Genomic DNA, 72,089 nt, shown 5'->3' with positions numbered 1-72,089 from the left:
CTGTGTTCTGGTGGATGAGGCAGGATCTTGTCTTTCTGGTGGGCGGTTCCATGTCTTGTGGTGTGGATTGGGGTGTCTGTGGGCGTATTATGATTTTAGGCAGGCCCTCTGCTAAAGGGTGGGGTTGTGTTCCTGTCTTGCTAGTTGTTTGGCATAGGATGTCCAGCACTCTATCTTGCTGGTCGCTGAGTGAAGCTGGGTTTGGTGTTGAGATGGAGATCTCTGGGAGATATTTGCCATTTTATATTACGTGGAGCTGAGAGGTGTCTTGTGGACCAGTGTTCTGAAGCTGGCTCTCCCACCTCAGAGACACATCACTGACTCCTGGCTGTAGCACCAAGAGCCTTTCATCCACACAGCTCAGAATAAAAGGGAGAAAAAGTAGAAAGAGAGAAAGAAAGGAAGGAAGGAAGGAAGGAAGGAAGAAAGGAAGGAAGGAAGGAAGAGGATAAAATAAAATTGTATAATATAAAATAAAATAAAGTTATTAAAATAAAAATTATTAAGAAAAAAGTTTTTAAGTTAAAAAAATGAAAATAAATGGATGGACAGAACCCTATGACAAATGGTGAAAGCAAAGCTATACAGACAAAATCTCACACAGAAGCATACACATACACTGTCACAAAAAGAGGAAAAGGGGAACAAATAATAAATCTGTTCTCAAAGTCCACCTCCTCAATTTGGGATGATTTGCTGTCTATTCAGTTATTCCACTGATGCAGCGTACATCAAGTTGATTGTGGAGATTTAACCTGCTGCTCCTGAGGCTGCTGGGGGAAATTTACCTTTCTATTATTTGTTTGCACAGCTCTCCAGGTTCAGCTTTGGATTTGGCCCTGTCCCTGCGTGTAGGTCACCTGAGTGTGTCTGTTCTTTGCTCAGACAGGATGGGGTTAAAGGAGCAGCTGATTCGGGGGCTCTGGCTCACTCAGGCCAGGGGTAAGGAGGGGTACAGATGGAGAGTGAGCCTTCAGTGGCAGAGGCCAGTATGATGGTGCATCAGCCTGAGGTGTGCCGTGCATTCTCTCAGAGAAGTTGTCCTTGGATCACGGGACCCTGGCAGTGGTGGGCTGCACAGGCTCCTGGGAGGGGAGGTGTGGACAGTGACCTGGGCTTGCACACAGGGGTCTTGGTGGCAGCAGCAGCAGCAGCAGCTTTAGCATCTCATGCCTCTCTCTGGGGTCCGTGCTTTTAGGCGCGGCTCACACCCATCTCTGGAGCTCCTTTAAGCAGTGCCCTGAATCCCCTCTCCTCGCGCACCAGGAAACAAAGAGGGAAGACAAAGTCTCTTGCCTCTTTGGCAGGTCCAGACTTTTTCCCGGACTCCCTCCCAGCTAGCTGTGGTGCACTAACCCCTTCAGGCTGTGTTCACGCTGCCATTCCTCTCCCTGCGCTCCGACTGACGCCCGAGCCTCAGTTCCCAGCCCTGCCCGCCCTGGCGGTGAGCAGACAAGCCTCTCGGGCTGGTGAGTGCTGGTTGGCACCAATCCTCTGTGCGGGAATCTCTCCGCTTTGCCCTCTGCACCCCTGTGGCTGCTCTCTCCTCCGTGGCTCTGGAGCTTCCCTCCTCGGCCACCCACAGTCTCCGCCCACGAGGGGGCTTCCTAGTGTGTGGAAACCTTTCCTCCTTCACGGCTCCCTCCCACTGGAGCAGGTCCTGTCCCTATTCCTTTGTCTCTGTTTTTTCTTTTTTCTTTTGCCCTACCCAGGTACGTGGGGACTTTCTTGCCTTTTGGGAGGTCTGAGGTCTTCTGCCAGCATTCAGTATGTGTTCTGTAGGAGCTGTTCCACATGTAGATGTATTTCTGGTGTATCTGTGGGGAGGAAGGTGATCTCCACGTCTTACTCTTCTGCCATCTTTTCAACGTCTTCTCTGAGTTCACTCAGTTTTGACAACTTTTTTCTTAACTCTAACTACAAGTGGAATTCTCTTTCTTTAGTAATTTCTTTGCAGTGTAGTTTGTTCTAATTAGCCATGGCAGTGTGACAGCTGCCATGTGAAACACTTTACTCTCATTACATTAAAAATCTTTTAATTACATTACCCTGTCAAATATGAACTACTAGATTAGAAAGATCAATAGGTTAGAAATTACCCCTTCCCAGAATAATATTATAACCTGAAAGACATTTAGGAATCACTCTTTTATTCTGTTCTTTGTATTAAAAATATGTCCTGAATACTGGAGATTTCATTAATTACCAAGATAAACATATCTTGAAGTTGGAAACAAAAAAAGCACATCCAATTGATTAAGAATATAATGTTGATCTAAAGTAGTCATATTTTAAAGATTGTTGAGGAAACTCCATTGTTCTCTTCCACAGAAATTGCATCATTTTATAAGCCCAGGAACAGTGCACAATGGCTCCAATTTCTCCACAGCCTCAACAACACTTATTTACTGTTTTGTTTTGTTTTATAAGAGCCATCCTAGTGGTTGTTAGGTATTATTTCACTGCAGTTTTCACTTGCACTTATCTGATTATCAGGTGTTGAGCATCTTTCCTTAAGCTTGCTGGACATTGTATATCATCTTTGAATGGATATCTTTACAAGTTTTTTGCCCATCCTTTAATTGGGTAATTTGATTTTTTGTTGTTTACTTCTGAGTGTCTTTTGATTGGGAAGTTTAATCCATTTCCATTTCAAGTAATTTCTGAAAGAGAAGGACTACAATTGCCATTTTGTTGTTTCCTAGTTGTTTTATAGCTTTTTTATCCCCCTTTTCCTCTTATTGCCTTCCTTTGTGTTCCATTGATTTTTTATAGTGAGATGATTTGATTAGTTTATTCACTTTTGTGTGTATTCTGTAAATATTTTCTTTGTGTTAATCACAAATACAAAAAAATCTTAAAGTTACACTGATAACAATTTTAAATGGATAACATTTATTTTAAACTGATAGCAATTTCAATCACAAAAACTCTAATCCTTTTCATTTCTACCACTAACCTCTTTTTGTTATTGATGTCATATATTACATCTTTATATAACTATCAACATATTTATCATTTTCAAAATATTTCTATCATTTTATCATTCTATGCAGCAAAATTACAATATTTGTCCACGTGTTCACATTTACTGAAGAACCTTATATTGATATTTATACTGAGTTGCTATATACTATCTTTTTGTTTCATCTTGAAGGACTCTCTTTGACATATTTTGTAGAGGAGCTCTAATGTAATGACACCATCAGATTTTGTTTATGTGGTGAAAGTCTTCATTTTTTAAGGGCAGTTTTGCCCTAAATAGTATTCTCTGTTTACAGATTTTTCTTTCAGTATGTTGAATAGACTATCCTACCCCCTCAGCATGGCAAAGTTTCTGCTAAGAAATTCACTGATAATTTTATGGAATCTCCTTTGTGATAGATCAATTATTTTCTTGCTGCTTTTAAGATTATCTCTTTAACTTCCAACACTTTGATTACACTGTGTTTTGTGGGAATCTCTTTGGATATATCCTACTTATGGTGCATTAAGCCTCCTAAATTTGTGTCTCCATTTCTTTCTTCAGATTTGGAATATTTTCAGCTATCATTTCTCCAAATAAGTTCTAATTTCCTTTCTCTCTTTCCTTTCTGGGATTCCAATAGTGCATATATTTGCCCACTTGATAATGTCCCATCAGCCCTTTTTAATTTTCCTCATTCTTTTTTGTTTTGCAGATCTGATTTAATTACTTTAAGTGATCTGTCTCAAGATCAGTGATTCATTTACCTGATCAAATCTGCTGTTGCTCCCTCTAGTGAATTTTTTAGTCCATTTATATTTTTTAGCTCCAGAATTTGTTTGGTTCTTTTTTAATCACTTTGTTGATATTCTCATTTCATTTGAGCACCATTTTCCTGATTTCATTTTGTTGTCTACTTGTGTACTCTACTAGCTCACTGACTATTTTAAGACAGCTGTTTTAAATTTTTTTGTGAGGTATTTTCGGGTCTGAGTTTCTTTAGGTTTGGTTTCCAGAGTTTCATTTTGTTACAGTGACTGGGCCATATTACCCTGTTTCTTTGTGTTCAGTGTAATCTTTGCTGACTTTGAGCATTTGAAAACTCAACCCCTTCTCCTGACTTTGTGCAAATGAAAACTTTCACCAATGTCTTTTCTGATTTCTTGATCTTCTTCTGATGTCTGCCTGTGGAACTGTGGCTTTAAAAGGGGGTGGTGTTTGTCTCTATTTCATTTGTCTTCACAACTATGATTCCCACGTGGTCAATTGGCCTCCCAATGCTCCAAGTCAGGTGAGACAGGAATCAATCCCTGGTGAACACCCAGTCAGAATGTTGGATGCAAGGTCTACTTTGTTGTTTCCATTCTGATGGAAAAGCCTTAGTATGAGTAGTTTTCTCCCAGTTGCACCATGCTGTGCACCACCTAGGTGGATTAGTCCACACAAAACAGGACTAATTTTCTACCTCTTCAGCTGGAATTTCTTCTTGATTTTACACTGGTTTGGGTACCATAGCTTCTCAAGTCATCTCTAGAGCATTCATAAGTTATTCTTTTTCATACATTGTTGTTAACTCACTGTCTCAGTGGGGGAACATGAACCCATATATTCCTACCTTACCAGCTTGCTGATGTCACCTTTCAGCACATAATATTGAGAGAAGATTATTTCATTAAATCGCTTACTATGCCTATTTAGAACCCACACTTTAATTAGATAATATCCAGGAAATAACTAAATGATGAGGAAATGTCATTCAAAGGTACAGATTAGAAAATGAACTGCATACTAGAAATAGAATAGTTACTTCATACTTGGATCATAGTTATACCCCCTAAAATAAAATGGAAAGAAATAATTCATAAAATAGTTGTAACTAAAACAAACCAATAAAATATGTGAAAGGAGTGAATTTAATAAAATTAAAATATTACATAAAGTTTTAGAGTTCAAGGCTAATAACTGCTATGAAAATATTTTAAGAGTAAGGGATTGGTTAGCATGTATGTATCTACTGTATCATTGGCTTAATCTGGAGTGGTGGGAGGAACCCTGTTAAGCAACCTTACTTCTTTCCTTTCTAGAAAGCTACCTTTTGAAAATGCAACTAAATTTGAGAAAAATATCAATAAAAGAATATTTAAAACAACTCCAACTTATCTAAACACTACAGTAATAGATAAAATTTTATTGATATTGACTAATTTTGTAAGTAACAGAAAATAGTAGCAAATAAACTAAATGTATTTGCTTACCAGGTATATTGACAGTTATCTGGTACAATGGATCAAGAATTTTTTTCAAGTGTTGATTTTGAATACTAAGCAAGATTTAGTAAATAAGGAAAAACACAACAGATATTTTTACCCTATTTTTCTCTGTTCATAGATGTTAATGCACGAGACAACAGTATTATACATTTCACTGACACATTCTCCCTCAGAATTTAGAATTTCAAAAGTTCTTATAACAAGAATAATCATCAAGATAATTAGGTTCTAGTTCAGTTCAGTAGGGAGCAGTTATGTAGAAAACCTAGCGTTACAATTTCCTATAAAAAGGTATATAAAAATTGTAAATTTTTAGACTCCAAGGATAACTATTTTGTGTAAGCTTCAATCAAAGTGTGCTATAGCTGTCACATGTGATTATATAGTTTAATAAGGACATGAAAATTCAATTTTATAAAACAGTGACTCTGGCTATTTATTTTCATTAGAAAAATTACTGAATAACTGTCATCATAAGAAATTTACAAGCTAAAACATTAAAAATTTTAACAAATATCTGGTATTTTGAGTCTACCTACAAATTAGTTTATAAAATGGTTATTACATATGGTACAAATATATGGTGAATCTTCACAAAAAAATACCCTGAAAATGGTAATTGCAAGGATAAATTTGTGAGATATTTTTCCTTTTGTATAAATCTCACAGAATTGACTATTGAAGAAAATATACTAGCAATGTATTGTGTATACATAAAGTAGAAAAAGTAAAATGCATGTCAATAATACAAACTGAGGGGAAAACTAAATATACAATTTTTTTTAACATCTTTATTGGAGTATAATTGCTTTACAATGGTGTGTTACTTTCTGCTTTATAACAAAGTGAATCAGTTATACATATACATATGTTCCCATAACTCTTCCCTCTCGCGTCTCCCTCCCTCCCACCTTCCCTATCTCCCTCCTCCAGGTGGTCACAAAGCACCGAGCTGATATCCCTGTGCTATGCGGCTGATTCTCACTAGCTACCTTACGTTTGTTAGTGTATATATGTCTATGCCACTCTCTCACTTTGTCACAGCTCACCCTTCCCCTTCCCCATATCCTCAAGTCCGTTCTCCAGTAGGTCTGTGTGTTTATTCCTGCCTTACCCCTAGGTTCTTCATGACATTTTTTTCCTAAATTCCATATATACGTGCTAGCATACAGTATTTGTCTTTGTCTTTCTGACTTACTTCACTCTGTATGACAGAATCTAGGTCTATCCACCTCATTACAAATAGCTCAATTTCGTTTCTTTTTATGGCTGAGTAATATTCCATTGTATATATGTGCCACATCTTCTTTATGCATTCATCCGATGATGGGCTCTTAGGTTGTTTCCATCTTGAGGCTATTGTAAATAGAGCTGAAATGAACATTTTGGTACATGACTCTTTTTGAATTTTGGTTTTCTCAGGGCATATGCCCAGTAGTGGGATGGCTGGGTCATATGGTAGTTCTATTTGTAGTTTTTTAAGGAACTTCCATAGTGTTCTCCATAGTGGCTGAACCAATTCACATTCCCACCAGCAATGCAGAAGTGTTCCCTTTTCTCCACACCCGCTCCAGCATTTATTGTTTCTAGATGTTTTGATGATGGCCATTCTGACTGGTGTGAGATGATATCTCATTGTAGTTTTGATTTGCATTTCTCTAATGATTAATGATGTTGCGCATTCTTGCATGTGTTTGTTGGCAGTCTGTATATCTTCTTTGCAGAAATGTCTATTTAGGTCTTCTGCCCATTTTTGGATTGGGTTGTTTTTTTGTTATTGAGCTGCATGAGCTGCTTGTAAATTTTGGAAATTAATCCTTTGTCAGTTGCTTCACTTGCAAAGATTTTCTCCCATTCTGAGGGTTGTCTTTTGGTCTTCTTTATGGTTTCCTTTGCTGTGTAAAAGCTTTGAAGTTTCTTTACATCCCATTTGATTTTGTTTTTATTTCCATTTCTCTAGGAGGTGGGTCAAAAAGTATCTTGCTGTGATTTGTCATAGAGTGTTCTCCCTATGTTTTCCTCTAAGAGTTTGATAGCTTCAGGCCTTACATTAGGTCTTTAATCCATTTTGAGTTTATTTTTGTGTGTGGTGTTAGGGAGTGATCTAATTTCATACTTTTACATGTACCTGTGCAGTTTTCCCAGCACCACTTATTGAAGTGGCCGTCCTTTCTCCACTGTACATTCCTGTCTCCTTTATCAAAGATAAGGTGACCATATGTGCGTGGGTTTATCTCTGGGCTTTCTATCCTGTTCCATTGATCTATCTTTCTGATTTTTTTGCCAGTACCATACTGTCTTGATTACTGTAGCTTTGTTGTATAGTCTGAAGTCAGGGAGCCTGATTCCTCCAGCTCCGTTATTCGTTCTCAAGATTGTTTTGGGTATTCGGGGTCTTTGGTTTTCCATACAAATTGTGAAATTTTTTGTTCTAGTTATGTGAAAAATGCCAGTGGTAGTTTGATAGGGATTGCCTTGAATCTGTAGATTTCTTTGGGTCGTAGAGTCATTTTCACAATGTTGATTCTTCCAATCCAAGAACATGGTATATCTCTCCATCTATTTGTATCATCTTTAATTTCTTTCATCAGTGTCTTATAATTTTCTGTATACAGGTCTTTTGTCACCTTAGGTAGGTTTATTCCGAGATATTTTATTCGTTTTGTTGCAATGGTAAATGGGAGTGTTTTCTTGATTTCACTTTCAGATTTTTCATCATTAGTGTATAGGAATGCCAGAGATTTCTGTGCATTAATTTTGTATTCTGCTACTTTACCAAATTCATTGAGTAGCTCTAATAGTTTTCTGGTAGCATCTTTAGGATTCTCTATGTATAGTGTCATGTCATCTGCAAACAGTGACAGCTTTACTTCTTATTTTCTGATTGGGATTCCTTTTATTTCCTTTTCTTCTCTGATTGCTGTGGCTAAAACTTCCAAAACTATGTTGAATAAGAGTGGTGAGAGTGGGCAACCTTGTCTTGTTCCTGATCTTAGTGGAAAGGCTTTCGGTTTTCACCATTGAGGATGATGTTGGCTGTGGGCTTGTCATATATGGTCTTTATTATGTTGAGGAAAGTTCCCTCTATGTCTACTTTCTGCAGGGTTTTTATCAGAAATCCGTGTTGAATTTTGTCAAAAGCTTTCTCTGCATCTATTGAGATGATCATATGGTTTTTCTCCTTCAATTTTTTAATATGGTTTATCACATTAATAGATTTGCGTATATTGAGGAATCCTTGCATTCCTGGAATAAACACCACTTGATCATGGTGTATGATCCTTTTAATGTGCTGTTGCATTCTGTTTGCCAGTATTTGATTGAGGATTTTTGCATCTATGTTCATCAGTGATATTGGCCTGTAGTCTTCTTTCTTTGTGACATCATTGTCTGGTTTTGGCATCAAGGTGATGGTGGCCTCATAGAATGAATTTGGGAGTGTTCCTCCCTCTGCTATATTTTGGAAGAGTTTGAGAAGGATAGATGTTAGCTCTTCTCTAAATCTTTGATAGAATTCGCCTGTTAAGCCATCTGGTCTTGGGCTTTTGTTTGTTGGAAGATTTTTAATCACAGTTTCAATTTCAGTGCTTGTGATTCATCTGTTCATATTTTCTATTTCTTCCTGACTCAGTCTTGGCACTTTGTGCATTTCTAAGAATTTGTCCATTTCTTCCAGGTTGTCCATTTTACTGGCATAGAGTTGCTTGTAGTAATCTCTCACGATCTTTTTATTTCTGCAGTGTCAGTTGTCATTTTCCTTTTACATTTCTATTTATTTCGGTCTTCTCCCTTATTTTCTTGATGAGTCTGGCTAATGGTTTATCTATTTTGTTTATCTTCTGAAAGAACCAGCTTTTAGTTTTATTGATCTTTGCTATTGTTGCCTTCATTTCTTTTTCATTTATTTCTCATCTGATTTTTATGATTTCCTTCCTACTGCTAACTTTGGGGTTTTTTTGTTCTTCTTTCTCTAATTGCTTTAGGTGCAAGGTTAGGTTGTTTATTCAAGATGTTTCCTGCTTCTTAAGATGGGCTTGTATTGCTATAAACTTCCCTCTTAGAACTGCTTTTGCTGCATCCCATAGGTTTTGGGTCGTTGTGTCTCCATTGTCATTTGTGTCTAGGTATTTTTTGATTTCCTCTTTGATTTCTTTAGAGATCACTTTGTTATTAAGTAGTGTATTGTTTAACCTCCATGTGTTTGTATTTTTTACAGATATTTTCCTGTAATTGATATCTAGTCCCATTGAGTTGTGTTCAGAAAAGATACTTGATACAATTTCAATTATCTTAAATTGATCAAAGCTTGATTTGTGACCCAAGATATGATCTATCATAGAGAATGCTCCATGAGCACTTGACAAAAATGTGTATTCTGTTGTTTTTGGATGGAGTGTCCAATAAATATCAATTAAGTCCCTCTTGTTTAATGTATCATTTAAACCTTGTGTTTCCTTATTTATTTTCATTTTGGATGATCTGTCCATTGGTGAAAGTGGGGTGTTAAAGACCCCTACTATGAATGTGTTACTGGCGATTTCCCCTTTTATGGCTCTTAGTACTTGCCTTATGTATTGAGGTGCTCCTATGTTGGGTGCATAAATATTTACAATTGTTATATCTTCTTCTTGGATCGATCCCTTGATCATTATGCAGTGTTCTTCTTTGTCTCTTCTAATAGTCTTTATTTTAAAGTCTATTTTGTCTGATATGAGAATCGCTACTCCAGCTTTCTTTTGGTTTCCATTTGCATGGAATATCTTTTCCATCCCCTTACTTTCAGTCTGTATGTGTCTCTAGGTCTGAAGTGGGTCTCTTGTAGACAGCATATATATGGGTCTTGTTTTTGTATCCATTCAGCCAATCTGTGTCTTTTGGTGGGACCATTTAGTCCATTTACATTTAAGGTTTTATCGATACGTATGTTCCTGTTCCCATTTTCTTAATTGTTTTGGGTGTGTTATTATAAGTCTTTTCCTTCTCTTGGGTTTCTTGCCTAGAGAAGTGCCTTTAGCATTTGTTGTAAAGCTGGTTTGGTGGTGCTGAACTCTCTCAGCTTTTGCTTGTCTGTAAAGGTTTTAATTTCTCCATCAAATCTGAATGAGATCCTTGCTGGGTAGAGTAATCTTGGTTTGCAGGTTTTTCTCCTTCATCACTTTCAGTATGTCCTGCCACTCCCTTCTGGCTTGCAGAGTTTCTGCTGAGAGATCAGCTGTTAACCTTGTGGGGATTCCCTTGTGTGTTATTTGTTGTTTTTCCCTTGTTGCTTTTAATATGCTTTCTTTGTATTTAATTTTTGACAGTTTGATTAATATGTGTCTTGGCGTATTTCTCCTTGGATTTATCCTGTATGGGACTCTGTGTGCTTCCTGGACTTCATTAACTATTTCCTTTCCCACATTAGGGAAGTTTTCAACTATAATCTCTTCAAATATTTTCTCAGTCCCTTTCTTTTCTAAATATACAATTTTAAGCTTTTTATATAGTATATGAAAATATAAAATACCTCCTGAAGGGAGATTGTGATACGTTAAAGATGTATACTACAAACCTCAAAGCAAGAGCTAGCATAATTAAACACAGAGTTACAGCTAATAAAAGAGAAAAAGAGAATAAATGGAATGAAACATACTTGCTTCATTTTAAAAGAAGAGAGATTATGAGGAAAATGGGAAAAACAACAAAAGGAGAAAACAGAAAATTATATGAATAAGCACATTAAGTGTAAATGGTCTAAATGCCCTGATAAAAAGGCAGAACTTTTTGGATTGGATTTTTTTAAATCAAAATATATACTGCCTGCAAGAAGCATACAATGCATATAAAAACATGGATAATTAGTAAGGATTAAGTAAGAAAAGAAACACGGGTTAATAATAAAGGCATAGAAGGCAAAGCATGTCCTCCTAGTCCTAGTCATTAAAGAGCTGGGTGGTTATATTAATAGCTAAGTAGATTTCAGAGCAAAAAAAACCCCTGAGAATAAAGGATGTCAATTACTAATAAAAGAGATCAACTGATGCTCCCAAATCAGCTCTGGTAAAAAGTGCAATCTTCTGGATTAGAATGGCTTTGTCACTTCTTTGGGTTACTTAACCTCACGAAGCTATGGTCTCCACACCTATAAAATTACTATGATATGAGAACCTACCTGAAAAAACCTGAGAAAGTGGTGTAAATAAACAATACACCAACGGCATGTAGAAGTTTTGGGGACGTAGTGACATCACCATCACCATCATCACCATCTCTTCATCTCTTTGTCAAACAGAATGGATGGGACTGACTGATTAATAGTATCTGGCAGTGGGATGAGGGAGAAGGAATTGCCTTAACTGACACTGGGTATCTCATTGGTGAAGGTTGAAAGAATGTTTTTCGAAGCAGCATGTGGGGAGAAAAATAAAACATAAGTGTAAACGTGTTAGGTGTTTTTTTTTTAAGAGATAACATTTTATTTTATCTTAATTTTTTAACATCTTTATTGGAGTATAATTGCTTTACAATGGTGTGTTGGTTTCTGCTTTATAACAAAGTGCATCAGTTATACATATACATATGTTCCAATATCTCTTCCCTCTTGCATCTCCCTCCCTCCCACTACTGGGCATAGACCCTGAGAAAAGCATAATTCAAAAAGAGTCATGTACCAAAATGTTCATTGCATCTCTATTTACAATAGCCAGGACATGGGAGCAACCTAAGTGTCCATCAGCAGATGAATGGATAAAGAAGATGTGGCACATATATACAATGGAACATTACTCAGCCATAAAAAGAAACGGAATTGAATTATTTGTAGTGAGGTGGATGGACCCAGAGTCTGTCATACAGAGTGAAGTAAGTCAGAAAGAGAAAGACAAATACCATATGCTAACACATATATATGGAATCTAAAAAAAAAAAAAAAAAAGAAACATCTTAGTTTTGAGATGTCTGCTGACAAAGAAAAAACAGAAGGGTGCACCTTGTTCCTTTAAAATTTATTGATTGATGTTTGCATTACAACAGAGTTATAAACTTTTACTCTGAAACACTTAGAAAATACAGATCGCAAAAAGAAGGAAGCTAAACATTGCCTAGTCCCCTCCATCAATAAAAACAATAGTAATAAGAAGTCTCTCAACAATTTATAAAAATAAACAGGGTGATCAAAAAGTAAATGAAAGAAAGTTCTTTTCTAAAACATAAAAATTCCAACTAATAGATGAGTATCAGAATTAACATATTAGCTTTTAGCAATTTTGATGAAATATAGATCCGGAGCAGCATCATCAAAGTCTGCTAAAACTAGTGGCTGAGAAATTCTGAGGAGAAACAATAATTGTGAACAACAATATTTGCCTCTTGGACTGATTAGATAGACATGCCCAGATAAACAAAAGGATGGAGATAATTGCTTGCTAGCCAGCCTGATCTACAAGAAATACAAATGGAATGTATCTTTGCAACAAATAGATCAGAAAGGTAACATCTGAACTAATCAACTATACTATCACAAAAGAGAGAAAATAATGTATCTCCTAAAGGGATGAGACTGAAAGTACACTGTAGCTACAAGTAGAGAAGAGAGAAGACAAATGAAACATCCACATCTACCTACAAAGTAGTATAAATATGGAAACAGTAGTCATTTGCAGATGATGTAGCTACTCACCCAAAAATATCACAAAAACATTCTTTCCAAGTAATGCAAGCTAAGGATACATGTTAGCAAAAGGAGAATCTTGTTTAAAATAACTTTTAAAATGTCTATTAAATACCTAGTGACTAAGTGAATACGAAAAACAGAAAAGGAAAAAAAAAAAATCCAGTACGGAAAGAGAGAAGAGAACAGAGAAGATTGGATTGAGAGAGGGAGAGATAGACACTATTAAAGTAGATGAAGAACACAATGTAAGCCACAAATCATTATACAAAAGTCTTTCTGAGCTTCAGAGAAGAGAGAAATCAGTATGATAAGAAATGAAGGGACTTCCCTGGTGGCGCAGTGGTTAAGAATCTGCCTGCCAATGCAGGGGACCTGGTCCAGGAAGATCCCACATGCCACGGAGCAACTAAGCCCATGTGCTACAACCACTGAGCCTGTGTGCCACAACCACTGAAGCCCAGGTGCCTAGAGCCCGTGCTCTGCAACAAGAGAAGGCAGCACAATGAGAAGACCACACACCACAACGAAGAGTAGCCCCTGCTAATCACAACTAGAAACAAGAAAAAAGCCCGCGTGCAGCAACAAAGACCTAACACAGCCATAAATAAATAAACTTATGGGAAAAAAAAGAAATGAAACACTTTTTCTCCCAAGCCATCCATAAATCAAAGTAATGTTAATGTAGATTATACCTTTCTGTCTAGTCCACCCACTCCATTATCCTCAGAACACATAGGCTAGCCTCTAAAGTTTATTTTTGGAAAACATTCATGAAAACATCTACATACGGAAGAGCCTTGGAGGTTAGAAGTGGGTTATCATTAGTCAAAAATTTACGGTGGAATACTAAAGAGAAGTCAAGTCACAGAGCAATGGACTTCAGATATACATGGTAATAGTACTTGTTTACACCGATATAGCCCATGCCTTAGTACATCTGAATAATTCAGAATATGGTTCACTTGCTGCTTTGATTGAGACTTAGCTTGATATTTAACTCTGAAATTTGTAATAAATTAACACTTCACCTTTCTCCAACTCCACTGCTCACTAGCCTTCTTACTTCTCTTGGTATCAGAATTGAGGTCTCAAGCTTCCAAAAAGCAATCCCTTAGGTCACCAGATTTATGCCAGACTCAAGTACAGTGAAATATCTGGGTTTAGGTAGAGAGAGAATGGGAGAGGTAGAAGTAGCTGACCCAAGAAAAGTAAAGGAGCTGCTCTTGCATGTTTACAGGAAGATACACCTTGTTTATTTGCTGCTCCATGTTTTTGGAACATGGTAAATGTGATTTTACTCTCAACCGGAAACTTCCTAGGACTTTTATTGAAATGGGGGACTTCACTCATCTCCCTTAAGCACCACCATTCTGGTCTCCTATTTTCAGCTTGCTAACTTACCATCTCCCCTGTGGTTTCCCCTTCTCATCCACATTCTGTCCGAAGGTTAAAATTTACACATATTGGAGAAACATGATAAAAACAACATCTCCATCCAATCTAGAAAACCTTCTCATAAAGAGAGAAAGGAAAGAAAACAGTTTTATTATGGAATAATAAAACTGATTGATTAGACGGAATGTGATATGCGTCACACACTGTCTGCTAGAGATTGCAAAGACAGGAAGAAATTTTACTCTTTATATAGTTAAGTAGATACAACATATTACAGTCATGTTTTCAAGATAAAACTGTTCATTTTCTCCTATCATTATGACTCAAGGTAAAGTTTGTAATTTGGAGCCAGGAGACACTGAATTAGGCCATCTTCCCCTGAAGTCCATAAAGCCACCTTCTTTCCTACATGATCCACCCATTCTAGCTTCCCAAAATTCTCAGCCACAATTTTGATGAGACATTTTTACATTTAAGTAATTTCTTTCTGTTCCTCCCATTAACTCGCTGTTTTCTACACATGTACCTGCCATTGTTTGCAGTCCTAAGTAATCACTAGTCCTCCACAAAAGCTGTATGTAGAAAATTAAGAAAATGGCCTGAAAATTAAGGAAATTCCCTGAACAGTGAATAAAAAATCTTTACAATTCTGCAAAAAAAGTTTGAATGAAGTAATTGTCAAAATTCATGAACCTGTATTTCATTGGAGTATCTGTTTTATCTTCACAAAATGTTTAATGATGTGAAATTTTATTACTCTAAATACACAAAATTCTGAATTTAAAACTATATTACACAAAGACATATTCCTAATAATGGCACTCTTTCTAGGTTTGAAAAACTACTCTTAAAATATAATAAATATAAAAGTCATTACTAACTTTTTGTGCACATATTAAACACTTACCAAGCCAAGTAGTCAAATAGTCACAATGTTATTATAATAATTCTTTCAGCCATGAATAAAAAGAAATTCTTACTGATAATGGAGTGTTTTTATTTTTCAAAAAAGAAGAAACTTTTTACTCAAAACTAAGATTGTTTCACAGAAATCCTGCTTTATAATGATACCCCTATGTTGTTGGACAAAATATTATTCCACATAATTTTTTTTTTGTTTTTTGTTTTTTGTTTTTTTTTTGTTTTTTGGTACATGGGCCTCTCACTGTTGTGGCCTCTCCCGTTGTGGAGCACAGGGTCCGGACGCACAGGCTCAAGGCCATGGTTCACGGACCCAGCCCCTGCGCCACATGTGGGATTTTCAAGACCGGGGCACGAACCGTGTCCCCTGCATCGGCAGGCTGACTCTCAACCACTGCGCCACCCGGGAATCCCCTCCACATAATCTTTTTTTTTTTTTTTGACATGACTAATTTGTTTATTAATAGGTAAAGACATTAAAATGGGAAACTTGTATTTCTTAAGCATTTAAAAAGCTCAATTTATAAATCTTGTTAGTCTATTTATAAATCTTTGCATAAAAATATGGACAATCACTTTCACTTATTCTTTATGATTTAATTAATTCATAAGCATAACAGACTATATCCTTCTTGAATATTTAACATCACTTGCATACTCCATTAATTAAATTTTCTTAGATATCTTAAACTACAGTTACAAATGTAATATATCTAACATCTTGGCAGTGAAATTTTATAAGTACTTACATAACTCTTGTAAATCTAATAGCGATAAATCAATCTTATACCAGTGGTCACAAAATTCTCTTAAATGTTTCATAGTTTTTTCTCCCAGTTTTACTGAGACATAATTGACAAACTGCACTGTATAAGTTTAAAGTGTACAACATTATTATTATTTTTTATTTACTTTTTGTTTTTACATTTTATTGGAGTATTATTGCTTTACAATGGTGTGTTAGTTTCTGCTTTATAACAAAGTGAATCAGTTATACATATACATATGTTACAATATCTCTTCCCTCTTGCATCTCCCTCCCTCTCACCCACACTATCCCACCCTTCTAGGTGGTCACAAAGCACCAAGATGGTCTCGCTGTGCTATGCAGCTGCTTCCCACTAGTTATCTATTTTACGTTTGGTACTGTATATATGTCCATGCCACTCTCTTACTTTGTCACAGCTTACACTTCACCCTCCCCATATCCTCAAGTACATTCTCCAGTAGGTCTGTGTCTTTATTCCTGTCTTACCACTAGGTTCTTCATGACATTTTTTTTTCTTCATTTCCAATATATGTGATAGCATACGGTATTTGCCTTTCTCTTTCTGACTTCACTCTGTAAGACAGACTCTAGGTCTTCTATGCACTCATTACAAATAGCTCAATTTCGTTTCTTTTTATGGCTGAGTAATATTCCATTGTATATATCTGCCACATCTTCTTTATCTAGTCATCAGATGATGGACACTTTGGTTGTTTCCATCTGCAGGCTATAGTAAATAGAGCTGCAATGAACATTTTGGTACATGACTCTTTTTGAATTATGGTTTTCTCAGGGTATATGCCCAGTAGTGGGATGGCTGGGTCATATGGTAGCTCTATTTGTAGTTTTTAAGGAACCTCCATAGTGTTCTCCATAGTGGCTGTACCAATTCACATTCCAACCAGCAGTGCAAGAGTGTTCCCTTTCAGCATTTATTGTTTCTAGATTTTTTGATGATAGCCATTCTGACCGGTGTGAGATGATATCTCATTGTAGTTTTGATTTGCATTTCTCTAATGATTAATGATGTTGAGCCTTTTTTCATGTGTTTGTTGGCAGTCTGTATAACTTCCTTGGAGAAATGTCTATTTAGGTCTTCTGCCCATTTTTGGGTTGGGTTGTTTGTTTTGTTCTTCTTGAGCTGCATGAACTGCTTGTAAATTTTGGAGATTAATCCTTTGTCAGTTGCTTCATTTGAAAATATTTCTTCCATTCTGAGTGTTGTCTTTTGGTCTTCTTTCTGGTTTCCTTTGCTGTGCAAAAGACTTTGAAGTTTCATTAGGTACCATTTGTTTATTTTTATTTCCATTTCTTTAGGAGGTGGGTCAAAACGGAACTTGTTGTGATTTGTCATAGAGTGTTCTGCCTACGTTTTCCTCTAAGATTTTGATAGTTTCTGGCCTTATATTTAGGTTTTTAATCCACTTTGAGCTTATTTTTGTGTATGGCATTAGGGAGTGATCTAATCTCATACTTTTACCTGTACCTGTGCAGTTTTCCCAGCACCACTTATTGAACAGGCTGTCCTTTCTCCACTGTACATTCCTGCCTCCTTTATCAAAGATAAGGTGACCGTATGTGCGTGGATTTATGTCTGGGCTTTCTATCCGGTCCATTGATTTATCTTTCTGTTTTTGTGCCAGTACTACACTGTCTTGATTACTGTAGCTTTGTAGTATAGTCTGAAGTCAGGGAGCCTGATTCCTCCAGCTCCGTTTTTCTTTCTCAAGATTGCTTTGGGTATTCGGGGGTCTTTGGTGTTTCCATACAAATTGTGAAATTTTTGCTCTAGTTCTGTGAAAAATGCCACTGGTAGTTTGATAGGGATTGTATTGAATCTGCAGATTGTTTGGGTAATAGTCATTTTCACAATGTTGGTTCTTCCAATCCAAGAACATGGTATATCTCTCCATCTATTTGTATCATTTTTAATTTCTTTCATCAGTGTTCTATAGTTTTCTGCATACAGGTCTATTGTCCCCTTAGGTAGGTTTATCCTATATATTTTATTCTTTTTGTTGCAATGGTAAATGGGAGTTTTTTCTTGATTTCACTTTCAGATTTTTCACCATTAGTGTATAGGAATGCTAGAGATTTCTGTGCATTAATTTTGTATCCTGCTACTTTACCAAATTCATTGAGTAGCTCTAGTAGTTATCTGATAGCATCTTTAGGATTCTCTATGTATTGTATCATGTCATCTGCAAACAGTGAGAGCTTAATTTCTTCTTTTCCAATTTGGATTCCTTTTATTTCTTTTTCTTCTCTGATTGCTGTGGTAAAAACTTCCAAAACTATATTGAATAAGAGTGGTGAGAGTGGGCAACCTTGTCTTTTTCCTGATCTTAGTGGAAATCCTTTCATTTTTTCACCACTGATGTTGGCTGTGAGTTTGTCATATATGGCCTGTAATATGTTGAGGAAAGTTCCCTCTATGCCTACTTTCTGGAGGATTTTTATCATAAATCGGTGTTGAATTTTGTCAAAAGCTTTCTCTGCGTCTATTAAGATGATGGTTTTTCTTTTCATATGGTTTTTCTACTTCAATTTGTTAATATGCTGTATCACATTGATTGAGTTGCGTATATTAAAGAATGCTTGCATTCCTGGAATAAATCCCACTTGATCATGGTGTATGATCCTTTTAATGTGCTGTTGCGTTCTGTTTGCTAGTACTTTCTTGAACATTTTTGCATCTATGTTTATCAGTGATATCTTTCTTGGTGACATCCTTTTCTGGTTTTGGCATCAAGGTGATGGTGACCTCATAGAATGAGAATGGGAGTGTTCCTCCCTCTGCTATATTTTGGGAAAGTCTGAGAAGGATAGGTCTTAGCTCTTCTCTAAATATTTGAAAGAATTAGTCTGTGAAGCCATCCGGTCCTGGACTTTTGTTTGTTGGAAGATTTTTAATCACAGTTTCACTTTCAGTGCTTGTGATTGGTCTGTTCATATTTTCTATTTCTTCCTGATTCAGTCTTGGCACGTTGTGCATTTCTAAGTATTTGTCCATTTCTTCCAGGTTGTCCATTGTATTGGCATAGAGTTGCTTGTAGTAATCTCTCATGATCTTTTGTATTTCTGCAGTGTCAGTTGTTACTTCCCCTTTTTCATTTCTAATTGTATTGATTTGAGTCTTCTCCTTTTTCTTCTTGATGACTCTGGCTACCGGTTTATCAATTTTGTTTATCTTCTCAAAGAACCAGCTTTTAGTTTTATTGAACTTTGCTATTGTTTCCTTCATTTCTTTTTCATTTATTTTTGATCTGATTGTTATGATTTCTTTCCTTCTGCTAACTTTGGGGGTTTTCTTATCCTTCTTTCTATAATTGCTTTAGGTGCAAGGTTAGGTTGTTTATTTGAGATATTTCCTGCTTCTTAAGGTGGGCTTATATTGCTATAAACTTCCCTCTTAGAACTGCTTTTGCTGCATCCCATGGGTTATGGGTCATTGTGTCTCCATTGTCATTTGTTTCTAGGTATTTTTTGATTTCCTCTTTGATTTCTTCAGTGATCACTTCGTTATTGAGTAGTGTATTCTTTAGCCTCCATGGGTTTGTATTTTTTTACAGATCTTTTCCTGTAATTGATATCTAGTCTCATAGCGTTGTGGTCGGAAAAGATACTTGATACAATTTCAATTCTCTTAAATTTACTGAAGCTTGATTTGTGACCCAAGATATGATCTATCCTGGAGAATGTTCCATGAGCACTTGAGAAAAGTGTGTATTCTGTTGTTTTTGGATGGACTGTCCTATAAATATCAATTAAGTCCCTCTTGTTGAATGTATCATTTAAAGCTTGTGTTTCCTTATTCATTTTCATTTTGGATGATCTGTCCATTGGTGAAAGTGGGGTGTTAAAGTCCCCTACTATGAATGTGTTACTGGCAATTTCCCCTTTTATGGCTGTTAGTAATCACCTTATGTATTGAGGTGCTCTTATTTTGGGTGCATAAATATTTACAATTGTTATATTTTCTTCTTGGACCAATTCCTTGATCATTATGTAGTGTCCTTCTTTGTCTCTTCTAATAGTCTTTATTTTAAAGCTTATTTTGTCTGATATGACAATTGCTACTCCAGCTTTCTTTTGGTTTCCATTTGCATGGAATATCTTTTTCCATCCCCTCACTTTCAGTCTGTATGTGTCTTGATGTCTGAAGTGTGTCTCCTATAAACAGCTTATATATGGGTCTTGTTTTTATATCCATTCAGCCAGTCTGTGTCTTTTGGTGGGAGCATTTAATCCATTTACATTTAAGGTTATTATCAATATGTATGTTCCTATTCCCATTCTCTTACTTGTTTTGGGTTTGTTATTGTAGGTCTTTTCCTTCTCTTGTGTTTCTTGACTTGAGAAGATCCTTTAACATTTGTTGTGAAGCTGGTTTGGTGGCGCTGAACTCTCTCAGCTTTTGCTTGTCTGTAAAGTTTTTGATTTCTCCATCAAATATGAATGAGATTCTTGCTGGTAGAGTAACCTTGGTTGTAGTTTTTTCTCCTTCATCACTTTAAATATGTCCTGCCTGTCCCTTCTGGCTTGCAGAGATTCTGCTGGAAGATCACCTGTTAACTTTATGGGGATTCCCTTGTGTGTTATTTGTTGTTATTCCCTTGCTGCTTTTAATATGTTTTCTTTGTATTTAATTTTTGACAGTTTGATTAATATGTGTCTTGGCATATTTCTCCTTGGATTTATCCTATATGGGACTCTCTGTGCTTCCTGGACTTGAATAATTATTTCCTTTTCCATAGTAGGGAAGTTTTCAACTATAATCTCTTCAAATATTTCCTCAGACCCTTTCTGTTTCTCTTCTTCTTCTGGAACCCCTGTAATTAGAATGTTGGTGCATTTAGTGTTTTCCCAGAAGTTTCTGAGACCGTCCCAGTTCTTTTCATTTTTTTCTTTATTCTGCTCCACAGTAGTGAATTCCACTATTTTATCTTTCAGGTCACTTATCCAGTCTTCTGCCTCAGTTATTCTGCTATTGATCCCATCTAGAGTATTTTTAATTTCATTTATTGTGTTGTTCATCACTGCTTGTTTCATCTCTAGTTCCTCTAGGTTCTTGTGAAATGTTTCTTGCATTTTCTCTATTCTATTTCCAAGATTTTGGATCATCTTTATTATCATTATTCTGAATTCTTTTTCAGGTAGACTGCCTATTTCCTCTTCATTTGTTAGGTCTGGTGGGTTCTTATCTTGCTCCTTCATCTGCTGTGTGTTTATCTGTCTTATTTTGCTTATCTTACTGTGTTTGGGGTCTCCGTTTTGCAGGCTGCAGGTTTGTAGTTCCTGTTGTTTTTTGTGTCTGTCCCCAGTGGCTACAGTTGGTTCCGTGGGTTGTGAAGGCTTCCTGGTGGAGGGGACTAGTGCCTGTGTTCTGGTGGATGAGGATGAATCTTGTCTTTCTGGTGGGCAGGTCCACGTCTGGTGGTGCGGTTTGGGGTGTCTGGGACTATTATGATTTTAGGCAGCCTCTCTGCTAATGGGTGGGGTTGTGTTCCTGTCTTGCTAGTTGTTTGGCATAGGGTGTCCAGCAGTGTAGCTTGCTGGTCGTTGAGTGGAGCTGGGTGCTGATGTTGAGATGGAGATCTCTGGGAGATCTTTGCCATTTGATATTATGTGGACCTGTGAGGTCTCTTTTGGACCAGTGTCCTAAAGTTGGTGCTCCCACCTCAGATGCACAGCACTCCTGGCTGCAGCACCAAGAGCCTTTCATCCACACAGCTCAGAATAAAAGGGAGAAGAAAGGAAGGAAAGAAAGAAAGAAAAAGAAAGAAAGAAAGAAAGAAAGAAAGAAAGGAAGGAAGGAAGAAAGAAAGAAAGAAAGAAAGAAAGGAAGAAAGAAAGAAAAATAGAAAAAGAAAGAAAGGAAGGAAGGAAGGAAGGAAGAAAATAAGAAAGAAAATAAGAAAGAGAGAGAGAAGGAAGGAAGAAAAAAGAGAGTAAGAAAGAAAGGAAGGAAGGATAAAATTGAAAAGATAAAATATAATAAAGGTATTAAAATAAAAAATAATTATTAAGAAAAAAAATTTTTTAAAGAAAAAAATGGACGGATAGAGCCTTAGGACAAATGGTGAAAGCAAAGGTATACAGACAAAATCTCACACAGAAGCATACACATACACACTCACAAAAACAGGGAAAGGGGGAAAAATCATCAATCTTGCTCTCAAAGTCCACCTCCTTTGGGATGATTCATTGTCTATTCAGGTATTGCTCAGATGCAGGGTATATCAAGTTCATTGTGGAGCTTTAATCCGCTGCTCCTGAGGCTGCTGGGAGAGATTTCCCTTTCTCTTCTTTGTTCGCACAGCTCCCAGGGGCTCAGCTTTGGATTTGACCCCGCCTCTGCATGTAGGTCGCTGGAGGGCGTCTGTTTTTTGCTCAGACAGGACGGGGTTAAAGTAGCAGCTGCTTTGGGGGCTCTGGCTCACTCAGGCCTGGGGGAGGGAGGGTCGCGGAGTGTGGGGCGAGCCTGCGGCGGTAGAGGCCGGTGGAACGGTGGAACGTTGCACCAGCCTGAGGTGCGCCGTGTGTTCTCCCGGGGAAGTTGTCCCTGGATCCCGGCACGCTGTCAGTGGCGGGCTGCACAGGCTCCCGGGAGGGGAGGTGTGGCGAGTGACCTGTGCTCACACACAGGCTTCTTGGTGGCAGCAGCAGCAGTCTTAGCATCTCATGCCCATCTCTGTGGTCCGTGCTTTTAGCCGAGGCTCGCGCCCGTCTCTGGAGCTCCTTTAAGGGGCATTGTTAATCCCCTCTCCTCGCACACCAGGAAACAAAGAGGGAAGAAAAAGTCTCTTGCCTCTTCCACAGGTCCAGACGTTTTCCCAGATTCCCTCCCGGCTAGTCGTGGAGCACTAGCCCCTTCAGGGTGTGTTCACCCGCCAACCCCAGTCCTCTCCCTGCGCTCCGACTGAAGCCTGAGCCTCAGCTCGCAGCCCCCGCCCACCCCTGCGGGTGAGCAGACAAGCCTCTCGGGCTGGTGAGTGCTGGTCGGCACTGATCCTCTGTGCGGGAATCTCTCCGCTTTGCCCTCTGCACCCCTGTTGCTGTACTCTCCTCCGCAGCTCCAAAGCTTCCCCGCTCCGCCACCCGCCATCTCCGCCCGTGAGGGGGCTTCCTAGTGTGGGAAACATTCCTCCTTCACAGCTCCCTCCCACTGGTGCAGGTCCCATCCCTATTCTTTTGTCTCTGTTTTTCTTTTTTGTTTTGCCCTACCCAGTTACACAGGGAGTTTCTTGCCTTTTGGGAGGCCTGAGGTCTTCTGCCAGCGTTCAGTAGGTGTTCTGTAGGAGTTGTTGCACGTGTAGATGTATTTCTGATGTATCTGTGGGGAGGAAGGTGATCTCCGCGTCTTACTCTTCTACCATCTTCCCGATTCCCCCCACATAATCTTTTAATAAAAATCCTTTGGCTCTTGCAGCAAAAGTAATTTTCCTCTTAGACACATATACAAATTTACTCTACTTATAACACTCTTTTTATTTGTTATCTCCCACTGTTTAGGATCTCCTTCATGGTAAACCTACTACTTTCTCTTAAAATCTTATACTTCATGAGTATGTATCAGACATTTACAGACATGCTAAATAAAATCATGTTTATTACACTAATATGAAAATGTTTTTAATATTGTTTAATGTATAGACTACTTATATAGAATATACAGATTAATAACTTTATATTGTGAAATCAGTGATAACAGATCCAACTCAACTTTAAAAACTGAATTAAAAAACACAATATAAAAATAACTATTTTGAAGTATACAATTCAATGACATATAGTATCTTCCGAATGTTGTGCACCCATCACCTCTCTAGTTCTCAAACATTTTCATCACCCTATAAATAGTATATGCCCTTTAAATAGTACTCCCAATCGCTCCTCTTCCAGGTCCTGGCAGCAATTAACCTGATTTCTGTCTTCATGGCTATGCTTCTTTTGTATACAAGTTCTGCACATATTTCAGTTCCAAACTGACAGAGCTATTTAACATTTGTTTTGCTTTACTCATTTTTTGCATCGTCCATTTACCAGGCCATATGCTACTCTAACCAAGCGGAACCCTATGGGGTCTTCCTGGAACAGACAACCCTCCCCCCGCCCCTCAGTGTCCCCTGCCTGCCTCTTGCCTCTAGAAAACTTTCACCTCCTAGACCTTCCCCAAGTTCCAAAGAGCAAATTTAATCAGAGAAGTGAGAATAATATGGAAACAAAGGAAAACAGTAAAGCAAGACAGAAATAATAGCAGCTTAGCCATTATACAAAGTGAATGACATTTAGTTCCTCCTCCAGGGCTATAGATAATGTTCTGACCCATGTCCTGTGAGCTGTTTTGCAGGTACTGAAACCTCCACCAGGTGGGAGAAGTTAACTTCATGCTGCCCACAAGCACGTAGACCCCAGACCAGTTAGAACCAGAAGGTTGATGATGCCGACTCCCAATTACCTCACCACCAGCCAATCAGAAGAATGTCCACGAGCTGATCACACACCCCACATACTAAAAAAAGCATAATTTAAAGGACTATCTCCAACCTAGCTGAAATAACCCCTATTGAGTATTCTTAAGTACCTCATGTACAAAGAAACTGAAGGGAATTAACCCTTAAATTCATATTTCCCACTTAAGAAGGGCCTTTGCATTGGACTGGTCAATAGAAAGGACTGCTGACTCCCAACAACATTCATACCATGAGAAGAAGACAACAGCAATGGTAGGCAGCTGACACAAGAAACTGGGCCAGGCCTGTAAGACCCATCCTATGAATTCAACTGTACTGTTTACCAAATATTTGTCTCCCTATCAACTTTGAAAGTTATTGTTCTACTATAATTTTGTTACCCTCAGTGTTTAAAACAGGAAAATAATTCTCTAATGGAGTTTTCACAGAGTATAACTGCTCATGATGTGTAACACTGCTTGCTTTAAATTTATTGCTGGAAGCACGGGTACAGTGCTTATGTGACAACTGGGTATGATTGATAAAATGTATACCCTATAAAATGTTTCCCCATTTAACACATTTCTGAACACGTTTGTGACATCTGATTAGTTTTCCCCCAATGTGGATAACTAGGCCAATATGAAGGAGGCCTAGCACCAAGGGACATGATCTGGACCTGGGGCAGGCAGCTCAAACAACCCAGCAACGACGGACAGATATTTTGATCATCAATGCTTTTTACTGAAAGATTTGCAATCAAAAGGGGGAAATGATGGAGGAAATGTTCACATATTCAGGTAATGTGACTCTGGCTTATACATGATTTAATATGAAATTTAAGCTAACTGAAATATCCTGTTTGTGGCCTATAAAACATGCACTGTGCATTGGCTTTAGCCATTAATGAAAGATACACTTAAAAATCAGAATGGAGTAACTGTGGTTCAAGCCTCCAAAATGGAGCTGGGTGCCCACTGTTGACGTGAGTTCAGACATGTTCTTATACTACTGAGAACCTGAGTTTCCTAAACTTTATCAAATGTAAGGACACTACCAGCCTTTCTCAAAACAGTATCTGTTAGCAGCTGCCAGCTGCAACCTTCTGGTCTCAAGGTCTCTTCATAACTGTGAAACCCATCTCCTACTTTAGAAATAGTAGTGGCAAATGAGCCAACTCAAGATAGAGCCTCCCAGCAAAAGGCGCTAGATTATTCAGCCAGAATACTATGAGCTAATAAAATTGCTTTAAATTACATTTTGGCAAAAAAAGAAAAGAGAGAGAGAGTGACACAGAGAGAGATACTAGTGGCCAATAGCTCCTATTATGTATTAAAACCCTGGAAAAATGAAAAACCCAAATATAGAATAATTTAAAAGCTTACTTGGTTACTGAATATAGTTAAAGAGGAAACACTCCAAAACTTATTTTTTCTGGTTGCATCTAAAATTAGAGGACTCTTTTTGATCATTATCCTCATTGTCATATGTTGGCTAATTTTCAAATGTGTGTCCAGGTGCTGTAACAAAACAATCAAAGAGAGAAGTAATGTTTTCATACTACAAAATATCGATGCTAAACTTGAAACTCAGCAGTATTTCCAGCTCTGTGTCCATTCCCAAATTAGGCAGGTCTATGCTCCATTTCATTAGGTGGTAGCCAAAGTGGTTGTTGCCCCATTCCCTCAAAGAGTTCAGGAAAATTGAAACAGAAATGGAAACTAAAACTGAGTTCTTCTGCCATGTTTATAATTACCCTCTCTATCCAAAACTTTATTCCCTTTCTTTTTCTCTACCTGTCCCTCAAGTCTGAGGGGTATCAAAAAAAAGGGGGGCATTGTAACTATGGAGGCTTCCTGGAACAGACACTCCCCACAATGTCCTCTGCCTGCCCTTGTCTGTAGAAAAACTTTACCCTCCTAGACTTCCCCCTAGTTCCAAAGAGCAAATTTAGAGAAGTCAGAATATGCAGAAAGAGAGGAAAACAGTGAAGCAAAACAGAAATAATAATAGTTCAGCCATTAAACAAAGTGAAGGACCTTTAGTTCCTCCTCCAGGGCTATAAATCATATTCTGAGCCATGCCCTTTGAGCTGTTTTGCAGATACTGAAACCCCCACCAGGTGGGAGAAGTTAACTTCATGCTGCCCACAAGCACACAGACTGCAGACTGGTTGGAACCAGAAGGTTGATGACGCTGACTCACAATGACCTCACCACCAACCAATCAGAAGAATGTCTATGAGCTGATCATGCAACCCACAACCCACCCCCTTCACCCTGTCTTTAAAAACCTTTCCCTGAAAGCCTGCAGGGAGTTCAGGCCTTTTGAGCACTAGCTGCCTGGACTCCTTGCTTGGCACCTGCAATAAAGGCTACACTTACCTTCACCACAACCGGGTGTAAGTAGATTGGCTTTACTGCACACAGGCGAGCAGACCGAAGTGTGGCTTGGGAACACTACTGGCGCTAAGAGTATGTGTGTAGAAGGGAGAGAAATCACCTTTATTTCAGAAACGAAATGGATTTATTTATGTGATGTGTTTATTTAAGACTCTTTAGGAATAAGATTTTGCATATCTCATTTTTTTAAGTTACTGTTTAAGTAAGCAGCCCATATCTTACTTTACCTGGATAAATTTCATAGAGAAGTAAACACTGGCTGAATGTTACACTTTAATTGCTAGGAGACCAGTCATCTTGTGGTGTCACAGCTACTCAGGTTGAGAACCACTGTGATGGTCTAGACGGTTTATCTGTGTAGGTCTGCCAAAGCAGCATGTGAACTCGCAGGGTTGAAAAACAAGGTGAGAAAAGTAGCTGAAGAAAATTTTATTTGAGATGGCACATATTTCTTCTGAAATTCAAGATGTGTCTCCTAGAGATGTGCCAACTGCTCCAGAAACCTCCATTAGATCTCCCATTGTGGGGTCACACATTCACCGGGGACTCAGTCTTGAGATCTATGATTGAATAAAATGAATTTCAGGCTCTGTCCGAAGGATCCTTGATTAAAAGACCATGTTACATGTTTTGTGTCTCCAAACCAGAGGAAGATAATGATTTTCTTTCTCTGGCCTTTCCCAGAAAACTTTGGATGTATAGGAGTTTTGTAACAAAGAGCAGGTAGTTAGAATGTCAAAAGCTTACAGTTAATTAAAGAAAACCAGACATCTCTCGTGAATGAATTTAGCACTTTTCTACGTATGGGAAGATACAACAGCCTAGGTTCACTGAAAGCATTCGCTTGATATGCACCTTAGCTATCTAGGGTCAGAATCATGTTCTTTCCCATCCTGAGTCCCCTCTGGGTGCACCACTGGGGGCGGCTGTAGTGGCTGAGGGCTTGATGGTGGGCTTCCTGTTTTTATCTTGAGTTCCTTCTGGGTTCACCTTCAGGGACAGCACAGTGGCTGATAGCTTGAGGGCCACAAAATCCTTTGTTTACTGATCTGGCTGGCAACACTCTTACTTCACAGTGTGCTCTTCTCTCTATTCCCTCAGGAAAACAGACTGTATGTAGAGACCATTCTTAATCCTGATCACAATACCACCATGGGCGTCTACCTCAACAAGACCTAAAGTGGTCCTGCTAGCAGTCTGCATGTATAAAGTTTGGCCTGCAAACTTCTTTAGTTTTGCTAAATAAACTAGAGCACCCAACACCCTTTGATCTGCTGTACATCTTCTGACCTCAAAGTCCTTCCTCAAACACCAAACACAACGAGAATGAAAGGGACAGCACATCTACAGAGAATGAGTACACAGGGACTCATCAGTTAAAATATCCTCCAGCTTCCAATTTCTGGTTATGGTGGGCAAGGCTTTTTTGGATCAAACTTCCTGCTTTTGAAAAAAACTACAAGCAATGTATGAAAACATTTCTTATGAGGGAGGTCCCTGGTGGTCTAGTGCTTAGGAACCAACACTTTCACACTTTCTGGGCCTATAGGCACAGGTTTAATCCCTGGTGGAAGAACTAAGATCCCGCCAAGCAGTGTGGCCAAAAAGAAAAAAAAAGAAAAAAACTTACCAATCCTCCTAAAAGGACCTAAGGGGTGAGAAGACAGAAAGGAAATTCCAGACTCAAAACCAGGAGCAAAAAGAACGCAGAGCAAGGTAATTAACTTTTCCTTCTTTCATAAAGGCTATCAGCTTTCTTTTTTTTTCTTTTTCTTTCTTTTTTTGCGGCACGCGGGCCTCTCACTGCTGTGGCCCCTCCCGCTGCGGAGCACAGGCTCCGGATGCACAGGCCCAGTGTCCATGGCCCACAGGCCTAGCCGCTCCGTGGCATGCAGGGCCCTCCCGGACCGGGGCACGAACCCGCGTCCCCTGCATCGGCAGGCAGACTCTCAACCACTGCGCCACCAGGGAAGCCCTATCAGCTTTCTTTTTGATGACCTCTTAAGGAAACAGGAATAGAAATCAAAGCCCAACGTTAAGTCTCAGGGTAAAGTTCAGTCTAATAGGAGACCCTGCCCACAACTAGCTGGGCCCAAAAGGGCCATAGCCTCACAAACAGCTGAGCTGAAAACAATCCCATCTTCCTTAGAACTTAAAAACAAATGAATTTCACACTGCCTGGTCAGCACAGGGAATCTCAAGGCTTGATCAAGGGGATTTCAGGCTGACAGACACCCCAGAGACCAGAGAGATCAGAATGCACATTATCTAAGAAGGAAGCCATTGTCCTAGGCCTCTTAATATTCTTACTAATTATATTTTGCATACACTGTCCAGCACAGATGGAACTAAGACAGCATGATAAAGAACCAGCACCCGCAGAAGTCAGGCTCAAACAGACTTCAGAATTTGGAACTTCACTGAAAGTATCTACAAGGATAAAAGACAATCTTGGCAAAGCGACCAAGCAGATTTGAAAAACAATCAAGAAGAACTTTTAGGAATGAAAAATGCAGTAGCTGAACTTAAAAACCAAATAGAATGGGTTTAAAGAATGTATTTACATTCAGTTGAAGAGCAAATTAGAAAAATGGTGGATGATGAGAAAAAGTTGCTCTAAACTCACCACGGAAAGACAAAAAGGTGAAAAACAGAAGTATGGATGAACCTGACTAATGTGGAAAGACCTAACACAGGCTAAATCCAAGTCCCAGAAAAGAGAGGAGAGAGGAAGGAAAACCTAATCTTCCAGAACATGGCCAGAAACCATTCAAGCTCCAAGAAGTTAAAGAGGAGAGGGGTGTGGTATTCTCAAGACCTATTTTGCCAGAAGAGGAGAAACAATTTTGAACTTTGGTGGTTTCAATATGCATGCTACAATTTCTACAGTTACCTTTTAAATAGCAGTATCAGAAATGGCTAACATTTAAAATCATTGAGGAAACATAACTACCGTATGACCCAGCAATCCCACTACTGGGCATATACCCTGAGAAAACCATAATTCAAAAAGAGTCATGTACCAAAATGTTCATTGCAGCTCTATTTAAAATAGCCAGGACATGGAAACAAGCTAAGTGTCCATCATCAGATGAATGCATAAAGAAGATGTGGCACATATATACAATGGAATATTACTCAGCCATAAAAAGAAACGAAATTGAGCTATCTGTAATGAGGTGGATAGACCTAGAGTCTGTCATACAGAGTGAAGTCAGTCAGGAAGAGAAAGACAAATACCGTATGCTAACACACATATATGGAATTTAAGAAAAGAAAGTGTTGTGAACAACCTAGGGGTACGACAGGAATAAAGACACAGACCCATTCAAGAATGGACTTGAGGACACGGGGAGAGGGAAAGGCAAGCTGTGACAAAGTGAGAGAGAGGCATGAACATATATACACTACGAAACGTAAGGTAGATAGCTAGTGGGAAGCAGCCGCATAGCATGGGGAGATCAGCTCGGTGCTTTGTGACCACCTAGAGGGGTGGGATAGGGAGGGTGGGAGGGAGGGAGACGCAAGAGGAAAGAGATATGGGAACATATGTATATGTATAACTAATTCACTTTGTTATAAAGCAGAAACTAACACACCACTGTAAAGCAATTACACTCCAATAAAGATGTAAAAAAGAAAAAAGTTTTGGTTATAGACAGTGGTGATGGTTACACAACACTGTGACTGTATTTAATGCCACTGAACTGTATATTTATAAATGGTTAAAATAAATATGCTTTATGAGTATTTTACCACAATACAAAAAGAGGAATATAAAAAATTTTTTAAAAAGTTGGAACATTACAAAATAATCAATCCAGGAAAGCTATGAAAGGGAAAGGGAGTGGGGGAAATAGCTGTACACAGAAGAGGCAGGACAAGCAGAAAGCACCATATAAAGTGATACATATATGTGTGTGTGTGTATATATATATATATATATACACATACATATAAATATATATCTCAAACCTTAAATGGGCCACACAAAAAGCCAGCATCAAAAAATAAAATACAGGTCAGGTTTATCAGGTTTACCTACGATCTACAGATATCAAATATCTGGAAAGAAACTGATATGCTGCATGAATGCTAAACAAAGGGATGCTATAAGAGGTGAACTACCAGGGAGATACTGTATTTTAAATTTGTGTGTTCTACCAAGCTTCAAGTAGATACTGCAAAAACTGACAAATATAAAAGGACATATAAAGAATATCACACCCAACATTCCTGGACACTATATTTAATTAAGCACCAAGACTGTCTCCACCATGCCAACCTTCTAGTGGGTCAAGCATGAGCTTTGAACTTGTTTCTACCATCGTGAAAGAAATTACTGGAAATACAGTTTGGTAGAAAGAATGGCAGATCAGGATCAAGAACCCACTTCCTTAGATGAAACCTATTTTAAAATTTTATTTTATTATTAAAATTAAATAAATTTAATTTATTAAATTAATAATAAATTTAATTGGATCTTTGTTGCTGCGCACAGGCTTTCTCTAGTTGTGGCGAGCGGGGGCTACTCTTTGTTGTGGTGCACGGGCTTCTCGTTGCAGTGGCTTCTCTTGTTGTGGAGCATGGGCTCTAGGCCCGCAGGCTTCAGTAGTTGCAGCACACCAGCTCAGAAGTTATGACACATTGGCCCTAGAGCACACAGGCTTCAGTAGTTGTGGCACATGGGCTTAGTTACTCCAGGGCATGTGGCATCTTCCCAGCCCAGGGATCAAACCCGTGTACCCTGCATCGGCAGGCAGATTTTTAACCACTGTGCCATCAGAGAAGTCCTGAAACTTTTTTGATTATACTTTTCCATACTGTTTTCTTCACTTCTGATCCAATCAAATTGGTCTTACATATTCAAAGGATGTGGATGAACAGGGAAAAAAAAGAGGAACACAACCTCATACTGCAAACAGAAGCAAACAAGTCTATCCAACAACACGCTGTTAACCAAGCATAGAGAAAATGTTGAGTAGTAAAGAGACTTCTAGTCTTTGCCTTCCTCAGCCCCAAGAGGTGACCTCTTAGCTCTTAGAACATCCAGCCTGGTAACAGTGTTTCTGGTGACCTGGGGGCTTCCGGCTACACTTGACAGTCTAACAGTGTGATATATGGTAGGGACTTGGGGCCATTGGGTATTAGCTCTACCACTGAAGGGACCAGAGGCTAGGATCAGCCACAGGGGTGGTCAGCCACATGGCTGAGCCCCAATAAAAACTCTGGACACTAAGGCTTGGGTGGGTCTGTCTGGTTGACCAAACTTCATGTCTGCTGTCACACGTCACAGCCAGGAATACTGAGCAATATCCATGACTTCACTGGGAGAAGACAATTGGAAGTTTTGTGTGTGTAGCTTTCCTAGACCGTGCCCTACTGCACCTCTTCCCTTGGCTGACTTTAATCGGTATCCTTTCCCTATAATAAATTGTAACCGTGAGCGTAACAGCCTTCAGTGGGTATTGCAAGCTGTTCTAAAGTGTTATTAAATCTGGGTGTGGTTTGGGGAACCCTCCCACCCACAAACTTGCAAGTGGTATCAGATATCAGGGTGTGGTATTGAGGATGACAATCTAACACTGCCACTGCTCGTAATCTACCAATACCACGTTAGTAATACCAGGAATATAATTCCAGGGTCAAAAAGAACTACAAAAACACCTTTGTCTCCACTCAGTGGATTTCTTGTCCCTAGGAAAACTGGCTTTGCAATTTTGATGTTATTTTATGTGTACTGTTTATAAAACTAAGTAACTTAATTAATACCAGGAGTTTCATCACAAGAGAAAGAGATACAGATATATGTAAAACAAAGTTAAGTTGGGGGGAAAATCTGTAAAGTTAAATTTTAACTGGAAATTTAATTTAATAAATAACGTTTACTTTAATTGGAAATAGGACATACAATTCAACTTCAAAAATTATTTTCAAAGGATTGCAAAAGTTGAGAAAATAAGAATAACGAGTCCCCATGTACGCACCCCCAGCTTCAACATTTTCTAACCCACGGCCAGCCTTGATTCATCTTTACCTAAGCAGTCCTGCACTGGGTCATTCTGAAACAAACGCCCAGCCACAGATCATTTGAACCTGAAATATTCTGGTACTCCTCTCTAAAAGGCAAGCAACTGCAACGGATTGCTAGGTTTCTTAGTCTCTTCCAATTTATGCTCTCTCTCTTTTCATCCACGTTTGAGTCTGTTCTCCTTTTTGACAAGAATTCCTCACGAGAGGTATCGTGCACTGCCACTGGGAGGCACATCATGTCTGGTTATCTCTTTTGTTGTCATGTTGAAATCAAGCAACAGGTTTAGGTGTCATAAGCGTGACCCCCAACACTAATATCCACTCGCAATGTTTTCACTTAAGGAAAAGAACTTTGACACCAATGAAGTATTCTGGTCTACAATTTCCAGGTGAGTAGTAAATAATCAGGAGTGCAGGTAACACAGGTGCAAAGTCCTTGTGGTGAAATAATACTTGAACAATCCCAGACTGTGGAGTACTGAATTAGACAGGAAGGCTGCACTCTTTAAAATTCAAAACAGGGAGGCAAACTCAGGTTAAAAGAGTCCCAAAGAGACACTACAGGAAACTGTGTGTGAGAACATTGGCTGGTCCTTGGATCCACGTGGGGAAGGGAACACAGGCACAGGAAAAGAAAGAAAGAATGTAAAAGCAATAGAACAAGATGTGAACAATCATTTGCAGGTAGGCAGAAAATAAGCTGCCATCGGTTATTTGTCCTTGTCCTATTTTTTCAGTCTTTCTATATTTTGTGGTATTTTGTTAAAACCAGTTGGGGAAAATATTGTACTTCATTAGCACATCAGATACCAGTTAACACTGGATGTGAACCTCTGTCAGAGGAATCTGAGGAGTGGAGAGGGGAAACAACTCTGCAGAGAAACATTTCATCAACACCAGGTTAAGGTTATTCGGACACCTTTAGCCCTTTACCTCAAGGAACTCACCTAAAGTCATCACACTCGAAACAAAGTTTCCCTCTCGTGGCCAACTGTAGTTTATATAGCTAACCTGCAGAGACTGGGCTGATGGATGCAGCCCAAAGGGAAGTCACACAACTGTTTAGCGTCAAGTTCAAGAGACCGTCTGGCAACTTCTCGTCCCAAATGTGTGGACTGGGATGAGAATGGGACTCAAGGAGAACATCTCTGCCAGAAGCAACCGTCACTTATCTCTCTGACTTCCACATTGCAGTTCTATCTAATCAAGGTAGGGTACAAGTAAAATAGAAGGAGCAACAGGAAAAAGGAAGAAAGAGAGAGAAGGTTGGGAGGGAAGAAAGGAAACAAATACTTACCTGTGTCCAATTTGATAAAGTTGGGTATGTTGCCAGTCCCTAAATCAATCAGTACTGTGTCGTTCACCTTGATGAGACAACCTGGGTATTGAACGGTACAAGCATATGAGTTACCAAGTGCAGGATTCCCTTTGAACCCACAGTTAACTTCCTCACTTCGCGTACTATCTCACACAGCAAAGAAAACCGATATAAAGTGTAAAAGCAAAGCCAACTGAAACCACCACCTAATTATTATCCCATCTGCATGATCAGATCCCCCAGATGGCTGTCCTCTTGCTCTCTGTACATCCCCTGCTGGACCAGTGCCTGCTTCGCCTACACCCTACTCACATGATTGACTTTGTCCTACATACCTGCCCCTGCCCCAGCTAGTGATTGCTGTAGCTTTAGATCAGAACACCTTTACCAGGATAGCTTAACAAAGGGGCAGTGAGGGGTGTGCCCCTCTACTAGTTTCCCTGGTAACTAATGAGCCAACCTGGTGTCAATTCCACCTATAACTGGTAACCTTCCCCCTACCCCAGGAGTCCTGCCTGCTGTGAGCTGCACATAATGGGGTGTTGCTCCAGGACCTTGCTTAGATGTGTAAGCCCCACCCCCAGCCATTAAACCACTGATGTCTACCTTGCTGACTCCAGGCTCTTTCTTTGGTCTTAAAGCTGGGCAAGTGCAGGGTTTGCAGGCCTAGGGCTTGCAGGCCTCTGGCCTGCAGCCCAAGAGTGAGACAAAGGAAATCTCACAGGGATGAAAGATTCAGGATATATAAAATTTTAAAAATAATGAAGTAAGATAAAATAAAGTAAGGTCAATAGAACGCTATGATAGTTTGATTTAAAATAAGAAATATGTTACTTTGGTCTTCATCCAAGGTTCTTCCTAACACAGAAATCAGTGAAAAGGTGAAATCAATGTCTTTTTTTATCCCTAACAAGCTTTTCAACCATGAGTTTATTTTAATGAGGAGACTTTTGGAAAACCCTGGATTACTATAGGATGGCAGCTGAAATATTTACAGACAAAATGATATTGTGTGTGGGATTTGCTTCGAAATATGAGGAGAAGTGAATGGAAGTGTAAGAGAAACAAATTTGGCCATGACTGATCCATGTTGAAATTTGGTCAGAGGACCATAGGGATTTATTTTACTATTTTTATACATTTATAGTTCTCCAAAACTTAAAAGGAATTTTAAAATGTATTTCCACTCTGTTTTAAGAACTCTAATTTTAAGAAATACTTTCAAACAATACAAATCGGAGGAAATGGTGACATAAGCAAAGAGAGGAATATTGATTATTACTTATTCCCACAACAGAAGAATATTTATTTAAGGAGTTTTCAACCAAAGTTTGATAATTCAGTGATCATAGGAAGAAAAAATTAGTTTACTTGTAGCTCTGTTTTAAAAGAAGCTGGTGGCAGCATTTTGACAGTTTCTTGAAAAGGGATATCAACATTTGCAATCTACCTCTGACTACCCTGAGTAAGACTGCCAATAAAATAGGGCAGTTTTCTTAATGACAAAGGAAACATATAACCATATTATGTCATACAGTTTATGATGCTCCCACGACGTCAGGAATTTATTCTAGGGCCTACAATAGTGCCAGGTAAGTAGCAGGTGTTCAGTAAATATGTTTTATTAATAAAGGAATGAATACATGAAAAAACATACGAATGACTGAGTTCTAAATTTTAATTGAGGAAGATATAGTATTTTATATCACTTCATCATGGGGACACAAAACTTAAGGATATACAAAGATAAACATAAGGCAACAGGACTTAACTTTTCGTTCATGTGGGATATGCTCCTGACAGTCTTAATTGATCAGAAGTTGCAAAATCAAGCCCACCATCTGCTCCACCACAGCCTCTAACACAGACCATTTGTCTTTTCCAGCATGAACAATGAACACTCAAAAAGGGGTCCTCCACAGGCAGCACAGAACTTTTCTTCATTGGTCTCGATTTTACTTCCTTACTATGATCTTATAAAAGCAATCACATGCAAGGCAGAGCATGGAGAAGTAAAACAGAGAAGTGGCAAATGTAAGAGGCCACTGCACGGCCATAGAAGCTGCATTTGGCTAAGATGGGATTTAAAACAACAAAAATCCCCCAGCTCTCTATCAGGGAAACACTTCCAAATGGAAATCTGTTTGAGCTGGGGATAGAGGGTGGAGAGGGGTATGTTATTCAGTGTTATTCAAAAGCACCTGTCTGGGGCATTTCTATGCTGGCACAGCTGCTAAGAAGAAGCACAGAGAAAATGCATTCTGCAAGCCTCCCCACATGAATGGAGACTGTACCTCAGATATAAATAACTTGCCATTTGCATCCTCTAGAGTCCCGTGGTAGACAGTTCTTTGTTTGATTTTAAAGTTTCAAATAGCTCAGGGAAGTTAGAGAGGGCCTAACTGTCCTCACTTGCTTACCCATGCTGTCTGCTTGGCTGCTCATTCTACTAAGGAATGTTTTGTGAGTCTCTACTTCCACTGCCAGTATATACACTAAGAAATTGACGAGGGAAAAAATATCAAAACAAAGATTAGAAACACATAGCAACAGATGACAACTGTGAATAGCATAAAGTTTTCAGTCTTAGTACTACTTACAAACTCTATTGTCCATATTTTCAACGGAAAAGAGGGAGAAGAAAGCTACAGGAAGAGTTGTATTTTCTTTCTGTCTTTCTTTCTTTCACATTTTGTGACTGATCTTGTTTACTCATCCAAAGCTTCATGAAGAAGAGTGCCTTTTAAATATAGTAAGTATATATTAGGCAAAATATTTATATCACTTGGCAATTCAAAGAATAGTTGTACCCTTTTATTGAATAAAAATATTTTTCCTCATGAGCTAGTTCTAAGATTTCTTAAGAAATGTTGGCAAGATTCCAGCATGGGGCGGGGGGCCTTCTGAGCGAAAGCACATGCTCTCCTGTGAGTGACTCGCCTGGTAGCTGTAGTTCCCACGGAAGCTAGCTTCCTCAAGAAAGCGCCTTCAAAGGTTATCGTGTCCATGTCGTGACTGCTCTATCCATCAGCGGATCCAGTGACTCAGTGAAAACACACCTTCTTTCTTCTATTTTCACTTTCCTGCAGGGCAGAGCAGCAGAGCAGAAGCTCCACCACTGCCCTCCTTGTCGGTCAAGATCAGATGGGGCGGACTGGAAAGGCAAGCGGGGCTGCTGAGGCCGGGTGAGGGTGGGCTGTGTGCCTGCCGGGGGCTCCGTGACCAGCCTCAGACCCGGGGTGGGCACGGAAAGGTGCACGGAAACCAGGGGCTATGGGTGCCCAGCCCGCGCGGGAGACCAAGCTCCGCAAAGCGCACCCCGCACTGACTTAGGACTGAGCCCCTAAGGTGGCATCTTAACAGAACATAAAGGGTGCGAAAGTGTACACTATACATGATAAATGCACACAGGAGAAACGGGACGAGTGACGAGTTCAGCACATAGTGTTTGCATTTCCGATGTCAGAACACAAAACCGGCCCCAAAGATCCATTCTACCACATGGCAAATACTGAAGAACCAAGTTTCAGTCTTAAAATACATCTTAAAGTCAGTATTCTCCTTCAAGGAGGAAGAAAAGAACCATGAATAAATGACAATAGAGTGAATTTGCCTGAGTTTCTGTCTTCCACCCTTCAAGTCAAAGAACACAGCATGGAAACTGTCGAATCTTCACACAACAGCTACTCTTTTATAAAATAACCTGTTTGAGATGTTAATTTAACAACAAGGAAAAGCCAAGCCCTGCTTGGCTTTTCGAAAAAAAATTGGACTTTCGAAAAAAAATTGTATATTAATAACTTTGCACAAATATTTGAAAGACAATTTTAGCTAGACAATTTTAGAACTTCGCAGAAATAAAATAGGCAGATACATACTCCAGCAAACATCATCAACCGGCAGCAGGGGTATGTTAGCCCGTGGTCTCGTGAAAAATGTTATCTTCTCCCTGGGTGGGCATGGAGAAAATTATGTTAGAAGGTGATATGCAGACACTGAAAGCTGGCAGGAAGCTCTCATATCAATGATGGCTTTCCTTGTTCAAAGAACAATCAGAATTTGAATTTCCATAATATATGTTCGTATACAAATTCTCAAAATTTTAATAGAAGTTATGATACTCCTAGGAGGGCAGGGATTTATCTCCAGTGGCTGGAAGAGTGCCTGCTACATAGTGTTAACTCTTGTTCTATCAACAAATGAATACATTTTAAAAATATATCAATAGATGAATTCTAAATCAAAACTGAAGGAAGTGGTTATAATATCTTGTGTTATTTTATGATAAGGACATAAAAATTACAGGTATAGAAAAAAACAAAGCTAAAAGTCAGGCACAAAGTAGTATGGATAGAACTGTGTTAACTGCGGCTGTATAAAAGAACAAAACCATGCAAAACTAATTTATGTCATTAGAATTCAACACAGTGTTTAAGGAAATTTGCCGAGTAATCTGGAAATACTGATAATGTTTTGATTTCTGTCATGTTCAGTTTATGAGAACTCACTAAACTATATTCGTAAGAAAAGAACATTTTCCTGAATATAGAGTATGCTTCACTCTAAATTTTAAAAAGCAAAGATAACACATACTGTACATATGTAAATTTCTGTTATTTATGATCATAAACATAAAAGATGTTACAAGAGCCAGTAAGTGAATTATGTTTATTAGATGAAATCAGTCATGAAAAAAATAACAGGTTAGGTAGTAACATGTGGTATGTTAATTCTTAATAAGCTGAATGCAAAATTAAACAAAAATGATCACACCTGGCCTTAATTAAAGCTCCACAGAAAATAAATCAGGAGAAAAATCGCACAATGCTAACAGCAGTGGGGATTCCAGCTTTGTTCTCGACTTCCTTGTGGGTCTCTCGCAATACTTACTTTACTCTTCATAATGACAAAGGTATGAGAGTAAAAATCAAGCGCGAGAGTGAGGCCTGGGCTTCTCCCCACCTGAACGCCTGCACCCAGCTGGATGGGCTCTTTGAGGTTCCGCCCGCGCAGCTGGCACACCCCTTTAGAGGCCTTCTTCAGCGTCTTCTCAGCGGCCTGTTCTTGAATGGAAGTCAAGTTTGGTCTGTCTCGTCTGGAACAGCAACGCGGGGTGAACCAGACGGGTTTGCTTCCAGTTTTAAGGAAGAGCGATGGAAGGCTCTGCCAGCTCCGGGCACCGGGAGGCGAGAAAGGCCCGGCCGCCTGCCCCCTCCCCGCGTTGGCGGGCCGGGGCCTCACCTGCCTCTCGGCCTCCCGCAGCAGGCTCCGGAAGCGCTCGTCGCGCAGCAGCCAGGCCGGGGGCTCGGCGTGGCCGCGGAGCTGGGCGTCCTCCAGGCGCTGGCGCAGCTCGCGCAGGTCGCACAGCTCCTCGGTCAGCTGCCGCTGCCGCGTCCGCGACGCCTGGAGGTCCAGCTCCAGGTCCAGGGACGTGCGCGCCGCCAGCGCCGCCAGGGAGGACCTGCAGGGCTGCGAGACCGCGGCCGTGAGCGCGCCCACCCCGCCCGCGCCCTTCCCGCAGCTTCTTCCCCGAGTGACCGACCCCACTGGAGAGAGACAGCCGCAGCGTGGCCCGACGCCAACACAACACGGATGGGGGCCACACGGGTTCAAACCTCCACTCCGGTAACGAGCCAGTGACAGCAAGCTGTCCGCTGTAATGACGACCTAGGCTTTGGCTAAAGCGCAGAGAAACAGACCCTCTCACGCGGGGCAGGAGGGCGTCATCTTTCTCAAGTGCTACTTGACAATATAAGCAAGAGCCACAAAATGTTGTGTTTTCTTTGGTTCTGAAATTTCATGTGACTTGCACCTGAAAGGCACAGCTGATGATGTGCAAAAGCTTTATGACAGAAAAATTCCTAAATACCTGACAAGAGAAAAGTGATCAAATACATTATAAGGCCCGCAGAAAACGCAGCTACTGTAGAAAGATGAAAAATAGACCGACATGGCAAAATCTTAATGGCCTACTGTATAACGGGAAAAAAGCACGTTATAAACCACGTTGAGGGCTTTCTGGTTAAACACACACAAGCTGTCAAAAACGTTCCTCCCCAGGGAATTCCCTGGTAGTCCGATGGTTAGGACTCCCCGCTTCCAATGCTGGGCTGCAAATTCAATCCCTGGTCAGAGAACTACAACTGCAAGCCGCACAGCGAGGCCGAACATCAACAACAACAACAACAAAAAACGCTCCTCCCCACACACGCCTGAAGTAAGCAAGTCTCCTGTTTTCAAGAAAGCTCTAAGACGAGAATAGAATTTTGTACACGGAGCTGAGAGCAGTACTTCCCACGCCATGGCTAACAACGCTGGGGAAGGCAGTTAGTGCAACAAAATCACAACTCCACGAGCCTATCAGCGTTGTTGGGAGGACTGAATAACTGTATGCGTTTTACACACCCCTAACACTATTTTGCACATATACAGAAGTTAAATGCAAATCTAAGTGACTTAATAAACACAAACTCATTTAAAAGCTCTCCTGAATTCATAGTAGAGCTCACTGGTTCCCAACCACGGGTGACTTGGGCCCTCCGGGGACATTTTTGGTCGTCACAACTGGGGGAGGGGGTGGTACCGGCAACTAGTGGGTCAAGGCCAGGGATGCAGCTCAACGGCCCACAGTGCACAGGACAGCCCCCAACAAAGACAGACCTAGGCCAAAATGCCAACAGCATGGCTGCTGAGAAATACTTTTGTTGCTGAGTTATGTATTTTCTTATCACTCTCAGTCAGCGGCTACTCTAAATACAACCACCACAAGGAGATCTGGGAATTTCTTTTTCTTTCAAAGAATTCTTGCCCGGGAAAGTCAGGGAACCACTACCTTACAAATTAAAAGGAGCAAAACTGTGTAAACTGGCGTGACGTGGAGAAAAACTCCGGTGTATATAAAGGAAAACTGTAGAACAGTCCTATGTAGGAGAATGCGCCACGGTGAAAGACCCAAATTTTCTAAACTGTATATACTCCCTTGTCAAAAAAGAAAGAAGAATCTCTCATACAGAATGGCTGTTTATTAATTTATTATATTTTAAAATGTAAAGATCATGTATTATCTTAGATTATGACATTATCTTAGGAAATTAACAAATACTGGTAACATTGACATTACATACACTTTTAAAAATTATATCTAAGTAAACAAGGAAATAAACATATTACCTTTCAATTAATCTTACCTAAAATATTACCCCTTCAGGTTTGTGGAAATAACTCCCAGCGTACATACAGACGGCAGATTAGTCTACGTGGCACATACCTGCTTATAGCGAAGGGTTCGTCTTTCCAAAGTGTTTCGGACAAGGGGGGACTTGCGGGCCAGCATTGAACTGTCGCTGTCACTACGATAAAGCTACACCAAAAAGACGGAGGTTCAGAAACACTTCCTCAAGAGTTCAACATTCATTCTCTGTGTACTCTGAACTGGATTATTTTGTTTCTCGTGCAGGTACTCAAACAGTTATGACGTTTAGAGCTTTTACCAAGACTTTGGGTTTCGCGTACAAGAAAACCCCACACAAGAGTTTCAGGCCAAACAAAGACAAACCAAATAAGCAGACCAACCCCCGGCCCCACCCCTGCTTCAGGTCCATCAACCGAACCAGCTGAGGTTTTCCAGGCTAATCGCGCAACACAATTTCGGTCCTATCAATGCCAACTGCCACTTGGTACGGTGTGACGCTCATGTAAACCCGCACTCCCCTCAGCGCTTTTCACTTTTTATCAGTCATTCTCATTTGCTGTGTTTCTAGCTTTGGCAAGAGCTGGGAAGAGTGGCGTTCCAGATAAGAGCCTCGTTCCTGGCAGGAGGACAAGCCCACACCACTAACACCCACCCTGCCCGTCAAGGGAAAAGGCCTGTCTTTAAAAAGAAAAATAAATAATGCCGACTTCACTGGAGCCGAGACGTTACGTATTTCATTTGGCGGCAGGTTTTCATTTCAGGATCAACATGTATCTGTGTGAAAGCAAAGTCCTGGCCTTCACGGCCTTACTTTCCATGCCAGTGAACCCCAGATAGCAGGAAATGTTGCAGCACTGCACTTACGTGCCTCCCAGTCATCACAAACATATATAAAAACAGAGGCCTCTAGAAGCATCGCCGGTCAGTGCGTGTGCCTTTGTGCTGGGCACAAAGCACAGTGCAGGGGCTGGAGGCCTGTCTCTGGGGAGGTGAAGGGCTTCCTCCTTCACCGCCCCGTCCTCCTCAGCAAGCAGGCGGGAGGCTGCTCCACAGGGGTTCAGCAGGAGTCTAGGATAAGGAAGGATGGCCTTCGATCAGGCACCTCCAGCCGCGTGATGAAGCATCAGGCCCCACAGGGCCGCAGCCTGATGGGGCGGGAGTGCCCCGCCTGACCCTGGGCTGCCCGGGGCAGCGCGACTGGGACACCTCACTGCGTGGGGAGAGGAGCTGCAGGCCTCGCAAACGTGGCCACCCGGGCCCCAGCCCCTGTTGCTCCCTCCTGTGAGTAAAGGATTCCCTGCCCAAGTATCCATTGACAGACGAATGGATAAAGCAGGCGTGGCACATATATACAGTGGAATATTCCTCAGCCATAAAAAGAAACGAAACTGAGTTACTTGTAGTGAGGTGGATGGACCTAGAGTCTGTCATACAAAGTAAAGTAAGTCGGAAAGAGAGAAACAAATACCCGTATGCTAACACATATATATGGAATCTAAAAAAAAAGGCTCTGAAGAACCTAGGGGCAGGACAGGAATAAAGACGCAGACGTAGAGGATGGACTTGAGGACATGGGGAGGGGGAAGGGTGAGCTGGGACAAAGTGAGAGAGAGGCGTGGACTTATATATACACTACCAAATGCAAAACAGATAGCTAGTGGGAAGCAGTCCCATAGCACAGGGAGATCAGCTCCCTGCTTTGTGACCACCTAGAAGGGTGGAGTAGAAAGGGTGGGAGGGAGACGCAAGAGGGAGGGGATATGCGGATGTATGCACAGATATAGCTGATTCACTTTGTTATACAGCAGAAGCTAACGCAACAATGTAAAGCAATTATACTCCAATAAAGATCTATTAAAAAAATACCACAGACTAGGGAGATTAAACAACAGAAAAGTATTTTTTCACAATTATGGAACTCAAGTCCTAGGTCAGGAGGGCTGTCAGCAGGGTTGATTTCTATTTTGTTTATGTCTGGTTTAATCATTACTTCCTTCCTTGTGTTAGTTGTCATTTATTTGCTCCTCTTTTCTAGTTCTTTAAGTTGTAAGGTTTTGGTTTGTTGATTTGAGATATTTCTTCCTTTGTAAGGTAAGAGTTTATAGCCATTAATTTCCATCTTAGTAGAGAGGAGGAAAACTTGCCACAACGTGGCAATGATGTTCTAGATATGACACCAAAAGCACAGGCCACAAAAGTAAAAAGGGCACAATCAACAGACCTCAAAGACAACCCACTGAATGGGAGAAAATATACCCAAACCATGTATCCAGTAAAGAATTAATATCCAAAGTATCTGAAGAACTCCTGCAAGTCAAAAACAAACAAATCTCATTTTAAAACTGGCAAAGAACTTAAAGAAGATATACAAATAGCCATTAAGCTACATGAAAATATGATCACACTATGAATCCCTAGGGAAATAAAAAAGCAAATCCACAACGAATACTACTTTACATCCATTAGGATAATTATTGTGAAAGAAACAGAAAACAACAGGTTTTGGCAAAGACTGGGAGAAAATGGAACTTCAAGTGCACTGCTCACAGGAATGCAAAATTGTGCAGCCACTGTAGAAGAAAATATGATGGATTCTTAAAACATTTACTGTTGAATTACCATATGATGACCCATTTTTATCTCTAGGTATATACCCAAAAGAAATGAAAGCAGGGACTGAAACAGATATTTGCATAACAATTTTCTAGCAACATTATTCATCATAGCCAAAAGATGGATGCAACTCAAGTGTACATCGACAGATGAATGTATAAACAAAATGTGTTACATATGTACAGAGGAATATTGTTCAGCCTTAAAAAGAAAGGAAATTCTGATGCAACCAACATGGATGAACGCTGAAGACATATGCTAAGTGAAATAATTCAGACACAAAATGATAAATATTGTATGACCGCATTTATAGCAGGTAGCCAAACTAGGCAATCTCAGAGAAACAGAAAGTGGAACAGTGTTTACTAAGACCTGGTTTGGGAAGAACTGGGAGTTACTATTCAATGGGTACAGAGTTTCAGTTTGAGATAACGGAAAAGTTCTGGAAATGTAATGGCAATGACTGTACAACATTATGAACGTACTTAATGCCACTAAATTATACACCTGAAAGGGTTAAATAGGTAAATTTTATGTTATATATTTGCCACAATAAAAAACTTAATAAAGCTTTAAAAGCTCAAAAGAATCAGTATTATACTTTACTGATTTATTTGGTCTCTTGCATGCATGCTCTTGAAAGCAGGGCTGTTTCTTTTCTGTGCTGTTGCATGTGCAATCGGTGGTACATAACAGGTGTTCAATAAATACCTGAGGAAAGAATAGATATGGAGAGTAGGTACTGGTATCTACAAAAATTAAAGAAAACTATATATTGTCCCTGCTATCAATAAATGTATCACCCATTGAGCAGATCAGTTACACGCATTAAATACCTGAAGAATTCCAAAGAAACATGAAAACAATATGCAACAGTGTAGTATTGACTGTAATATGTAAATACTCACGGAATTCAGGATGAATTACTACGGGAAAATCATCAAGAAGAAAATCTGAGTAACGTGCGACATAAAAGGAAAAAGAACGCAGTCTGAAATGGCATAGAGTGGGCACAAAGCAAATGTAAAAATTCAGGAGAAAACTTTAAAGTGGCACCAAAAAGACTAGGGGGTTGGGGGAAGCCATAAAAAGCCTATTAGATCTATTTAGCTAATAGCAGGTCTGCAAGTTAGGATAAAGTACCTAGGTTTGCACTGATGAGTCAGAAAAAAAATACAGCATCCTAAGCAAAGTGATGACCTAAGGGAAAGATGTTTAAGGGAATCAATCTGAGGCTGAAATGAAAAATAAACTAATGTGGGTGGAAAATAAAGGCAATTTATGCAAAAAGTTCCCATAATGATCCGTTAAAGATATACCGAAGCCTATGGATCCTCTACCCAAGAAAAAAATCCATATACGTTGTGTGGCATATGATTATCAGGTTGAGGACCTCAGACCTAGGCTAAAGAACTGGCTGTGAAAAGAGAATGGCATGATTAAATCTAGGAGTTTACAATAAAGTAATGTAAAAAAACCTTAAAATCAGACACTTGCACTATGGATCCATTCACATAAATCAAATAGGACTAAAATTGACCGATATTTTGATTTTTAGATCTATAAACTGTTTGCTCTCTAGGGACATGGTTTCCTAGGACTGCTTCAGGATTTTTAGCGAAGACTGAAACTCACAACTTCATGTTTTCTTTTAAAAGCATAAAACTAGCATCAAAATAAATGACAGTGTTGGATTATGATACAGAGGACAGGAAAACAAAGCTGTGATTCCAAACTTATAACAAAAAATTTACTTTTAAAAATTAAGGGGGACGATCTCCCCCCAAGACACTTATTAACTACAAGGGAAAAATATTAATTTTATTGTGGAGAAACGTTGACAGACGTCATTTTAACAACATAAATAAAGCTGACTTCTTTAGCAGTATAGCAAATTCACAACATGTGTCTCCTGATAGTATACATATGACTCAACGTCACTTCTAGATATTTCTGCCAAAAACACAAACCTGAATCTAATGAGGAAAAATCAGACAAAGCCACATGGAGGGACGTCCCACAAAATAATGGGCCTGAATTTGTCAAACATGTTAAGGTCATAAAAGACAAAAATGTTCCAGAATAATGAAGATGAAGGAACTTGAGAGGTAAAAGCAAAGCATAAACCTTTATTGGAACCTTGACAAAATTTTTTTTCTTTTTCTTTAAACCATATTTGTGTTTCAATTGGTTAAATTTAAATATGTCTATAGATTTGAAAATAGTACTAATTAGTTAATTTTCTGATTTTGATTACTATGGTAATGAGGCAGAATCATTGTCTCTAGGAAAATACACTGAAGAATTTGACTGGAAAAGGGTATGATATCTATAAGGTATTCTCAAATCAGAAAAGAAATTATATCATGTTAAGTAAATGGAACACTTGATTGTTAACTGGATCCCAAATAAACAACAAAAGAAACAAACCAAAATGCAACTAAATAATAAACAAATAGGACTTCAAAGGAAATACCTAACTTTTAAAAATACTTATGAAGCTGTGGACTAAGGATGCCACCTGCCATATCAGTGAACAACAGCCATCAGACACTACAGCTGCCCCCAGTGCTGAGCCCTGAGGGAACTCAAGATAAAAACAGGAAGCCCACCATCAAGCCCTCAGCCACTACAGCCGCCCCCGATGGTGCACCCAGAGGGGACTCAGGATGGGAAAGAACACGATTCTGACCCTAGATAGCTAAGGTGCATATCAAAGGAATGCTTTCAGTGAGCCCAGACTCTTGTATCTTCCCCTATGTAGAAAAGTGCTGCATTCATTCACTTGAGATGTCCGGTTTTCTATAATTAACTTGCAGCAGTGGTGGAGGCAAGTCCTTGTACTGTGCAACCATCCCTATGCGGAAACCCACTCATTTTAACGAAAGCTTGCTCTGCTGGGAGCACGGATAAGTTCTGAGCATTGTGGTGGTTTTACACTACCAGAGGGAAAACCCAAGACACGTAAAAGGAGCTAAAACGACTTTAGGGCAAAATCCCGGAGGAGTTAGACTCACAAGCAGCACGCTGGCCCACCCCACAATTTCACTAGAAAATTTTATCCCCAACAAATTCAACTTTAAAATGGGAAACAGACACTCTCAAACAGGGAAACATGGAGTGTCAGAAAGCCAGCCTCCTCGCTAACACTCTAGCCAGATTCACATGCAATACGTATGGAGCTCATGCTTGCAAGGACCAACCGAATTAGGGCAATTACACCAAGAGATCTCAACCTTAAATGGCCCAATTGGGTCTGTTTTGACATTTGAAAACCGGGGGATTTTTTTTTGCATATGCAGCTAGAAAAAGATCAAACAGAAATGGAATGCTTATTTCAATTGGTATTTAGAAGCGTCTAAAAGGGGAAATGATAAAGTAACTTCTTCGCAAAAAATCAACAAAAGGTTGCTCAAAATGCTACTAGAATTTTTAAAAGCCACTAGCGTTAACCTTGTCTCTCACTCCGTTCCTTCTTTATATCCTCCTTTATCCGAACTGCCTAACCCAGACGCGCTCTCTCTCTCTTCCACCAACCCCATTCTCCTGCTGCTTCCCCTTCCCCGGGAAAGGAAGACATAAGATCAGAAGTACTCATACCTCCCTTGAAGGAGAAACCTATTACAGGAAGAGGTGAACTGTACTCTGCGCTTACGTACACATCCTGGACCCGAGCAGAACTTAGTTTTAGCTAAGGACTTTCTCGAATGTAGTCAAGATCCATTGGGATTTGCTAAGGAATTTGAGCTAATCGTCCAAACTTATGAGCTCAGGTTTTCCGATTTATATCAAGTAATACAGCTATTAGTTTCTAAAAGTCAAACAAAGGAATAAGTAGAGAAAGCAGGATGGAGAGACCCCTTAACAAATTTTGATTTATACAACCTACAGGCTCAAGGTGAATGCAAGGAGTTAGCTCATAAATTACTCAGAATTATCACAGAGCTTTTTCCAAAAACTGCCGACTGGTCAAAGATTCAGCAATGTAAACAAACACGAGATGAATCAATCCTGGATCACAACGAGAGGTTCAAGGAAACTTTTAAACAATATTACGGCATGACACCCGAATCATTCTTTAACCACCAAGATGATTCTTTGCTTAACTCCATCTTTTTAGAAGGTCTGGATGAGGAATCGGCTGCTCTAAACGACACGATTTAGGCATGTTAATCATTTAGATATGATTTGTCTGTATCACATACAAATGCCCTTGTCATGCTGGCTGACCAACTTTTCAAAAGTACTAAAAAGAAAAAGATGCCTCTATAAAAATTATGAACATTCAGTTGCAACAATTAAATAATCAATGTCAGTCTAAAATTAACCCAACCCTATTCAATCCGCGACTGGTAAATTCTGAAATTTGCTTTTACTGAACAACACCGGGTCATTACTGGGGAAACTGCAAGACAAGAAAAGAGAGACCTAGAAGGGAAACCAGATACAGACTGTAATTTCAAGTTAAACAAGAGTAAGGCTGATCTGAGGGAACCTCCTCCTCTCTAACACCCTGGAAGAAATACAAATGATTATATGAGGAGAAAACAATTAAAGCAGTAATAGATACAGAAGCTACCTTTTACATTTTGAACCCTATCAAAATTAAAGGCTCTCTCTCTCTAACACCTCAGGACAGATGGTAGGGGTTTCTAATGCAAATATTAGGACGCTTAAATCATTACCTTTAGAATTATAACTAGGAGAACTTAAACAAAGGAGCTCCTTTTTCCTAGTAGAATATACCCCTATTAACCTGAAAGGTATAGATTTATTAGAAACTTATGATGCTCATATTTCTTTTACTGTTAAGGGAGAAATGGTTTTAGCCCTAAAAGATTACTCAGATGTCTACATCATATAATGTTTGTGACTGAGAGTGATGCTGAACAAGAAACTGCCAGGCTTAGTACCTGAAGAATTGGGGTCACTTGATCCTACTGACATAGGGAAAATACATTCTGCAGCAGCCATTAAAATTACCACAGACCAAAATAAACCCCTGTCCAATATCAGTCAATACCTGTCGAGGCGGGAAGCCACAGAAGAAACAGAACTTTTGATATCAGCTTACATTAAGAAAGGGCTTACTGTGCCTTACACTAGCCCTGGTGACACTGCCATTCTGCCAGTTAAAAATCGAATGGCAAGAAAATTGAAATTGTCTCAAGCATCTTTTCCAACCACAACGCTATGAGGCTAGATATCAATTACAGGAAAAGATCTTTAAAAATACAAACACATGGAGGCTAAACAATACACTACTTAATAACGAAGTCACCACTGAAGAAATCAAAGAGGAAATAAAAAATACCGAGAAACAAACGACAATGGAGGCACGATGACCCAAAACCTATGGGATGCAGCAAGGGCAGGTCTAAGAAGGAAGTTTGTAGCAATACAATCCTACCTTAAGAAACAGGAAACGTCTCGAATAACAACCTAACCATGCACCTAAAGCAATTAGAGAAAGAAGAACAAAAAAACCCCAAAGTTAGCAGAAGCAAAGAAATAATAAAGATCTGATCAGAAATAAATGAAAAAGAAATGAAGGAGACGATAGCAAAGATCAATAAAACTAAAAGCTGGTTCTTTAAGAAGAGAAACAAAATACATAAACCATTAGCCAGACTCATCAAGAAAAAAAGGGAGAAGACTCAAATCAATAGAATTAGAAATGAAAAAGGGGAAGTAACAACTGACACTGCAGAAATACAAAAGATCATGAGAGATGACTACAAGCAACTCTATGCCAATAAAATGGACAACCTGGAAGAAATGGAAAATTCTTAGAAATGCACAACCTGCCAAGACTGAATCAGGAAGAAATAGAAAATATGAAGAGCCCAATCACAAGCACTGAAATTGAAACTGTGATTAAAAACCTTCCAACAAACAAAAGCCCAGGACCAGATGGCTTCACAGGCGAATTCTTTCAAACATTTAGAGAAGAGCTAACACCTATCCTTCTCAAACTCTTCTAAAATATAGCAGAGGGTGGAACACTCCCAATCTCATTCTATGAGGCCACCATCACCCTGATACCAAAAGCAGACAAAGATGTCACAAAGAAAGAAAACTACAGGCCAATATCACTGATGAACATAGATGCAAGAATCCTCAACAAAATACTAGCAAAGAGAATGCAACACCACATTAAAAGGATCATACACCATGATCAAGTGGGATTTATTCCAGGAATGCAAGGATTCTTCAATATACGCAAATCAATCAACGTGATACACCATATTAACAAACTGAAGGAGAAAAACCATATGGTCATCTCAATAGATGCAGAGAAAACTTTCGACAAAATTCAACACCCATTTATGATGAAAACCCACCAGAAAGTAGGCATAGAGGGAACTTTCCTCAACATAATAAAGGCCATATATGACAAACCCACAGTCAATGTCATCCTTAACGGCGAAAAACCCAAAGCATTTCCACTAACATCAGGAACAAGACAAGGTTGCCCACTCTCACCATTCTTAATCAACATAGTTTTGGAAGTTTTAGCCACAGCAATCAGAGAAGAAAAGGAAATAAAAGGAATCCAAATCAGAAAAGAAGAAGTAAAGCTGTCACTGTTTGCAGATTACATGATACTATACACAGAGAATCCTAAAGATGCTACCAGAAATCTACTAGAGCTACTCAATGAATTTGGTAAAGTAGCAGAATACAAAATTTAATGCATAGAAATCTCTGGCATTCCTATACACTAATGATGAAAAATCTGAAGGTGAAATCAAGAAAACACTCCCACTTATCATTGCAACAAAAAGAATAAAATATCTAGGAATAAACCTACCTACGGAGACAAAAGACCTGTATGCAGAAAATTATAAGACACTGATGAAAGAAATTAAAGATGATACAAATAGATGGAGAGATATACCATGTTCTTGTATTGGAAGAATCAACATTGTGAAAATGACTCTACTACCCAAAGCAATCTACAGATTCAATGCAATCCCTATCAAACTACCACTGGCATTTTTCACAGAACTAGAACTAAACATTTCACAATTTGTATGGAAACACCAAAGACCCCGAATAGCCAAAGCAATCTTGAGAAAGAAAAACAGAGCTGGAGCAATCAGGCTCCCTGACTTCAGACTATACTACAAAGCTACAGTCATCAAGACAGTGTGGTACTGGCAAAAAATCAGAAAGATAGATCAATGGAATAGGATAGAAAGCCCAGAGACAAACCCACGCACATATGGTCACCTTATCATTGATAAAGGAGGCAGGAATGTATAGTGGAGAAAGGACAGCCTCTTCAACAAGTGGTGCTGGGAAAACTGCACAGGTACATGTAAAAGTATGAGATTAGATCACTCCCTAACACCATATACAAAAATAAGCTCAAAATGGATTAAAGACCTAAATGTAAGGCTGGAAACTATCAACATCATAGAGGAAAACGTAGGCAGAACACTCTATGACATAAATCACAACAAGATCCTTTTTGACCCACCTCCTAGAGAAATGGAAATAAAAACAAACATAAGCAAATGGGACTTAAGGAAACTTCAAAGCTTTTTCACAGCAAAGGAAACCATAAACAAGATGAAAAGACAACCCTCAGAATGGGAGAAAATATTTGCAAATGAAGCAACTGACAAAGGATTACTCTCCAAAATTTATAAGCAGCTCATGCTGCTCAATAACAAAACAACAAACAACCCAATCCAAAAATGGGCAGAAGATCTAAATAGACATTTCTCCAGAGAAGATATACAGACTGCCAACAAACACATGAAAGAATGCTCAACATCATTAATCATTAGAGAAATGCAAATCAAAACTACGATGAGATATCATCTCACACCAGTCAGAATGGCCATATCATGAAAAAATCTAGAAACAATAAATGCTGGAGAGGGTGCAGAGAAAAGGGAACACTGTTGCACTGCTGGTTGGAATGTGAATTGATACAGCCACTATGGAGAACAGTATGGAGGTTCCTTAAAAAACTACAAATAGAACCACCATATGACCCAGCAATTCCACTACTGGGCATATACCCTGAGAAAACCATAATTCAAAAAGAGTCATATACCACAGTGTTCATTGCAGCTCTATTTACAATAGCCCACAGATGGAAACACCCTAAGTGTCCATCATCAGATGAATAGATAAAGAAGATGTGGCACATATATACAATGGAATATTACTCAGCCATAAAAAGAAACTAAATTGAATTATCTGTAATGAGGTGGATGGACCTAGAGTCTGTCATAGAAAGTGAAGTAAGTCAGGAAGAGAAAGACAAGTACCGTATGCTAACACATATATATGGAATTTAAGAAAAAAAAATGTCATGAAGAACCTAGGGGTAAGACAGGAATAAAGACACAGATCTACTAGGGAATGGACTTGAGGATATGGGGAGTGGGAAGGGTAAGCTGTGACAAAGCGAGAGAGAGGCATGGACATACATACACTACCAAATGTAAGGTAGATAGCTAGTGGGAAGCAGCCGCATAGCACAGGGAGATCAGCTCGGTGCTTTGTGACCGACTGGAGGGGTGGGATAGGGAGGGTGGGAGGGAGGAAGACGCGACAGGGAAGAGATATGGGAACATATGTATATGTATAACTGATTCACTTTGTTATAGAGCAGAAACTAACACACCATTGTAAAGCAATTATACTCTAATAAAGATGTAAAAAAAAAAAAAAGAGTCATGTACCAATATGTTCATTGCAGCTCTGTTTACAATAGGCAGGAGATGGAAACAAACTAAGTGTCCATCATCGGATGAATGGATAAAGAAGATGTGGCACATATATACAATGGAATATTACTCAGCCATAAAAAGAAATGAAATTGAGCTATTTGTAATGAGGTGGATGGACCTAGAGTCTGTCATACAGAGTGAAGTCAGTCAGAAAGAGAAAGACAAATACCGTATACTAACACATATATATGGAACTTAAGGGGAAAAATGTCATGAAGAACCTAGGGGTAAGACAGGAATAAACACACAGACCTATCTTGACACTTTAAACCTATGAATGGTCAGTTTTCTCTGACATCGTGGAATTAAAGACATAGCTATTTCCTAGATTCTGCAAGGACACCTGGACAGGGAGAGCGCTTCAGGACGGCTTCCAAAACGCAGTGCAGCCCCATCAGGGAACAGTATTTGGCAACGAAAGGGAATGGAGCCCTGATCCACTCTGCGACTCGGACAAATCTCGAAAACATGATGCTGAGTGAGATAAGCCAGACGCAGAAGGCCACAGACTGCACGACTCCAAGTACATGAAATGTCTAGAACAGACAAATCTATAGAGACAGAGAACAGATTCGTGGTTGCCAGGAGCTGAGGGAGATGGGAGTTATTGCTAAAGGGCACAGGGTTTCTTTTTGAGGCAATGAAAATGTTCTGGAATTAGATAGTGGTGATGGGTGCACAACCTTGTGAGTGCACGAAAAACCACTAAGCAGGGCACTTTAAAATGGCACATTTTATGGTATGTGAAGCATATCTCAATTTTTTAAAACCACGGTAATTTTCAGGACAAACCCAGTTGACCCGTACACTAGAGGGCTGCCCCACACTGCAGACAGGCACCTTTGCACAGGACGGAGCTCACCTCCTGCAGTGGTTCTCTGGTGTCCTGCCCGAGCTCCAGGTGGCCTGGAAATGTCACACTCACCGGGGCAGTGCCCGATCTCCTGACAGCACTGAGGCTGGCACACAGGAGCCCTCTGCCTGGCTCGATGTCCCACCCACTGAACTGTGGGGCTTGTCCCCCAGGGGTTGGCCCAGCCAGCTCCCTTCTTCTTTCCCTCTCCCTCCCTGAACCCCTTGAGCTTTAACGAAATAAAAAGAGGGCCCTCCAGATGGAAAATGTTGAGGATTCCACAGCTCCACAAGCAACCTTTCAGGATGCCCTTGCCCTGTCTTTCTATAGCTTCTGAGCAAAGGCAGAGGCCATCCTCTCACCAGCGGTTCCGTCCACAGAGGGATGGGGATGTCTCTTGGGGGCATCCCAGGCAACCTGATCCCTGTCTCTCTCTCTCTCTCTCTCTCTCTCTCTCTCTCTCTCTCTGACACAGACACACACACAGACACACACACAGACACACACACGCAGAAGGCCAGGCCAGCTCTCTCTGGATTACTGCAGAACACTGAAGTATTAACATTCATTTTCTTTTTTCGGCTGTGTTGGGTCTTCGTTGCTGTGCGTGGGCTCTCTTTAGTTCCGGCAAGCGGGGGTTACTCTTTGCTGTGGTGCATGGGCTTCTCATTATGGTGGCTTGTCTTGTTGCGGAGTATGGGCTCTAGGCATGCGGGCTTCAGCAGCTGCACCACGTGGGAGTAGTTGTGGCTCGCAGGCCCTAGAGTACAGGCTCGGTAGTTGTGGTGCACAGGCTTAGCTTCTCCGCAGCATGTGGGATCTTCCCGGACCAGAGCTCGAACCCGTGTCCCTGCATTGCCAGGCGGATTCTTAACCACTGCACCACCAAGGAAGTCCCAAGATTCATTTTCTTCTGTCCACTGCATATACACTTGTATACACTTGACATTCAGTATCTACCCATTGATTGAGAATATTCTACAAATTGAAGAATACATTCATACTACTTTCCCAAAGTTTCATGTACTCGTATCACCATTTGCATGGTTAGTAAATTCAGGGGTTTTCACATAAATATGTTTAACGTCCGTTCTTCATGGAAAAAACAGACAGCAGGTCTCTGTGGTCTTACCCCCTGTTATGGAACATCTTAGTAACCACCAATCTGCTCGAAACAAATTCAGCTCCTAAATGTGAATCATTGCAACCAGGTAGATAGAAGGAGCTCAGCGAGTCTCCATCAGACCATCTGGCCCCCAGAGGACACTTGGCAATGTCGGAAGACACTTTTGGTTGTCATGACTTGGAGGGGTGTGCTACTGGCAGGCACTAGGTAGAGACCAGGGACGCTGCGAAATATGCTACACTACACAGGACAGCGTGACAACAAAGAATTACCCCCCCCCAAATATTATCAATGGACACCAAGCTGACCACATGCTTCCACTGTCTCTGGGAAAACAACACATGGGGCGAATCGGTTTCCTACTGCTGCTGTAACAAACTGCCACAAACCAGGTGGCCTAAAACAACACACATTTATTACCTCACAGTTCCGGAGGTCAGAAGTCAAAAATCAGTTTCATTCTGCCAAAATCAAGGTGTCAGCAGGGCCGTGTTCCATCTGCAAGCTCTGGAAAAATACACCTCCTTGGCTCTCGCAGCTTCCAGAAACTGCCTGCATTCCTCAGCTCGTGGCCACATGACTCCAACATCTGACTCTGCTGGCACATCTTCTTCTCTGACTCTGACCCTCCTGCTGCCCTCTTGTAAGGATTCTTCTGATGACACTGAGCCCACCCAGATAATCCAGGATGATCACCTCATTTCAAGACTCTTAACTTAATCCCACCTACAAATGCCATTTGTGTTGGAAGGTAACTTACTAACAGGTTTAGGAGACTAGGACATGGCCATCTTTGGAGGGCCATTATTCTATTGGGGTGGCGGGGGGGAGGTGTCTGTTAAATATCAAACAACAGTGAATATAAGATAAAAGTAACCAGTGGGTATAACACAGTACAAGGGGCACACGGTTACCTAGCCAAGGGAAGGAAGGTCAGGTTAGGTAGTGAATTTCGGCTCAACTCCGGAGTCAGACAGACGCCTCCTCGTTGGCTCTGGGAAGCGAGGTTACTAAGTCAACCCCCTTGGCCTCAGCTCCACCACCCGTCCACCTACAACTCATGCAGCCCCCGTGGGCTTTCAGGGAGAGCATCCACCAAGTGCCTAGAGTGCCTGGCACACGATAAACACTCCACGTGGTCCTAAGACCCAAGGGATCCCAGCGGGGAGAACAGGAGGCAGGAACAGCACGGTGAGGCCTCAGGGAAGAGGACACGGGCACGTGTGAGCGCCATGGAGGCAGGTACCTGTCTGCTGGCGGTCACCACTGGAGCCCTGAACATGGAAGCGTGCCTGAGATGGAGAGGCTGTGCAACAGTTACTGAATGAATGAATGGGTGATCGAATGAACAAACGAACAGAGGCGGTATGCTTAAACTGAGTAGGGACTGGGCAGTGGGGTGGCGTACGGGACAGAGCACTGCATCAGGGTCAGAAGACTCAGCTCAGGTCCCTGTCCTTCCCACAGCCGGTGGGGCGCACGCCTTGGCTACAGCCCTCAGATACAAGATGAGGGGTTTGAAGGAAGAGGCCCTGGCTCCTCCAAGAACACAGCTGGAGGATTCAAGCCACGCGTGGTCTTGCCCGAGCCTGACCTGCCGTACACGAAGACTCGGGGTCAGTCAAACTGAACGGTTCGCTCTCTTATTCCAAACGCACCCAGCACTTCCTCTTCCGCAGCACTTTCCTCACATTCCCCCTTCTCAGCCCCAGCACTGAGAAAGCACGAGAAACGCTCGACCTAGGAGATGATGGACAAGGATACAGAACCCCCAGGCTTGAGTGAGCCCTCCTCCTTTCTCTGAAGCCATCACCACATGAAAATGGTGCCTGGCGACCATCACTGTCTCCATTTTATGTGTCTCCCATCTCCCAGACAAACTTGGTCTCCATCCACCATCCCAGCACACAGGAGGCCAAGAATCTATAACTATTACTTCATTTTACTGGATTTGAAAGGGAATAACTGAACTCAGGAAAACTTAGCTCTGCTTTTATGCCATCAGATTAATTTTACTGAATTTACTGGAAAGGCAGCCAATTAGCAAAAGGACCCAGGCTAGAAGCAGTTCACCGGGCTCACCCGGTGACTTTTAACATGTCACTTGACCCAACGGTTTATGCACTAGAACCTACCAGAGGTGAAACACAGTTTCCACTTCCAAAATCAGAGCGAAAGGGAAGAAAAGGAAACTTAGAGATTTCCAAGCATCCGGGAGCTATTTTTGGAAATGAATGACTTTTCCATTCACTCCTCTTAAAAAAAAAAAAAAGAAAGAAAGATATTATATGCAGAACAAACCAAGAAGTGGTTGTTGACCATCTAAATGGAAGAAGATTCTTACAGAAGCCCACTCCTTATAGCCTGAAAAACAAGACACTCCCCCATGTATACAGAGACTACCTATAATCTTAAAGAATGAAAAATGGAAAAATCATTATTTGCTTATCAGAAAGTTTATATAATCCCAGAATAGACTCTGCGGGGTAAATATAGTAAGCCTCCTATTAATTAACACCGAATAAAGGCTCCAAGAAGGTAGCAATGATGCCATCTGGCCCTGTTACGTGGGGCTCCAACCTGGCAAATTCTGGAACCGTGGATTGTTTTCTCCTTAAAGCAACAGCCTGTTCAAAAGACTTTTAATATATCACAGAATTTCTCCATGTGGCACAGGTCAAACCCCATCTCGTGAACAAATGGATCCCTAAAAGCTTTTGTCGTGATATAATCTGGGCCTCCCACCATCATCCTGATCATTTAATACTCTGCTTTGATCTCAAATGTGACATGGTCCACCACTCAGACTGCTCGAGGTTGGCATTTCCAGTAACGTACAACCCCAACTGAGCTATCGGAAACAGAACACTAAGTTTCAACAGATCAGTCCACCTATAGGTTAATATCAATACAACCCTGCAAGAAGCAGACATATACATGTCAAAGGCACTGAATTTTTCCAAAAGAGGCAAAAAAGTTCTTCCCATATTATCCACCTAAATGGTAAATACCTTTTAATAAAGTGGCCATTGAACTCTGTGTTGATGTATGTGGAACACATACGTATCACTAATGTAAACCACATACAACTCACCCACAGAAACTACCAGTCACAAAAATGGTGAATTAACCTTATTTTTAATCTTATTTGTTTATTTATTTAGCCACGCCATGCAGCACGTGGGATTCTTAGTTCCCTGACCAGGGATCAAATCTGGCCCCCTACATTGGGAGCGAGGAGTCTTAATCACTGGACCACCAGGGAAGTCCCAACGTTATATATTTTAACAAAGTTTTTGGGTATGATTCCCAGAAAACTAACCACGAAAATTATATGCACAGTACTGATCTGCAGACATAGTGAATTTAAACCTAAGTGGGTTCATACTCCAACTAAAGAAATTCCATTTTGAAAATACTGAGATTTTTTTTTACACATCTGTAGCCACATCTGTAAAGATGTCTCCTCACGTTTGCAACCTCTTTGTTGTAGCTTGAAAAAGAAAGTACAGCTACAATAATTCACCAACACACCCTGAGCTGGTAAGACCCAATGTTGTTAAATACAACATTGAATGGAATTACTATAAAACCCTAGAAGAGTTTGTTTACAATGGAAACTCTTACATTTATACTTTTCATCATGAATCCACACTGCAATGTAACCACAACTGTTTCATATTACCCTCATAAAATGAGTCTTTGCCTTTTCTAAGCAAAAGAGTATTTTTTAATTGGTTCATTTTCCAGTTGTTTGGATTTTTAACAGACACACAGCATAAAAGGGCACCACATTCCAAGCAGTTCTACCAACTCCAGAACCATCCAAGGCTTGATCAGACAGCTGTGGCTCTAGCCTTTGGTTAAAATTATAATATGATCTCACCTGATTTTCAAAATAACTATGCATCTTTTTAAGGCAATAAACTGTGCTATAATCTCTCTAAGTTTCTGAGTCCAGAAGCTTGCCATGTTCAAAGAGAATGTTAGGGAACCATGATCCTTTTGCCTTTCTTTGTTTTTCCCTGTCTGAACCCAGGCAGCGCTGCCTTTCCAGTGCAGGGAGGAGGAAGCAGGAGCCTCTCACCACGCTGGGCCTTTTCAACTCTCAAAGTCACTGGGAAGCTTGCAGTATTTCCTTTCTGGCACTCAGGCCCAGTGTGGAAAGGAGTTGCTCCAGACAGGACAAGATATCAGATAATCACTGTAATCCCTTGGTTTCAACAGAATTCCAGCTCCACAAAAAAATGCCTCTCCCCAAAAGCAGCTGAACCACTGAAACCAACAGACAATCGAACAAAAAGTTAACGAAGAAGTCATTACATGAACTTAATTAATCGTAATCTGGTGGTGCTTTTAGAAGCATCCGTTTTTCACTCCGTAGGATTTATTTACGTGAATAATAAGACAATTTAATGCTCTACTCGGATCTTGCACAAAAAGGAAACCTAAAATTCAACTCTTGTGTTGCCGTTATTCCAAAAGCATATGGGTCTAATCATAGCCCATTCTGACCGCAGTACACAGGCTTTTTCAATCAGAATTTTAACTCAATTTTTAAGGCGCTAAAGAGTAACCGTCACAAGTTTGATGGTTACTCCAAAGAATCGGGAATCCCTGAAGTGTCCCATCTGGCACAGTCTTCGAATGGAAACTAGGTTCAGCCCGCCACACAAGGAGCCCACACCACGAGGCTGGGGCGCACGTTTGTGCTCCAAGATGACAGCTCATCTGGCCACCGCGAGGTCGGGGGCGCCTGTAGGGCCACAGCCTGGGGGCTGTGGGCCGCGGAGGCCCGACAGGGATGGGCGAGACCGCGGAGGAAAAAGGAAGAGAGGGCCATCGTCAGCGCCTGGAGAGGAAATTCCAGATGCCCAGCTCCCAGGCTTCGGTCAGCGGTTGACGTGAGGGAACCAAGTCAGAGTGTCCGCCCCGCGGTGGAGGTCGGGGATTCCGCACTCCTGGGGCTCGAGGCCGGGAGAGGGGGAGCCTCGACCCTCGGCCAGGGGTCCGGAGATGGGGGCGCCCGGATCGTCGCCGGGCGCGGAGGACTCACGATCTTCGCCCACATGCGGAGGACTCACGATCTTCGCCCACACTCGGAGGCCTCCCGGATCCTCGATCCTCTCCCTGGGCCCAAGGTATAGGGCGCCCTAATCCTGGTCGGGGTCCGCACCCCCTTACCGGTCGCGGGGGTCGATCCACGACGTCTGGCGCGTGTTGTGGTCGATGTAGAAGACGCGGCCGTCGTAGTCGCGCGCCTCCTCCCTGCCGGCGGGCAGCGGCAGCGGCAGCTCGGCGCTCTCCCGGGCCCATGGGGGTGGCGGTGCGGAGGGCGCCGGGGTCGCGGGGGCCGCGATCTGGGGCGAGAGCTGAGGCGGCTCCTGGGGGGGCTGCGCGGGCTGAGGCGGCTCCCGCCGGGGCCTCGCGAGGCTGTCCCCGCCGCCGCCGCCTGCCGCCGGCCGCCGCTCAGCCACCGCATGGACGGCGCGGGCCCCACCGCCGCCCGGCCGCCCCACGCGCGCCGCCTCCTCCGCCAGCACTAAGGCCCGGCGTCCGGGGCGTGGGGACGGCCGCCGGGAGCCGCCCGCCGCGCTCTGTGCATCCTCCGCCCGGTGCCCGCGCACCGGCGCGCGCCTGCCGCCCGTCTGCCGCCCGGCCCTGCGCGCCGCCGCCCGCGCCGCCTGGGTCACTCGAGTCGCCGCCGCTCATGGAGTCACAGCCCCAGCGCTGCCGCAGCCGCTACCGGCGGCCCCTCAGTTCCCGCGGCGCGCCCGGCCGCATTCCTTCAGTGGGATGATTTTTTTTTAATTATCGTATTTACTGTCTAAATTGTTTGTAAAAGGTTTATATTACTTTTATAAGGGGGAAAGTTGTTTTAAAAAAGAATGTGAAGGCATGGAGACTGTAATTGGGACATATCCGAGGGAGGCCTTTCCTCCTCTTCTCCCACCACAACGCAGAAACTTCCTTGCTCCCCAAGAATCTAGCCCCACCCGAACATCATATGCCGGAAATTCCACCACGGGAGTCCTTTTAGTTACACGTGCACAGTTATTAAATGTCCAAGGGAAAGGGATGGAGCGTATCAAAAAAGCAAATACTTTGTGATCTTGCATGTTCCAGAGAATGCCCATGTGCTGAGTGTCCCTACCCTGACATCTTCCCTTCTGATCGGCATGCTTTACTACCAAGGAGGCTGCCACTGCCTTGTCCCTCCCTCCCGGCCCACGCTGCAGTCACCTTACCACCCAACATGGCTGGGCTGAAGCTGCAATCCCGCCCTGCCTGCCAGGCATCGTGTCCTTTCAGAATTTCGCAAATCTGGGCGCTATCACTAAAAATTATCCTGAATGGGGCTGGAGTGCATTGGAGTGACGCCAACCTCAACAGAGAGAGAGAACAGCCACACACATCAAAGGACTCACAGAAGGAAAGGCAAGATGAAAAAGTATCAGGTAAAGAATAAGGGGTGGGGGAAGCTACACCCCATGAGGAGCTAAGAGGCAAGTGCTGATGGGCCTTTCCCTGAGGATGAGATCTTCTGGACTCCTCAGACTGGCTGCAGACCCACCATATGCAGGCACTGTGCTCGGCGTTGGGATGCTGCAGAGAACAGGAAAGAGTCTGTGCACCCCCAGCCCGCAAGTCGGGGACTAAACTAAGAATAGGCATTTAGGACTGTGGCCTGTCTACAGACCAAGCCAGGGTGCCAGTTCAGACTGGGAACTCAGGGGAGGCCTTGTGAGACCGAAAGGAAGATGGCTTGGATGAGGAAGCTGAGGCTCCGGTCCTTAGATTCTCGAGTCCTGAGCCCTTGCCCCTTGGCACGTGTAGCCGCAGTCCTCAAGTACTTGCTGATTTACTAGCAGATACGGCGCCTCAGCCAGATCTCCCTGGCTGGGGCGCACACCCTTCTCAGAGGATTACCCTTGGCTGACAGGTGTCTGAGAGGTGATACTCCCCGCCCCCGCCCCAGGACTGCTCCTGCAGTATGACAGACCAGGCCCCTGGCCTTGGTGGGACAAAGTGTAGTGCACCTCACCCTCCAGGGCCCCCACCTGGGCTACCATGGCTTTGCTAGCTCCTCTCCTCTCTAGCCTGCCTCCCCTACCCCCATCCATCACTTGCATGAGAACTACCCCTCCTTGAGCACTGCTTCTAGGGAGCCTGAACCCAGAGAGTCTGCTGTGCTTATTCTTCCAAGCACTTAGCGAATATAAACCGTTTGACCATCGTGACAACATCTACACATAGTCCTAACTTCATTTGCACATTAACAGAGGAGAATTGGGAAGAAATGTCACACGGCGTGCCAGTGGAGACAGATGGAAGCCCCTCACTGAAAAGGCTTTATCCACAGGCCCACCCACGGCCCCTGGACCTCTCTGAGTCAGAGAAGTGAAGCAGGCCAGCCGCATTTGTCTTCCTAAAATGAGCCAACAAAAGGAAGAGACCAGAACTTGGGATGACCGAGGCCTCCATCTTCCCTTGTAATGTTTGCCCCAGGCAGAAACTGATGGTCCCTAAAGACCTGTGCGGGGCATTGGGATGGTAGAGAAGTTGGTGGGGGGGGTGAGGGGAATCTTGCCTCCCCAGCTTTGCCATATATTGGGAAGTCTTGTGTGTGTGTGTTAATTGTTAGGGAGAATAAAGCCTGTCTTTCTCACAGTCAAGTGGGGCTTTCCATGTTGGACTGAAAAACACAAGCATACACAAAGCACTGCAGGGAAAGGAGGCTTTCGTCTGAGCCGAAGGCACAATTATGCATTCTTTATTGCCTCCATGTTCATACCACAGCCTTGCCAACAAGGAAAAGTACAAACATTGTAGCGACCTCTCCTGGCACCAAGATTTCTGATGGAAAAACAGCTCAGGAAAAATCCACTTAGGCCCTGGGTACTGGAGATGCAAATATTGATACTTGTTCTCCTTGCAGACCCTTTGGGGAATCCCCTTGCGCAAACTGTTAAAATGCCCTCACGTGGAGCTTGCAGAATATTTTCTTTAAAATGCTTCTTAAGGAGTAAATCCAACACACTCCTTGCATGCCAGGCAAGCATGCCCAGAGTGTGAAGATTTTTACTCGGATTCCGCCTCCTCTTCCCAAAGGATAACCTTGAGTTATCAAGGAAGGTACAAAATTGCCTCTATCCACATTCAATACTTGGGAAGCTTCTGGAAAAGGGAGCACCGGGAGGGCTGCAATCGTCATGTCGAAAATAAGAGAAATAAATACTGCTGGAGAAGTCTTGCCTGCCTAACCTGAGACCTCTCCTGTGGCTCAGGAACTAAAAGCGGGAGGGTGGGGCTATTCCCTGAGGTTATTTTTCCTGACTTTAAGTCTTCAACTTTAGACACTTATTTGACTTGTGATCGGAAACGCCCTTGTTTGGATTTTGAGTGTGGACAGGGAGCCTGGGAGCATTTTTCTCAAATGGGACTTCCTTGACTTGGATAAATTTGTGCAGTTTTGAGATGAGGTTTTTCTCATGTCCTGATCTTCCATTCCAAAGAGATGCAGAGTATTCTGAAAGAGTCAGCTGTGGGCTTCCCTGGTGGCACAGTGGTTGAGAGTCTGCCTGCCGATGCAGGGGACACAGGTTCGTGCCCCGGTCCGGGAAGATCCCACATGCCACTGAGCGGCTGGGCCCGTGAGACATGGCTGCTGAGCCTGTGTGTCCGGAGCCTGTGCTCCGCAACGGGAGAGGCCACAGCGGTGAGAGGCCCGCGAAAGAGTGAACCCTCATGTAAACTATGCACATTGGGTGTTTATGATGTGTCAGGGTAGGTTCATCAGTTGTAACAAATGGACCACTCTGGTGGGGGGATGCTGATGATAACATGGGAAGCTTGTATATGTCGGGCTAAGGGTATGTGGGAACTCTCAGTTCCTTCCTCTCCATTTCGCTGTGAATCTAAAACTGCTCTAAAAAATAACGTCTATTAAAAAAAAAAAAAAAGAGTCAGCTGTGTGAATAAACCAGGCCATCTGTTTGGCCATTTTAGTGCTTTATTCTGCTGTGTGTTGGCTTCTTCGCGTACAGCAATGCCCTTGGCATTGGTTCATGGCTGTCATGTTGTAGGCGGACTCGGCGTTTGTACCTGGGTTATTAAACTTCAGTTTTAAGAAACAAAAAAGTAACACCAATTTCTCTCCCAAACTTAGAATATTTGCTGTCACCCACTTGCTTCCTCTCCAGGTCTCCCCTCCCAAAGCTATATTTTTACTTCTCCTTCCCAACCCTTGGGTTGTGTTGCACAAAATGGGAATGAGCCAAATGGAAATGTATTCCAGGCAAACCATAATTTTCAGAAGACACAGCTGCCATGAGCCGGCATACTACACGATGCTTCCTCCTGGCTGGGTTCTCTCCTGTTTAGGATTATGACTCTGGTCCCCTGTGGATTTGGAAAAACAGATTCTTCAACTGCAGACCTCTGCTTTAAGAGCCAAGCAGACCAGCTTGGAAGCCTCAGGCTTACAGAAACAGGAAGGCGGATTTATCCGACACAGAAATGAGCAGTCTCTGGGTTATTAACATTTGATGACACCAGCATTATAAATTAGTCTCTTTTGTAGCATGAATGGAACAGTTTTGGAACACAGGCAACGTCGGTAGATCCTGAAACAACCACCCCGAGATGTTTGTTATGTATCAGTGCTTTTCAACCAGGGGCGATTGTGGTCCCCAGGGAACATTTGGCAACACCTGGAGATGTTTGCTATGGGCATCCAGTGAGTAGAAGCCAGGGCTGCCGCTCAACATCCTACAGGGCCCAGGACAACCCCACAACAGAGAATTATCCAGCCCAAATGTCAGTGCTGATGTAAAGAAGCCCTGTAATACGCGTGTAATTGATGGTAACATTTATTCTACCTAGGCTTTTAGTGGGGAAATCAAGGCCCAGACAATGTAAGTAACTAGGCCAATGTGATCTGGCCACTGCTAAAAAGCATCAGCCCTGAGATCAAAGCTCAGCTATCCCGTCTGACCTCTGTATTAGTCAGGGTTCTCCAGAGAAACAGAACCAATAGGATACATATACCGAGATTCATTATAAGGAATTTGCTCACGTGATTATGGAGGTTGAGTAAGGAAAAGTTGAGTTAGCAAACTGGAAACCCAGGAGAGCCAATGATATGGTTTCAGTCCAAGGCCAGCAGGCTGGAGACCCCAGAAGAGCTGATGTTTCACTTCAGGTCCAAAGGCAGGAAAAAGCGGATGACCCAGCGCAATCAGTCAGGCAGGAGGAGTTCCCCCTTACTTACTGACTCACAGGAGAGTCAATCTTTTTGTTTTACTCCGGCATTTGACGGATTGGATAAGACCCACCCACATCTGCTTTCCTCAGTCTCCTGATTCAAGTTTTCCTCTCCTCCAGAAGCACCCACACCAACACACCCAGAATGTTTGACCCAATATCTGGGCACCCTGTGGTCCAGTCAGGTGGACGCGTAAACTCCCCATTACACCTCCTGACTTGATATCCAGTTGCTCTGTGTTTCTACAACCCTTCATGTCCACAGAGTGATTCATGGACGGCAGCATCAGCAGTGCGGGGGATCTCATCCAAACGGCCAGCCCGGACCCATTGGTTTGTGAAGCGCTGTGTTACACACATGGAAGGGGGTGGCACGGGGGTGCGGGCATCTAAAAAAACGATTTTACTATATTCATTCAGAGAGCCATCTGGTTAGTGTTTCCGTTACTCAACTTCATAATCGTTAGGGCTTTATTTATCATTTAAGAGGTGCCAAGAGCTAGTCAGCTTTCCATGAGAAGCGTATTTAACAGTCTGGATTTGTGTGTCATTCAACCGTAGGCCAAGCCTCCACGAACTTCAGCCTGGCTAACCTGGCACAGAAGTAGAAATGGGCAAAAGCCAGCCCCGAGCCAACCATGCTGTCAGCAATGTTTGATTTTTGCCTGTTTCCCTGCCTCTCCCCTGCCTGGTATCCCCACCCAGGACTGGCTACACAGTTTGCTGTCTACATTTTGCAGTGCCAAATGAAAAGGCGGGACCCTTTTCAGACTGCTTCCACAAAACACCCTAAACAGAGCGGCTTATAAACAACAGACATTCCTTTCTCACAGGTCTGGAGGCCGGGAAGTCCATGAACAGGGTGCCAGCGTGATCCGGTGCGTCTTCATATGGTGGACGGGTTTAGGGAGCTCTGTGAGGTCTCTCTGAAAAGAACATTGATCACATTCGTGAAGCTCCACCATCATGACCTAAGCACCTCCCAAAGGCCCCACCTCCAATACCATCACATGGGGACTAGGACTTCAATACATGAACTTGGGGGGCACACCAACATTCAGACCACGGCAGACCCCTTGTTTAAAAAAATACTAATAATTTCAAGAGGGTAGACAATTAAAACAAGCACAAGCCCTTCAGAGCACAGGGCCCTGTCCATACCTTTGACTTCTAGTCATTGTGCCCTTTGAACATTCCAAAGGGACAGCAATTTTCAGCGATAGCACAGAAGATCATTTTGGGGAAAGAGGCCCTGTCCCAGCAAATCCTTGTTCCCCAGGACTTCTCTGCCAGCCCAGCTACCTCCCCAAGGTCAGCATGATACTGCTGGCAGGAAGAATGTCCTCTGCTCCTACGCCCTGGGCTCCCTGGTGTTGAGGGTTGAATTATGTCCCCTCACAAATATGTTCAAGTACCTATCCCCAGTACCTGTGAATGTGACCTTATTTGGAAATAGGGCCATTGCAGATATAGTTAGCTAAACTACAATGAAGTCATACTGACGTAGGGTGGACCCTTAACCCAATATGACTGGTGTTCTTAGAAGAAGAGAAAGGACAGACACACAGGAAGAAGGCCATGTTATGGAGGCAGACACTGGAGTGATATGTCCACAAGCCAACGAATGGCAGAGATTGGCAGCAACACCTGGTGTTTATGTGTGTATATATATATAATGTATATCATATATATATTATGTATATATATGATATACATAATATATATATAATGTTTCAATAAATTTATGTATTTTTGGCTGTGTTGAGTCTTCGTTGCTGCGCGCGGACTTTCTCTAGTTGTAGCGAGTGGGGGCTACTCTTTGTTGCGGTGCGCGGGCTCTAGGCACACGTTCTTCAGTAGTTGTGGCGCATGGGCTCAGTAGTTGTGGCTCACGGGCTCTAGAGTGCAGGCTCAGTAGTTGTGGCGCACAGGCTTAGTTGCTCCACGGCATGTGGGATCTTCCGGACCAGGGCTCGAACCCGTGTCCCCTGCATTGGTAGGCGGATTCTTAACCACTGTACCACCAGGGAAGTCCCATTCTCTAAAGCCTTTAAAGGGAGCATGGCCCTGCTGACACCTTGATTTCAGAATTCTAGCCTCCAGAACCATGAGACAATAACTTTCTATTGTTTCAAGCCACCCAGTCTGTGGTACTTTGGTACCACGGTCCTAGGAAACTAATACTCCTGGAAACTTGTCCCTAGGCTCTTGCTTTTGCTTCAGGCAAGACTGAAATCTATAGAAGTGTCCTGATCAGTGCCAAGAAATCCCAGAAAACAGAAGCCTTCCATGACCGCCTCCAGAAATCCCACCAAACCCAGGAGCCCCAGGTATGGCATGCTTGACTCGGTAAACACTAATAGCTGACTTCCAACGTAGACCAGAAGTATCCAGTTTTACCCTGTGCTGCACAAAGTTCCGATTTACCTTGGACCACTGGGTATCCAACCTGTAGATGAGGGTAATGTCTCTTTATGGAAACATTTCAGCTAATCCCAAAGAAGCAGTGATGGAATCAGAATTAGAGTGAAGACCCCTCCCCCAGGGATTGCCTGGATCCTGGTGCTGAGCTTCAACGGTTGCTAAGATCACAAAACGATAGACGATCAGACTTGATGTGCTTCCTCAGAAAAACACACCACCTGTGACGTAGCCTTGTCAAAAAGTCAAACCTGTATCGAGGGATCAAACCTGTAGATCTGGTTACCTGCTTCCAGGAAATACAGACGTCAGAGGAATAGTTAACATCTCGGGAATGCTATCAGTAAAATCCCAGCTGATATCCAAAAATTTGACCTTGTTTCTTTCAGAAATAAACTCTAAGTTGGGGGGGGGAGGTTGGGGGGAAAGGAGAGATGGAAAGGGAGCCTTTAGATGAAAAAAAAGACTAAAGAGACACAGGAACTAGCAGCACGGTGTGGGCCGTATTTGAATCCTGCTTCATACAACTGGAGAAAAACATCTGTGATATTTATGAGGCAACTGGAAAGGTAAACACTCCCTGGTAGTAGATGATATTAAGGAATTATTTCTTAAAATTTAGGTTGGATAATGGTATTCCAGTTATTTTTTTTAGTTGGGCATATAGTTTAGAAACACATTTGGAAATAATTATGGGAAATGTGATCTATATATAAGATTTGTTTTAAAATAACATGGGTGATGGAGAGTGGGAATGAGTAGATTTGAGACAAGGGCATCATAAATTGATAATTGTTGAAGCTGGTGATGGGTCATGGGGGTCATCATAAAACCTCTACAATTCATATATGCTTAAAAATGTCCATAATAAAAAATTTTTGAAAATTCCACTGGCACGCCATATAAACAGCTGAGTGGATAGAATCTGAATGTTGGGTGTTATGTCTATTGGTTTTCTATTGCTGCTGTAACAAATTACCACAAACATGGTGACTTGAAAGTATAGAAATTCATTAGAAGTCCAGAATGAGTCTCATCATGATAAAATTAATGTGTTGGCAGCGCTGCATTCCTTCTGGAGGATCTAGTGGAGATTCTGCATCCTTACCTTTCCCAGTATCTAGCGGCTGCCTGAATTCCTTGGCTCATGGCCTCTTCCAGCAATCATGTCTCTCCTCCACCTCGGCTTACATCTTACCTCTCCTTCCCTGACTCTGACCCCCTGCTTCCCTCATATGAGGACCCTTCTGACTACCTTGGGCTCACCTGGATAATACAGAACAATCTTCCCATCGCAAGATCCTTAATTTAATCACATCTGCAAAGTTCCATTTGCCATGTAAAGTAACATCTGTCATGTAAGGAAACATAGCTTTTGGGGATTAGGACATGTCTGGACATCTTTTGGCAGGGGGATTATTCTGCCTACCAGGTATCTCAGATCGACATTTACCAACAATTTTTTGTTCAAAACAGAGACATCCGGTTATGAGTTCTGCATACTTCAACAGGGGTGATTTTGCCTCCCGGGGACATTTGGCAGTATCTGGAGACATTTAAAAAATGTTTTATTTTGTTGAAGTATAGTTGATTTACAATGTTGTGTTAATTTCTGTCGTACAGCAAAGTGATTAGAATATATATATATAAACATTCTTTTTCAGGGAATACCTGGAGACATTTTTGATTGTCAAGACCGGAGGTAAGGTCGGGGAGGGTAGGTGGGGGAGGAGGCGGTGCTACTGGAATCTATCTAGTTTGTAGAGACCATGTATTGTAGGCTGCTAAACCTCATACAAAGCAGAGGACGAGGGATCTACCAAGCCCCACATGTTACTAGTACTGAGGCTGAGCAACCCTGGGCAAGGAGCAACAGAAGGAAAAGAGCATGTTATATTCTCCACAATGTATCTGCAAAGAGCAAGAAATTAAGAAGTATTTCTTGAATGAATAAACAATTAGCTTGCTAATAAATACATTACACCTTCTCATCAATAAGACGACCTCAAATTCGGTGACTACAGCTGAGTCACCGAATTATATCCAAAAGTGAATATAATCCGGAATATCAAAAAAAGTATGTGTTCCTGCTGAAATCACAAGAAGACAGACACCAAAGACCTGATGTGCCTCTGGGGAAGAAAACACCACCAACCTATGAGACAATTTTGCCCTAAAATCCAAACCCGATCTGATCAAAGCCTCTGGAAAGATTCCATGGATTCCAAAGATCTTATTTGCAGATAAAAGGGTATTGACATATCTTAGGATTCCTCTAGTGCAAAGGTCTTTAGAGCCAGAGAGAAAAGTACATATTTTGAGAACCATAGACCTGCAAAATCCAATCAAGGATAAAGCTGCCAGTCCTACAAATGTCCATGGGGTACATGGAAGACTCAGTAATGTGTACAGCTTAATTAAAATTAAGGGTCAGGGTCTTGAGAGCACCTCCCGTGAAGTATAGCATCCTGGACATAACAATCATTTATAGGATTCAAGTGTCCCATTAGGGTCACTGACAAGAATCTAGCTAGGGGCCAGCCCAAATCCTGGGAATGTATGCAGGCTCAGTCATGGGATGATAATTACTACCTGTAATGGAACGAATCTCTCAGCTCCAGGAGGATTTGGGAAAAGTACAGAAACTTTTAAGAGAATCAAAATATAGGATTCATATTTGGGGTAAAGAAGGAATCTCTGCGTATTTGGTATTTTATGCATTTGTAAGGTTTCAAAGAATTTCTGAGTTTTGGAAACCACTGTAAAATATATAATTGGGTAATTCATCTAAATGTGATTTTAGTTGAAAACTAATTTTATATAGTATTGGAATATTTTAAAAGAGCTTAAATTTTACTATATTTATAAGTTTAATTTATTAGATTTTAAGGATATATGCATACCTGGGAATGTATCTGTTAATTGAGACAAGTGAAGTGATTAAAAAGGGAACTGGGTGTAATGTGTTAAGGGTTTTAAATGCACTTTAAAATTCATGAAAGTGTTTAATTACCTGAGTTTGCAAGTGGGATCAAATATTTTCCAAAGTCCTCTTAAAATTGGTTGCTATTATTTGCTAGACTTAAAAAATGAATTTTAAAAGAGAATAATCAATTTTCTAGGCTGAACTTAAAAGGTTAAGGAAAAGCTACAATGAGATATCACCTCACACCTGTCAGAATGGTTATCACCAAAAAGAACACAAATAACAAATGCTGGGGAGGGTGTGCAGAAAAGGGAATCCTCTCACACTGTTGGTAGGAATGTAAATCAGTGCAGCCACTGTGGAAAACAGTTTGGAGGTTTCTCAAAAAACTAAAAATAAAACTACCATATGACCCCGCAATTCTACTGCTAGGCATATATCCCCAAAAAACCACGGACACTAATTGTAAAAGATACATGTCCCCCAGTGCTAGAGCAGCATTATTTACAATTGTCAAGATATGGAAGGGACTTCCCTGGTGGTCCAGTGGTAAAGAATTCACCTTCCAGGCTTCCCTGTGGCGCAGTGGTTAAGAATCCGCCTGCCAATGCAGGGGACACGGGTTCGAGCCCTGGTCCGGGAAGATCCCACATGCCGCGGAGCAACTAAGCCCGGGTGCCACAAGTACAGAGCCTGCGCTCTAGAGCCCACGAACCATAACTACTGAACCCGCGTGCCACAACTACTGAAGCCCGTGCGCCTAGAGCCCGTGCTCTGCAATAAGAGAAGCCACTGACTACGCACCTCAACGAAGAGTAGCCCCCGCTCGCTGCACCTAGAGAAAGCCCGCGCACAGCAATGAAGACCCAGCTCAGCCCAAAATAAATAAATTAATCAAAAAAAAAAAGAATTCACCTTCCGATGCAGGGGAAGTGTGTTCGATCCCTGGTCAGGGAACTAGGATACCACATGTCACAGGGCAACTAAGCCCACATGCCACAACTACAGCGCCTCAACTAGAGAAGAGAAAACCCCCACACCACAACTAGAGAGAAGTCCGCACGGTGCAACGGAAGATCCCACATGCCGCAACTAAGATCCAGCGCAGCCAAAAAACAAAGATATGGAAGCAACCTAAGTGTCCATCAACAGATGAATGAATAAAGAAAATGAGAGGGGGCTTCCCTGGTGGCGCAGTGGTTGAGAGTCTGCCTGCCAATGCAGGGGACACAGGTTCGGGCCCTGGTCTGGGAAGATCCCACATGACGCAGAGCAACTAGGCCCGTGAGCCACAACTACTGAGCCTGCACGTCTGGAGCTTGTGCTCCGCAACAGGAGAGGCCGCGACAGTGAGAGGCCTGCACATCGCGATGAAGAGTGGCCCCCACTCGCCACAATTAGAGAAAGCCCACGCACAGAAACGAAGACCCAACACAGCCAAGAATAAATAAATAAATAAATAAATAAATAAATAAGTAAATAAATAAAAAGAAAATGAGGGGGTTTCCCTGGTGGCGCAGTGGTTGAGTCTGCCTGCCGATGCAGGGGACACGGGTTCGTGACCCGGTCAGGGAAGATCCCACATGCCGCGGAGCGGCTGGGCCCGTGAGCCATGGCCGCAGAGTCTGCGCATCCGGAGCCTGTGCTCCGCAACGGGAGAGGCCGCAGCAGTGAGAGGCCCACGTACCGCAAAAGAAATAAATAAATAAAGATGAGATATATATATATATACAATGGAATACTACTCAGTCATGACAAG

General features: G+C 41.6%; 1 long non-coding RNA gene and 1 pseudogene across 1 annotated transcript; both read right to left on the bottom strand.

The window, feature by feature from the left end:
• Positions 1-27,243: 27,243 nt before the first annotated feature.
• On the bottom strand, positions 27,244-36,891 carry LOC117310623 (uncharacterized). The gene is made up of 3 exons (XR_004524740.1): positions 36,781-36,891; positions 34,160-34,240; positions 27,244-27,389 (listed from the first exon to the last, which is right to left on the bottom strand). It is a non-coding gene; the product is annotated as an uncharacterized lncRNA (long non-coding RNA).
• Positions 36,892-38,093: 1,202 nt separating this feature from the next.
• Positions 38,094-42,251, bottom strand: LOC117310630 (protein WWC3-like; annotated as a pseudogene).
• Between the last annotated feature and the right edge of the window lie 29,838 nt (positions 42,252-72,089).

The sequence above is a fragment of the Tursiops truncatus genome (genome assembly GCF_011762595.2).
Source record: "Tursiops truncatus isolate mTurTru1 chromosome Y unlocalized genomic scaffold, mTurTru1.mat.Y SUPER_Y_unloc_1, whole genome shotgun sequence".
Classification (NCBI taxonomy): Eukaryota; Metazoa; Chordata; class Mammalia; order Artiodactyla; family Delphinidae; genus Tursiops; species Tursiops truncatus.
The sequence above is the reverse complement of the archived record's forward strand: the minus strand, read 5'-3'. Positions and strand labels throughout refer to the sequence as shown.